Below are 56,401 nucleotides of genomic sequence, written 5' to 3'. Positions count from 1 at the left end.
TTATTTGAAGAATGACTGTATATATCCATCTCCAGAAAAAGAACTGATAAATAGAAATAAGCAAAACACAGTTTTATATATACAAATATCTTTTTGTTAAATGATGTCTCCACTAATGCAGTAAGAGTGGGAGGTGGAGAAGCCTGGGAATTTTAGTGTAACAAATAATTTTTTAAAATAACATTTGTCAGCAGAGATTCAAAGAAAAAATAGATTTTCCACAAGGATTACATAAAAACCTAGAAGTAAAGCAAGAGATCAAAAAAAAAAAGATAGAAAGAAAGAAAATAAATCTCTGGATGAAAGAACTGAACAGAGAGTAAAAAGCTTAGAAGAGAAAGTGGAAAACTTTACTGAAAAAAATTGACTCCCTAAAAGCCAGAATAGCCCAAACCAAAATCAGTGATTCCAAGACATAAAGAAATATTACAACAAAATCAAAGTGAGAGGAAAATAAAAGAAAAGGTAAGATCTTATATTAAAAACAACTGACCTAGAATGCAGATCAAGGAGAGATTTTTTAAAATTTTTCTTTTTATTGTACTGCAAAACACACTTCCATATTGGTCATTGTTGTAAGAGCAAACTCATACATTGGCAAAATCCCAAAATAAAACCATAAATACACTGATGTTAAAGACAACTCCAACAGTCTTTCCCTGGAGGTAGATAGCATTCCCAGTCATAAGTCTTTCAGGATTGTCCCAGATCATTTCATTGATGAGAGTAGCCAAGTTTTTCCACAGATAATTATTGTCCGATGTTGTGTTATTGTGTACAATATTCTCCCAGTTCTGTTTATTTTGCTCTGCATTAGTTCCTACAGATATTTCCAGCTTTTTTTGAAATCATCTTGCTTATCATTTCTTATAGCACAATAGCATTCCATTACCAACATGTACCACAATTTGTTCAGCCATTCCCCAATTGATGGGCATCCCCTCAATTTCTAATTCTTGCCACTACAAAAAGGGCTGCTGCAAATATTTTTGTACAAGGAAGACCTTTTCCCTTTTTTATTACCTCTTTTTGGGGAATACAGACCCAGTAGTGGTATTACAGGATCAAAGTGCATACACAGTTTTTTAGCCCTTTGGGCATATTTCCAAATTGCTCTCCAGAATGATTGGATCAGTTCACAATTCCACCAATAATGTATTAGTGTTTCAATTTTGCCACATCCCCTCCAACATTTACCACTTTCCTTACTGCCATATTAGCCAATCGGGTAGGTATGGAGAGGTACCTCAGCATTGCTTTAATTTGAATTTCAAGGAGAGATCATTTTAAGACATTAGTCTCCCTGAAAATCATGATTTAAAAAAAAAAAGTTTGAGCTTTATATTTTAGGAAATAAGTGAAGTTTTCAAGATCTATTAGCACCAGAGGACAAAGTAAATATTGAAAGAATTCATTCTTCACTTCCTGAAAGCATTTCCTTGAGGATTCCAGGAATGTCATAGTCGAAATCTAACACTCCCACACCAAGAAAAAATGTTACAAGCATCCATTAAAAAAGCAATTAAAGTTCTAAAGAAATGCAAAAGACTTGGCAGTTTCTACCTAAAACAAGAGGTAATCTTGGAACACTATTTCAAAAGGCAAAATGCATAGGTTACACTCTTCAGAGCTTCATATTATCCAACAAGAGAGTGAAATTGAAAACTGATTTTTCCATTTTGTCCAGCTATAATAAAGCTAGTTTTAATATTTCTCCCCTCCTCACTCCCTGCTTTATGTTCTTTATCCTTGTCAGTTTACTTGGGTAACCTCAGGTTGCTTGGGTCACAATTCTATTCTTATGATTCAGGTAATCTCGGGTTATTTGGGTCATAATTCTACTCTTGTGACTTGTAACTCCACTCTTACGTTGTGACTTATAACCTCAAACTTGTAACTTCACCCAGAGAAATTTGATTAATCTAATTCTTATATCCCATATAACCTGTGATCCCATGACTCCTTGCTGTAACTACACTTGACACTCATCTCCCAACATTTTCACTGACTGTTCTCCATAGCTGGAATGCTCTCCTCATTTCACCTTCCAAGTTTTCTTTGATTCCTTCATTTCCCAGCTGAAGTCATACTTTCTACAAGAAGCTCTTCCTATCCCTCTTTAAAAACAAACAAACAACAACAACAACATCCTTACCTTCTGTCCTAGTATCAATTCTAAGAGAGTGGCAAGGGCAAAGCAATTGGGATTAAATGACTTGACAAGGGTCACACAGCTAGGAAGTGTCTGAGGCCCGATTTGAACCCAGGACCTCCTGACTCCAGGCAACTCTCAGTCTACTGAGCCACCCAGCTGCCCCTTCTCATTCCTCTTTAATCTTAGTATCTTCCCTCTGAGAGTACCCCAAATATAGCCTGTCTATATCTTGTTTGTACATAGTTGTTTGCTTGCAATTCATCTGCCTCCATCAACTGAACTCCTTGAGGGCAGGGACAATTTTTTCCCATTTCTTGGCCTGGCACATGAGTTACTTAATAAATGTAATTTGCTGACTGACAGATGTGGCACATAAATTTAATGGAATATTATTACACTGTACGAAATGACAAAAGAAATTATTCTTTTGAATGAACTGATTCAGAACTAAGTGATCAGAGCCTGGAGAAGTGTATAGGGAGTCTTTGTTGTTGTTCAGTCATTTCAGTCATGTCTGACTCTTTTCGACCCCATTTGGGTTTTGTTGGCAAAGATACTGGAGTGGTTTGCCATTTCCTTCTCTAGCTCATTTTACCGATGAGGAAACAGAGGGAAACAGGGTTAAATGACTTGCCCAGGGTCACACATCTAGTAAGTTTGGGGGGCATATTTAAGCTCATGAAGATGAGTCTTTCTGACTTCAGGCTAGGCACGCTATTCGCTTCACCTCCTTGGTGCTCTATGGCGAGTCTACCTACGGAGAATTCTGAAGATGTGTAATGGAATTCCCTTGGGGAAACCAAGCACACATAAACATTCTATGAGTGGGTCTGGCCTGCTCCTGTTTGATGGACAGGGACCTTTCTGATCAGCCAGGTAGCTGGAACTGGGAGTGCATTCAGAAGTCACCCAGCAAGCAGAGCCCCTTCTTTTTGGCTTACTTCTTCATGCCAGGGGTCAGTCCTATGAGAAAAGAGAAACAATGCTACAAGAGGAAAGGCCTCAGGCCCTGCCCATCCAACAATGCCAGGTAGCAGTGAACACAGACTTTGGTTCCTTGCTTCAGGATTTGTTCTTTCATTTTAAGTTTAAGTTTTAAGATTGGTGGCTGTGAACAGGAGAGAGAGCCACCAGGAAGTCCAGAAGTCTGTAGCCCACCAGTCCAACTTTGAGGCCCTGATGACCCCTGGCCCCTGGTTAGAAATCTCCTTCTCAGGGTTCTAGGAGTATCCCTCAGGGTTTGAGAGGTCTCTTCCCTTGTGCTGTTCACTTAAGTCTCACTGAAGCATCTCCCCTATTGTTAGTTTCCACTGACTTGTACCTCAGTTCCATTTAATCAATCAACAACAATTAAAACTTTTAAGAAACTCTTACTTTTCATCTTAGAATCAATACTGTGAAATTTAAAAAAGCCCCCTTTTTTGGAGGGGAGGGGGAGAATCAATACTGTGTATTGGCCCCAAGGCAGAAGAGCAGTAAGGGCTAAGCAATGGGGGTTAAGTGGCTTGCCCAGGATCACACAGATAGGAAGTGTCTGAGGCCAGATTTGAATCTAGGACCTCTAATCTCTAGGCTCAGCTCTCGATCTGCTGAGCCACCTGCCTACTCCAACAATTAAATTTTGAAAAGCAATATTTATTTTGAAAATTTGGAAAGGCTGTTCCTATATATCATGGCCTCCACATCCAAATATAGCATCACTGTTGGATGAGTCCTTGTCTGAACTATTGCTGGGCTGGTTTCCAAAGGCTACTTACTCCTCAGGGTCTCCAAGTTGGACTGACCAGCTGTAAAGTCCAGTAGAGACTCTTCTCTAGCAACTCCTGGTAGTTTGGAATTACAGGTTTATTTTTTTAAATTACATTTTTTGGATTTTATTCAAACTATTCAAGAGAGGTTAAAGAATTAGGATTGGATGAGACAAGAGGGATGGCATTCCCATCCTGATGTGCCCACTCTGACTTATAAGTGTGTAGCTTTGTCTGAAACAAACGAAGAGAAGTAAAGCAATAATTGAAATGAATTAAGCAAAAACAATTTTTTCTCAAAATATCAAGATAGGCAAGTTAGAAATTATTTTACAATCTCCATTATGTAGGTAATGAGTTTGGTAGTTAATATGGTATATGAGGACATAGCATTAGAATTCTAAATCTGAATCAGGACAGGGTATCACTTAAATCTATAACTTAACACTTTTCTTCAACGAAACTACCATGGAATGAACCTAAATTTGTCCACTCAGCTGAGAAAAGAAGGGTCAGGTTGAGAGCTAGAGAACACTGGTTTCAATGACAGCTCTGACATTAACTGTTATTGCTCATCCTTGATTTTCTAACACGACCAATGAGAGTTTCTAGTGAGCTAGATTTAAGGGAGGCAGAGTTGCATGAAGTCATCCATCTTATTCCCCCTTCCAGAGTCATCAAAGTCCAGTGGTGAGACAAAAGTCAAGATGGCTGGTGGTAGGCTGGGATAACCCTGTCGTCTTGGATGTCTGACCAAGCTCCAAGGGCTCCCCAGCACCTGCTTCAGCCACCTTTGAGACCTTCGGAACAAATTATTCTCATCTCCCCTTTCACTCTTCATTTGCTTGGGGCAGACATCCCCTTAATTCATTGATGGGTGTGCAGACTGTCAGTTACCCCCAGATGGTTTGGCCAGGCTGCTGCGATGGCTTTACTACGGCCACTGGGTATTCTGCAGCTTCTTGGAGCCACGGAGGAGAGTTTGGTGGTCATCAAAGGTGGATGAGCAGCCCTGAACAGGGCTCAGCAAGCCCTCACACCAGAGGTGCTAGTTATCCTGGAATTTCCCAAATACTCAAGTAGCCTTGGGCTTAATTTGTGTCCATGCTTAATGTGAAATCCTGCCCCTGGCATCTGGGTTCAAATCCCACCTCTGGCACTTTCTGTGTATCACTATGTTCATTCATGGATGTCCCATTTTAAAAAGGCTATTGACACACTACAGACAACTCCTCTGTAGCTGAATAGACCATTCTTTGTGGGTTGCTGTGAACCCCTCCAATCAATCAGTAAACCTTATTAAGCATCCATTATGGGCCAGGGACTGTGCTAAGGGCTGAGGAAAAAGGAAAAGAAAAAGGCAGTCCCTGTTTTCATCAGACTAAGATATGCTCCAATAAGTTAGAGATAGGATAAGTAGGAATGGTCAGCAGAATTAGGAGGGTTTGAGAAAGGCTTCCTGTAGAAGATGGGATTTTCGCTGGAACTTGAAGGCAGCATGGGAAGCCAGGAGGCAGAGAGGAGGAAGAAGAGCATTCCAGACCTGGGAAAAGCCAGTGAAAATGGGGAGGCCTGTGGGTGACTAAGTCTCCTTTTCTGATCTGGCAGGACCTGCAAGGCTGTGTTTTCTGCTGGCATAACTTACAGACCAGAGAAGCCCACAGACCATGAGCAGGTCTGCATGATAAGACTTCAGGGGGAGGGTATATCATGATTCATAGGCTATCTCCATCACTTCTTTCCCTAATGGTAACTAAAACCAGCAGTGAACTCAACTAGAGCCTGCAGCTTTAAGCAGTCATATGGGGGTGAAGGTAGAGTAACCCTGGCCAGCTCTCATTACTGAAGCATCCTTCCCTCCTTCCTTCTCATCTGAGACTGGTTTTGTTTGTGTCTGTTTTTGTTTTTGACACAACTCTACAACTGTGCGTGTTCTTACTATTAAGAGTATTCCTCCAAGTGAGAGGAAAGCTAGTATGTTGGCAGAGAGTCAAGATGTAAAAAGAACTGTTACAAATTAGGGGAAGGGCTATGGCTAAGAATAAATGTAAAACAGAATCAGCTTAGTACGAGTCATATGAGGTATAAAGTATATTGTGATTGTATACCACATTGAGAAGTACTGGGCATCTAGGTGGCTAAGTGGATAGATTGCCAGGCCTGGAGTCACCAAAACTCATCTAGGTCTCAGACTCCTGCTAGCTGGGTGCCCCTGGACAAGTCATTTACCCCTATAGGCCACAGTTTCCTCATTTGTAAAATGAGCTGGAGAAGTGGAATGGAAAACCCCAAATAAGGCCACGAGGAGTCTGATACGACTGAAAAGCAGTTGGGAGGTATGACATGAGGTGTGAGGAGAGATCCTGGTCAAGCTACTTCTGAAGTATTATTTCTCTAGAAAATACACTCAAAAATGGAATTTTGTGCAGATGGGGATATCTAAAAAAAGTGAAGAGAATAGACTATGCCACATAAGGAATGGTAGAGATCAAGGATGCTGAGCCTGAGAAAGAACAACATTCCAGAGGTGTCAAACATGACATTGCAGCCTGCAAAACTCCTAGTGGGGCCAAAAACAGATTAAAATGTAATTTTGTGGCTTTATTTTATATCCTATGTCTTTGGTGAAGCTATTATCTCAATTAGAATATTTTCTGATTCTCTAGATTCTTCTAAGTGTCCCAGCATATCACCAACAAAAAGGGATCATTTCTTTCCTTTTTTACTTATGCCTTTGATTTCTTTATCAACTTTCTCTTGCTAGAATTTCTAGCACTATACAAAATAATATGGGGAGTGGGCATCCTTGCCTCCTTCCTGTACTTACTGGGAAAAGTTCTAGTGTATGTTTGCTCTTGGTTTTAGAAAAATGGATTTTGTATTTTTTTTAAAGCCATCAGATAGATACGCCATTTATCCCATATAGAATAAAACATCTGGGCATATACCTGCCAAAATGAACCAAGGAACTACATAAACATAATTATAAAACACTATTTACACAAATAAAATCATATCTAAATAAATGGATATATTTATTGTTCATGAAAAGGCAGAGCCAATATAATTAACATGACAACCCTACCCAATCTACTTATTTGATGCCATCACAATTAAATTCCCAAAAAATTATTTTGAGTTAGAAAAAAAATTATTCATTTGGAAGAATAAGAGATCAAGAATATCAAAGGAATTAATGAAAAAATGTAAATGTAAAGGAAGGAGGTCTATCAGTGTCATATTTTAAATTGTATTATAAAGCAGTAATTATCAAAACTATCTGGTACTGGCTAAGAAATAGAAAGGAAGACCAGTGGAACAGAGTAGACATACAACAGCTGTAAGAGTATATATAGTACTCTGGCATGTGATAAAACCATAGATCCAGTACTTGGGGATAACAAATCATAGTTTGGAAAAAATAGATGGAACAACTAGAAACTTAGTTTGGCAGAAAATAGGTATAGACCAATATCTTTCACCATTCACTAAGATAAAAATGGATACATGATCTAGACATAAAAGGAGATACAATAAGTAAATTAGAAAATCAGGGAACATACTACTTATCAGATATATTGATAGGAGAGGAATTTATGAGTCAACAAGAGATAGAGAACAATGTGAAATGTAAAATGGATAATTTTGAACACATTAAATTGAAAAGTTTTGTACAAATAAAATAAATGCTAAAAAATAGTGAACTTTTTGTCAAATTTATAAGATGAACCATCACCCCAATTGATAGATGTACAAAAATTATGAATAATTTTCAGATTAAGAAATCAGTCATATATAGCCATGTGGGAAAATGTTCCAAGTCCCTGTTGATGGGAGAAAAGCAAACCAAAAGTTCTGAGATATGATATCACCTCATATCCACCAGACTGGCTAAAAGACAAAAGGGCAAAGTGACAAATGTTGGAAGGGATATGGAAAAATAGGAATGCTGAAACACTATTGGTGGAGTTGTAAATTGATTCAACTATTTTGGAAAGCAATTTAGAATTATACCCAGTTATAAAACTGTGCATACCCTTAGATCCAGGAAACTGGGTCTGTTTCCCAAGGAGATTAGGGAAAGAGGAAAAGAACCCATGTCCCAAAATATTTACAGTAGCCCTCTTTGAGGTGGCAATTAGATCTCACCATTCCCTGTCGATTCTGTGCTTTGCTCCTTCTCACCATAGAAATTTTTGAGTTAGGAGTTTCTTGTACTGTTTGCTCATTTTTCCAGCCTTTTTTTTTTTAGTTGTGGACTGAGAATTTTGCAATCTGCTGATTCTGTCTCCTCTGCTGCTCGCTTACAGAGCTCAGCACTGAGCTAGGACAGGCTTGAAAGGGTTCAGTGCTATGGACTTCCAGGCCTTGTTGTGGGCTAGCACCAGGGCTTGGGACTTCAAGGGGGTGGGGTCTGAGGTACTCTTTTGTTGGTGTAGCCTACATCCTGGGATCCTGAAATTAGCCTGTGCCCAGTCACAGAACCTGGTGCAGTAATTGGGGGGGTTGAGGGTATGTGTGAGGGGGGTTTTGGCCAGCATTCCTGTGTTTGCAGTTTTGCTTCCAGCTTCACCTTATCCTATGAAAACCAACTCTCTATCTTTCAAGTTGTGTTCAGCAAGAGAGCCCCTTCACTCCATCTTGCTGTTGGTTTTTGACACCTGCCATTTTGAAGCACTTTTTTAAAGATTGTTTTGGAAGGATTGTCAGAGTGGTTTCAGCTTCCACTGCTACTAAGCCACCATCTTAGCTCCACCCCACTTGTGACAAAGAATTAGAAACTGAGGGAATGCCCATCAGTTGGTAAATAACTAAAGAAATTGTGGTGTGTGATTGTGAAGAAAAACTACAGTGCCATAAAAAATGAATTGATTTCTTAAAAACCTGCGGAGTATGAGATAATGAACAGTAAAATGAGTAGAACCACATTATACACAGCCATGGAACTAATCTTAGAAAAATAAACTGAGAATGTTACCTCCAGAAAGTGAACAGAAAGATAAAACATGACTTGTGAATGTGATGTGGGAAGGGTGGGGATGGGTTGGGACACTAGTGGATGGTATTCATTTGGTAGATATGAAAGTTAAAACATATAGATCTGTGATTTCATTTATGTAATATCTTTTTCTTTATATAATGAAATGCTTGATTTGGATTTGTAAACATTTGGAATAATTTTTAAAATCTGTAAGTAAAAGAATGCACCTGTATGACTATTCTTTGTAAACTTTTTAGAGTAAGAATGTTGTACTTTCTCAAAGGGTTTTTTTTTTCTTGTTATCTATTAAGATGATTATGTGGTTTTAGAATAAAAAAATGATTTTACTATTTTCCTAATATTGAACTAGTCTTGTATCCCTGGTATAAATCTCTCTTGGTCAGTTTCCTGAGGAAATTGCTGTAATCTGACATAATTTTGTTAAAAAATTTTGAGTCAACATTCATTAATAATAGTTTTCCTTCTATGATTTATTTTTCCCTGGTTTAGGTTTTAATACTACATTTGTCTCCTAAAAGGATTCTGGTTAAGGTGATTTCTCAATTTTTGAGAATAATTTGTGAAGCATCAACATTAATTCTTTTAAAATTTGACAGAATTCTCCTGTGAATCCATCTGAGCAGTTTTTTGATAGTTCCTTTACAGTTGGATCTTTTTCTTTTGTTGAGATTTATTTAAAAATCACCAGTCTTCTGATCATTTTTGAGTAGTTTGTACCCCTCTATTACTTTATTGACTTTTCTTTTTTCCTCTTAATCAGATACAGGTTTATGAATTTGGTTTTCAAAATTTAGTTTTTGGTTTTACTGTTTCTATGTTTTTCAATTTGATTCCTCTCTTTTTATTATCTCATGATTATTTTAGGTTTATATGTTGGTTTTCTAATTTTAAAAAATGCACATTCAGTTCATTAATCCTGTTTTTCAACATTTATAGGGAACTTTAGTTGTATCCCCAAAATTGTGGTATACTGCTTCATTATTATCATTTAAAAATTATTCTTTGATCTCCACTCATTATTTAATATTTTATTGCTAAGACTCCATTTGGGTCTGTATCTTTTGTTTGTAGTCCCAGAATCAATGACAATTTTTGCTGAATTATGGCATATGACAGCCTTCTGCTTTTTTACATTTGTTTATAACTACCACAACATGTTCAATTTTTGTATAAGTTTTATGTGAGATCGAAAAATATAAATATTCTATTGTCACCCCATTTAGAAAATGTCATAAGTCTTTTAAGGGAAGTTAGGGGGATAGAGTGGCCAGAGTGCTGAGTCTAATTTCTACCCACAGCAACTTCCTAAATTCAGATCTATAAGCATTCAGGCCGGCCATGAAATGACATTCCTTTTTAAGATATCATGGAAATATGCTGATGGGTTTGGTCCATCAGATTTGCTGGTCTACTACTGCAAGATAGGCATGACACTGTCATATGATTCTAGGAAAATTTTTGGACTCAGAAATCTTTGTAATGAATTAGGACCAGACTTGGCAGTCCAATACTATGATTCAATACTCATCTTAGCCAGTACACTTTTACATGGTATCATTTTGGGGCAATGGTATTCAACTCATGACCAAAGCAAATGTGGTTTCATCACAAATTCTAAAATTAAACATTATAGAATAAATTTATAAGGTTTCTGTTAAGCATGTAATTGCAGTAATGTCATAATTTAGCCTGTGCACATTAAAAGAATATAATGTCTTATGCTCAATTAATTTTTTCCAGTTAAATTTAGGCTGTCAATTCCCATCCCCAGTACAAAAACAATACTGTGAAAAATTAAAAATATTTACATGTATATTGTTTTAATGCACAATTTTACAGATTTCCTTATGCCAAGAATTCGGGTTCATTTTCTTATAAGCTCCAAAAGAAATTAAGAATACAGCTGATGGGGTATCATCATTTTACTTCAAATAGCATTTTTCATCAAACCTATGATTTCTAAAAAATACACAAAAATCTGTACATAAAAGAAAAAGCCAGAAACAACCATAATGCATAATATTCAAAATGTGCAAATATTTTAAGGTGTTCTAAAGCATTTCTAAGGTAGAACTTTAAAATAATAATTATGGAATGTACTGCATTCTATATAATTCAATGGTTAAAAAAAATTATAGCCAAAGAAACTTACAAGGCACACTCAATGCTGATGCTAGTGTTGTTTCTTATAGTCTTTAAAATCCAGACTTAGATGGTTATTAGAAATGAACAATGATTACCTTATTTAATAATTTTATAACATCAGCCCACTTCCAAAATTTTGATAAAATATCACACTGATATGTATAAAATAAGAGTATGGCTAGGGTAAATTATTCACAAGCCTAAGAGAGCAGAGCTCTACTGCTCTAATATCACTGGGGAAAAAATTCTATACACACACAATACACATGTATATATGTTGTGTATGTTTATTTAAGGATGTTATCACTCACAAATGAAAGGCTGATCACTCAACTTTAAAGCTTTCCATTAGTGTTTTATGACATGATATTCCAAAAATTACAAATATATTTTAATTCTGTTTTGGTCAAATCGTGCTATTAAAAGGATCCTGGGATAAAGAAGTTTCTTCTTCAGGATAAAGATGATGTCAAGTCTAATTCGTTTTCCAAGATTGCACAGTGAAAGGTTCTTTTGAACTAGTAAAGTTAAAAACAAAAGCTTACTGCTTTTTTTAAGGCAATATTTAAATACATACAGAGAAAAAACACCAGTACAAAATCCATCAGTGTTCAATGAGTACTGGTCACCACATAGTTAAAAATCTTCTAAGTCTGATCACAGTGTTCCTTGCTTTTTACAGTAATCTCTTTCCACCAAAATTTTAATTAAAAAAGAAAATAAAAATAACATTTGTAGGATAATCAATTAATTTAGAAGGAAAATGATATTTAAGAAGATCTCTTCTCCAAAGCACATAACACGGGTTTTATGTGACAATATTTTATGCCAGGTACATTAAGAAAACAAATAAACCAACAACAGTCTGTTGACATCATTGCTTTTCATGTGAGAGTTCTAATATTTACCACTTGGTTTGTCACTCATTTCTTCATGTACCAATGTCTTACCATTTTTTTCTTATTAAATAGGAGATTTTAGAAATTGTAAGAAAAATAACATAAAGATAAAGGAACGTTCAAAAGAGATCTTCATTCTCCTGTGGAGAAGAAAAAGAAACATTTTTGATAAATCTGCAAACATTTGAGTGCCATCCTAAAGAGGCAAGAGTGCCTAAGAAGGAAAAATTATGGCCAATTGTTTACTAGTTGTCTTTGGTTTAGCCTTCCTGACCAAAATCTTCTGTAAACTTCTTTAATTTTAGCAGGTCATGTTCATTAACAGTTGGTTTTGTGCTGGCTAATGACCGTAACATATCAGGCTGTTGAGAGAAAAAAGGGAAAAAAGCATCACTGAGCTGTATGAACCCACGATACTTTTGTTAACTGAGTAATTTACTAAAAATTTAGAAGTCAAAATTATAGCTTACCCACCAAAGTTAGATACTTGAATGAAAAAAGCAACAATATACTCAAATGATCAAGATTTGTTTTTTAGGGATTTCTCTTTTAGAAGAAAATACTAAATAGGAAGAGGACACATAACACAGATTACAATTTTTAAAAATCCCAGGATAGTATCTGCAGTAATTATTACTATTTGCATACATTCTGGCCAAATTTCCTGTTATTTCCTAAATCTATAACACTAAGAACTGAAGTTCAAAGGATATAGTCTAATCTGTGGATCAAGGGCTGCATCTTATTGACCTTTTTATCCCTCACAGTACCTACATAGCAGGCATTTAAAAAATATTTGCTGAAGGAATGAAATGATGTTTAGGACATTCTACTTAAGCTGTAAAAGACAGTATATATGTAAAGATTTTCTTTTTTTTCCTTTTAATTTTTTAAAAAACCCTTACCTTCCGCCTTGGAATCAATATTGTGTATTGGTTACAAGGCAGAAGAGTGGTAAGGGCTAGGCAATGGGGGTCAAGTGACTTGCCCAAAGTCATACAGCAGGGAAGTATCTGAGGCCACATTTGAACCTAGGACCCTCCCATCTCTGGGCCTGGCTTTAAATCCACTGAGCTATCCAGCTGCCCCCATGTGTAAAGATTTTCAATCAACATAGGTAGAAACATAAAGGAATTAATTTTTAACCCTAAATTACCCAGAATATTCCATTACTAGGCATTCTATTTTAATTTTTTTTGGCATAGAAAATTTTTATATATTCCTAAGTGAATTAAACAAAAGAACTCTTTCCCCTTAACAAAAGTGTCACAAATACAGTTAGAACCAAATGCATGGATTGCTCCATAAACATTATTTTCTTTGGAGAGGACCTATAATTTTATTAGAATATGGCACTTTCAGTGATAAAAGTCCCTTAACGCAGATCAACACCTGCTCTGCAATTTAGCCCAAGAGAGGCTGAAAGGTATGACTTTCCCAAAGTCACTCAGTATATTTCAAGAGTTGGGTCTTGAACAGTCCTTGAACTCTAAGCCACTCCTCCACTATGATATACTGTCTCTTTTCCATAAACATAGCATGTAACTAATGACAAATGAGGTAATATTTATGACCAGATTAATGTCTTTGAGAAAACAGACTGTATCACATACTGGAGTTGTTCGCCATTTCCTTCACCAGCTCATTTTACAGATGAGGAACTGAGGCAAATAGAATTAAGTGACTTGCCCAGGGTGGTCACATAAGTAGTGTCTGAGGCCACATTTGAACTCAAATGAGGCTTCTAGACTTCAAGTTGGCATTCTATCCATCTAGCTGCTTGTATTTTCAAATACACAGTAGCTACTCAACATATAATTTGTTCACTGTTAAATAAGGAACAGCTATGATCAAGTTCACTAAGAAAAGTCCTGATCATAGCTCAACTATGAAGCCTGTCCTGAGAGACAGCAAGACATAGGGGACTGAAGAAAGTTGTTGTTGGAGCCAGGAAGGCTTGGGTTCAAGTCCAACTTCTGTTGCATTTGGTTATGCCTCTGAACAAGTCAATGAACTTCTCAGTGTCCCAAACAAAACCCAAAGCCTAAAACTTACAGAGATGCCATTTGTATTGAGAAAGGAAGTTCTTCACCATAAGCTGCTTATATCAATGAAATAATAGGTCTTTTTAAGAAATGCTTCCCCCAAAAGATTAATAAGAAGCAAAGTGGCTAAAGATATATTTTTTGAGTCCAGACCTGTGATTTTACCTATGTAGGAAATTCACCTTGTCTTCAGCTACCTTAAATTTCTGCTGATCTGCAACACAACTCATCTGTAACTTATGGTGACTTGCCCATGATATAACTGTGTTGAAAAACTTGGACTCAGGACTTCAACTATATCTACTATGTCAGGCTGGTTGCCCATGGCAGCTCTTCTCTACCTACTTCTCATTGTAAAGCAGTTTGACAGAAACTAGGTGTAGATCAACATCTTTCACTGTGTAACTGAGATAAGATCAAAATAGGTACATGATTTAGATGTAAGGGTGATATAATAAGCAAATTAAGGGAGCATGGAATAATTTGCCTGTCAGATTTATACATAAAAGAAGAAACTTATGATCAAACAACAAATAGGGATAAGGAGCAATAAGAGATGTAAAATGATCATTTTGATTACATCAAATTAAAAGGCTTTTGCACAAATTAAACCAATGTAGCCAAAGTTAGAAGGAAAGCAGGAAACTGGGAAAAAATGTTTACAGCAAGTTTCTCTGATAAAGGCTTCATTTCTCAAATATTCGACTCAGAGAACTGAGTTGAACTTATAAGAATATAACTTCTTACTTAATTGATAAATGGTCAAAAGACTAAGAACAGAATAGGCAGAACAGAACATTTCTTCAAAAGAAATCAAAGCTATTTACAGTCATGAAAAAAATTTCTTAATCATTAATGAGTATACAAATGCAAAGTAAAACAACCCTGATTACCACCTCACACCTATCAGATTGTCTAATATGGCCCCCCAAAAAAGGGAAAATGATAAATGTGGAAAAATTAGGGACAATGAGGCACTACTGGTGAAATTGTAAACTGATCCAACTATTCTTGAGAATAATTTGGAACTATGCCCAAAGGGCTATAAAACTACTACTCTTTGACCACAGCAATACCACTACTATGTCTGTCCCTTAAACAGATGAAAGAAAAAGGAAAATGACCCATATATACAGAAGTATTTATGGCAGCTCTTTTTGTGGTAGCAAAGAATTGGAAATTGTATACCAATACAATGTCCATCAATTGTGGAATGACTGAACAAATTTTGGCATATGACTGTAATGGAATACTACTGTGCTCTAACACAAGATGAGCAAGAGGATCAAAGAACTTACATGAACTGAAGCTTTCAGATTTATATGAATTGATGCAGAATGAAGTAAGCAGACACAGAAGAGTACTGTACACAGAAACAGCAATACTGTATGCTGATCAACGGTGAATGACTTAGCTATACTCAGTAATGATCCAAGGCAATTCTGAAGGATTTATGATGAAAAATACTAGCCACCTCTAAAAAATGAATTGATGGAATCTGAATGCAGATTGAAGCATTCCTTTTTACTCTATTTTTTTTTGGGGGGGTGGCTGTTTTCTTTCACAACATGACTGATGTAGAAATGTTTTGCATGACTACAATTTATATCAAAGTGCTTGCCTTTTCAAGGAGAGAAGAGAGGAAGAAGGGAAGGAGATAATTTGGAACTCAAAAAATTTTTAAATGAATGTTAAAAAATTTTTACATGTAATTTGAGGGAAAAAACCAAAAAGCTCCAGTTACTTTTGTTTATAAACATTAAATCCATGAGCTATTTAACACATATTTACATATGTACATAATTAGTTAACAAAATTCCAAGCAGAGTAAAAATACTCAACCTTGTACAAAATCACCCTTCTTAGAACAAACTCCTGAGAATTTACAATCCTCATAGAATATTAATAATTTTAGAGTGTATGAAAAAAAGACCTCTACGTGCATAAGCCTTCTAAACTTTGGGATTTAGTTTTTTTTAAAAAGGGAAGCTGAGTAAGTTAGGAGAAAAATAACACAAAAAGATGCTCCTGCCTCTAAGAAGTAATTACAAATCTAACAATAATTAAATAGCTTTACCTACTGTTAAGGAAGGTCCAAAATGAGAAGAAAAAAGAAAAATGGGTAAAAGAATGTTCTATCCCGTTCTTACCTCTCTTTTGGTGTCATTTTACCAAGTTTAGTATCCTATACTTTGGAATCACAGTAACTCAATATGAACTTTTGGAATATAGAATTTTTGTATAGCTTTCTATTATTTAGCACAAAAAGAAATTCTTATCCCAATACAAGTTTCTTTTGATTGTAAACATGTAGATGCACATCTCCATAAACATATAAATGAGTTATTATGTACAGATTATATTCAGAATATGAATACTCAAAAAATGTTAATAAAGCATTACCATGGAACAAAAAGTGATTTATTCAACATAGGCAGTTAAGTAGCAGAGCCTGGTTTTAGGTTCCATGATTCCAAATAGAGGACTCTTTCAATTAGTACAACTAGTAGTATCAGAAGTGGGATGTGAACTCAGCTTTTATCTGACTCCCAGCCTAGCACTCCATTATTCCATATTGACTCTAATTTTGTACTATTACTTGCAAAATACATAAAACAGTTCCCAAACATTTCATAATAAAACATTTTTTAAAAAAAGACAAAATAAAAAGTCCAAACCATGGAAACAGCTGGCTCCAAAAGTTTATCCCCAGAGACATCCATCCATGTCATTTCAATGGCACCAGGATCACCCGGAGAGCATGGAGTAAGCAAATCTTCTACTATTACACTGGGATTAGTGGGTGAAGGACCTCTAACCTTGAAAAAATAATAGTATGGATTCTTATAGTTGAATGAGAAATAAAAGAAACTAGATTATAGCCAACAAAGTTTAGAATATGAAGAAAATCTTTTTGTCTATGAAAAATGAGTAAAATTTATCATTATGAATCATTAAATTATCAAGAGGCTTAGTTTAAGATTTGTCTCCTAAATGGTTCACTGAATGCTATAACTTTTGCTTTTGGTCTCATTGATAAAACTGTCTTTCAATGGTGCAGATGACAAAACATCTACATCACCTCATCCTGAGTAATTCTTAACCATGTTAAGCCTTATAAATCCTCCACATAAGCTCTATCCAACATGATGAAGTTCTTCCTCTATGCCCATTAGCAGTGAGGGTAGCACACAGAATGTTCACCTGTTATTCTTGCTCATGACCAGATCATCTCCTTTTATGATTTTGCATTCCTGAATGACCACTTTTTGCAAGTAAATAATCAATGGTAATATACTATAATCTACTCATACCACCATGAGTTTTTCCAGTGTTCTTTAAGCTGCCCAGAAATCACAATTGAGGGTAGCCTAAAAAAGTGAAGAAACTCAAAGTGGGTATGAATAGATGACACTGCTAAAATAATATTGGTATTAAAAAATAGGTTTTTTTTCTATCAAGGAGAAACTGGGAACTGCTGAAAGCATCTCACAATCTCCTAAGTGCAACCTGAATATGCTGTCTTCTTGCTATTCAGGCTATGCTCAGTTCACTATCCATCTGCAGGGCTGTTCTAAGATCCATCCATTTAATAACTAACTCAATGGACTTCCCAGTATGTTATATGTGGTACAATTTAGACATGGGTAGTCTTGATCCACTTGAATTTTCCTGTGTGAATTGTCAGAAAAATTTCTTTTGAGTGGTTGTGGATCTCACTGAGGAGATGCTATGGTACTCTGAAACTAGACAAAATCAACACAGTCAACATCAAATAAGGGCATCTGTGGGACCTCACAATCTTTAGAAAATCCTTTATTCTGATAGACACCATATAAAATGTCTTCTGTAGTTGTTGAACATCTTTGGAAAACCCAAAAGCTGAATGTCATCATATCCTGAATACTCTGATGTTTGGTGGCTCTACTATACATAAAGGATTAATGTATTGGCTTGCTGTCACTTTCAAAAAAAACTAATTGCTAAAATTAAAATATGAAACTAAATTATGTGACAAAAGATATTATTTCAATGAATCATGTAACTATGGGGAAAAATCCTAAATTAACTAATTAAATAAATCTAAAAATATATTATTTCAAAGCAATTCAGCAATGATTCATAACTGCTTTAAAATACAGAGCTGTTAAAAGATACCCTAAAATATTTTTACATGAACAGTATTTTTTTACAACTCACAATTTAAGGGAAAAAAAATTAAAGATTTAGAGCTGTCAGTTATTTTAACTTTAATTCTATTTATATTTTGTAATTATGTCCCTGATTTTGTTTATTTTAATGTAAGGAAAAAATTCAAAGGAAAAGAGCAACTGTAAGTCTCTTACACATAATTTAAAAATACCCTCTTGTTCTGAAAAATAAATGTAGTTTCACACACTGAGTCAAGGAATGATCAAATCAAATCAGAACCTAACAAAGAGCTCTACACACAGTAGGTATTCGATAAACACTGCTATTAACTGAGAGTTGTTCGTTTCTGTCCCACTGGCAAGGGTGTGTGTATTGCTATGGTACATGGATTGTCTCAAGTACTACAGAAAAGAGCATAAATAAGTTTTCTAGATTTGTGCCAATACAAATTTTGAGCAGGGTCAATGGTATTATGTCCCACCAATTTCAATACTAATGTTTAGGTTAGGTTTAGGTGAGTAGTGGTATTGAACTCAAAATTATGTTGAATCATAGGATTTAGGGCTAGATGAAACCTAGAAGATCATCTCATTCAACCTCCTATTTTACTGGTGAGGATAACGAGGCACAGAGAGTATAGGTGACTTGCCTGAGGAAGCCAGCATTCAATATAAGTGCCAGCACTGAGGATGACCTGAATAACTTAGTCAGTTTTCTAAGACCCAGAATTTGTCTATAGAACCAGGGAAGGAAATTCCATCATGACCCACATGCCTATAGTTTTGGTCTCATTCTTGAGGCTAAAAAGAGATGAAACAAAAAACTAGCAACAGTTTCAATCCTATGCTATCAGTTTAAAAGAAATTATCTTATTCTAAAAATAGCAGATAATTCAAATCGGAAACATTTTAGTAGTTTTTGTATTTCACTTACACAAATGAGATTTTGCTATAGTTTTTACTTCTGAGGCCTTTACACTAGAACAAATGCATTAATGTTAGTCATAAACAACACTGTAATTATTTAAAATAAAATTTCATAGAAAATAAAAATAATTTTTAGAATTATGGTAGCCATTTAAATAAACCCTTGAACTGATGTCAAAATAATCTTAAATACAGTGTAGGTCTGACCATGCAATGCTCCCTACTCAGTAAACTCTAGTAGATCACTGTCACCTCCAGGATCAAATAAAAAATTCTGTGTTTGGCATTCAAGGTCCCTTTATAACCAGGACCTTCCCCAAATCCTTTCCAGTCTTCTTACACCTTACATCCTTCTATACACACAATCTACTATCCAATGACACTGGCCTCCTGGTTGTTTCTGAAAAAAGAACCTCCAACTCCTGACTGGGCATTTTCACTTGCTGTTCACCATGCCTGGAATGCTCTTCTTCCTCATTTCCATTTCCTGACAGCTTCCCTCAAGTCCCAGCTAAAATTTCACCTTCTACAGGAAGCTCGTCCTAATCCCCACTTATTTTAGTGTCTGTTATTTCCAATTTATCCTGTATATAGTTTGTACATATTTGTCTGTATGTTATCTCCCCCATTAGATTGTGAGCTACTTGAGACTTATCTTTAACCTTTCTTTGTATTCCCAAGCATGTAGCACAATGCCTGGCACATGTAGTAGGTATGCTGGTAACAAAAAGTTTACTGACTATTTAGAAATTTTATTTTCTATAAGAGTGAAAGTTACTTGTATTAAGGAAATTGCATTTAAAGACAGTTTAATCCCAAATGAAAATAAACAGACTAGAAAAAAGTTCATGATACTTATGTAAAATCATGAGGCATAAATACCTGCTTGTGAAGTATATTGAAACCATGTTCTAACATCTACAGTGCTCTAATCAACTTACTCTTTTGAAATGAGTAGCTGACTGCACTTTCCTCACAGGCTGCATCAGTGCATCTCGTACAATAATACTGATGTCAGCCCCTGAATAGCCATCTGTCTTCTTTCCCAATTCTCGGAAGTCTGCTTCTGATAGGTTGTTGTGTGTGGTCCCCAAATGTAACTTAAACATTGCTGTCCTGGCATGATCTTCAGGCAAAGGAATATAAATACGTTTTTCAAATCTGAAAAATACGAGAAGGAACATAGAACATATTTGTGTTTTAAAAACTGAAAGAACAAGCAGGTGATAATCTTAATTACATATGCAAAGTTTGGCTAGATAAAAATTTTAATATGTTGTGACAGAATTAGGTCTTCCATTCAAATATTTTATTTTCTTTGTAGAAAATGTCCATGAAGGGGCAGCTGGGAGAGCCAGGCCTAGAGACGGGAGGATCAAATCTGACCTTGGACACTTTCTAGCTGTGTGATCCTAGATAAGTCACTTGACCCCCACTGCCTAGCCCTTACCACTCTTCTGCCTTGGAACCAATACACAGTATTGATTCCAAGATGGAAGATAATGGTTTAAAAAAAGACAGAAAGAAAGAAAGAAAATGTCCATGAAATAACTTTTTAAAAGGATAATCAAGTTAATTATTCTAAACTCAGTTCTGGTGTCCAAAAAAAAAAATCTACATTTTCTTCTCCATGATATGTTCCTTCAGATGATGATATAATTACGGGTTGCCATCATTGTTAGGAATGAATACAACCATTGCCACATATATCAGACAATTACAAATGAAATTGTGAGAACTCCATGACTGGAGCTGCTGTTCAGATTTCTCATTTCCCATAGATTTCTCACTTCACGATTTAAACCCAGGTGATAGCATGTACATAAAGAATTTCAAAGGTACTGGTTTGACTGAACCTGCTTATGATGGACTGTTCCAATTCCTATTGACTACACCAACAGCCATTAAAATTGGAGAAAGGGGCACATGGATCTGTTGTAGCCATGTAAAATGAGTACCCTCTGTTGAATTGCCTATACTGATTATATTTGACTGTTGATTGTGATAAGACTTCCCCCTATTGCTGAATCTATACTATTTTATTGCATTGTATTTGGTTAATTTTTCTACTTGAACAAATTTCCCTTATAGGACAATACATATATTACCTCGAAAGAGAAAACCTGAATTAGTGATCTATATTGACTCGATGTACCTTTTGTAATTTTTTTTCCTTGAATGTATTATTGCTTTTCTACCTCATTTGCACTCACACTACAGATCATGGCAAGTTAAAGAGGAAATGAATCTTTATTTTTTTTGGCAAGTAAACTATATTTTACACCTCTGTGATTGTGAAATATATACATTTTTAATTATTGTTTTTCTTCCTGCATATGTGAAACAGTATTTGATTTTTTCTCTCATTTTTTACATTTGAAGCACTTGTCACCAGAATTGAGAAGAATTTTTTTAACTGTTTTGATTTTTGCAATAGAATAAGGTAAGATTGTCCATTTGCCTAGCATATAAACGCATATGCAAAAGCTTTTGACTATGGTAACCTGCCATTTATTGATAAATGTTATGGGACTGTGATTAATGTTTGTGTCTGATTCTAGGAAATGGGATAAAAAAAAAAGGAACATATACTTCATCTACATAGTGCCACAGAAGCACAGACTTAAACTGAATAGAGCCAAAAAAGAGCACACAGGTCAAAAAAAGAAACCAATCCAGGTGGTATTGGTGAACTTCTATACCAATACATAAGGACTTGAACCTAGTGTGAGACTCAAGGTTGCAGCATTTGACAAGACACAGGACTCCTTGTACCATACTCCTTGTGAAATACTTTCTATCAAAGGCACCTAACAATTGGCTGTTCTAACTCTCTTATCCCTGAGAAATGACGAAAAATCAAACCAAGGAACGACACTTCCCTTTTACACAAAAATCTAGTCCTTTTTTCTCTCTTATAGTATGACAACTTCCTGTAGTCCTGGCTTATAATGAGTAAGTGCAATATTACTGCATTTTTGTCCTACAGATTTGTGGGACAAAAATTTACTTTAACTGGACCTCAATATAAGGGCCTATTATGAATTTATTCTTGTTTCATGCAGAATTTTATATACATAGACTTTTGATATTTTAATTTTTCTTCTATTTATTTTTCTTTCTATGTTTTTGATTTTTCTTTTGATAATGGATTCATATACCCCCATAACTCAACCATGTATCCTGAACTGATCTGGGTGTTGGTGAACACCCTCTTCAGGGGGATTGTATTATATTTTCATAAAATCTGTAATTTAAAATTTTGTTTGAGAAAATTTTCAGGAAAAGAAGCTTGCTAACTCCTTGAATTCAGAAAATGAACTGTTTGGAGAAAGATGCCTTCAGAAACCTACACTGCATCAAGAAGATCCAGAATGAACTTTGGGTGCAATTAATTGAACTGAAGGGGGTTGAACATTAATTTTGAATGTACACTCTTATGCCAAAGGGGACTTCCCCCTAATTGGCTTTTTGTCAATGTGCCTAACAAACACCGGTTTTGCTTTCTCTCTCTTCTATTTCCCTCTTATCTCTTAACTATTGTACTTTCCTCATAGAAGGTGCAATATTGTATACACCTATAGTTAGAAAATTTTTAGGGGTACAAGATGATTATGTCAAATTATCAATTGGGAAGACTAGTTTCCCAAATGATCATAGAGGGGATAGTGAAGATGAGATTAACTCTTCCCTGCCCATTTTTAGATTTCATACACCCCACTTACACTTGAGTGGGTAAGGTCTCTGACCCACGTGTGCTATTGGGTGATGAATCAGAATTGACTGACTGCCCCCTAGGCAGTCCTAAGCAAAGTTTTAGCTGTAATTGGTATACGTAAAATGGAAGGAGGTCACAGGAAGTGATGAAAAGGAATGGTCTTTAAAAATGCCAAGAACTTCCTGTGGTCTTTCACCTCGAACTTGATCTTGAAGGAGCCCCAGATTGAGATCTCAGGCTGCTCTTGGATTTTTTCCCCTTAGAACTACCATGTGGGGAAAATATAAAAGAGTAACTCCTTTCCTGGATTTTCTGAAGGGACTAGCCTCAATAGAGGCCTCCCCTCTTAAGAGATTTTGTAATTGAAGCTCTTGCTTTATTCATCCCCAGGTCCTCAGCTCAAAGCTGAGGTCCATCCAGCTGAGGACTAATTAGCCCTGCCTGGGTTGAGCCAGGGGTTGGAGCAAAATATTTAGTGTGTTTAGGTTAGATATCTTACCCTATCTTCTCTCTGATTTTCTTGCTTTCACTCCATCTATATTTTATAAATCAATTGCTAAAAAAACCATTTTGGAATCGATTAAATTCCTGGTGACCCTATTTTTAAATAATCCAGTCCAACCTTTTATATTAATCCCTTACATTCTGGCCTTACCCTGGTTATGTATAAATCAACAAGTCAAGTCAAATTACCATTCAAAATAGTAAAAACAAACTCCAAATATTAAATAATAGCTATTAAGATACTGTACCAAGAGATTATGCAAGGAGCTTCAAAAAAAATCAGCTATGTCTCTTCCAGACCTGTGTTTTGTTAGCGTAGGGACCTATTAGTAGTAACTAACATTACTGATGAAAACTGACCTCTCTGCAACTCAAAAGGTTAGTGAGTTGCCTGGAGTAGGAAGAGGCTAGGTAATTTGCTCAGGATCCCACAGCAGAAGGTGGGAGAGTTGGAACTTGCAAGGATACAATACAAATAAAAGTTATTACACATTCATGAATTTAATCTAAAACTTACATCAGTCTCAATAAAATCTGTAAACCTTAAAGTATCCTGTAAAGATGAGCTTTATTTAGCTGTTTATGATGAGAAGAGTTTTCAGATGACTTGGTGATATAGGAATATTTTCTGAAAGTTGCCCAATGAAGTTTAACATTCATTCACAATTAGATTGTACTTTTCAAACACTGCTTATATTTAATCACTTTTACTAAGTTTCCTGATGAAAGAATTAGATGAATGCAAAGAAAATTATATATGATATAACATAGTATGGAATAATATCAAGTGAAGCAACTATATATATCTGCACCCTCTTTCCAATAACATTCAACGCATATTTAAAAGTTAGAGGAATAGCTTTTTTGGCTAGGAGGTGAAATAACCCAGGTCATTTATGTTCTTGTAAAAAAATATAAGAAATTGCAATTTTAGAAAAGCACATGACAGAAAACAAAATGTCAATTAAAGTACATTTATAAAATTTCACATCATGTTTGTCTGATCAGTCAGTCAACAAACATTTATTAAACCCTTACCAGGCACTGTGTACCAGGGATTCAAAAATGATGTTTACTAACCCTAATCCATAATACCACTTGGTGAACAGTAAGAAATCTAATGAAAACTCCTAGCATAGTAAAAGTCAAATGAGCATGCAAATATCGCATAATGATTTAATATGCTATTTTTCATGACAAAAAAAGAGAATATTATTACTTAGTGGCAGCATTTTTAGGGAAAATAATTGTGATTACAGTACCTTCGTCTGATAGCAGAATCTAAAACCCAGGGTATATTTGTAGCTCCCAGTACCAAAATTCCATCATTATCCACACCAACTCCTGCACAAAAATAAAGACTATATTTAATAATTTTTTATCTTGCTGTCCACTAAATCATAATTATATGTATGCATAAAATTTTATGCCTAGAAATATAGTATTCTGTAAATGAATTATCTATGTGGTTCTTATGCCAACTTTCTTTTCTTTAAAAATACTCCCTGAAGATGGCAGCGTAGAGGCAGCAAAAGTTCAGATCTCTGAATACCCTTCCTTACCAATTACAAACGAAATGCTTCTGCTTGGTACTGGCTAAGAGACAGAAAAGAGGATCAGTGGAATAGACTTGGGGTAAATGACCTCAGCAAGACAGTCTATGATAAGCCCAAAGACTCCAAAGTTTTGGGGACCAAAACCCACTATTTGATAAAAACTGCTGGGAAAATTGGAAGACAGTATGGGAGAGATTAGGGTTAGATCAACATCTCACACTCTACACCAAGATAAACTCAGAATGGGTGAATGACCTGAATATAAAGAAGGAAACTATAAGCAAATTAGGCGAACACAGAATAGTATACTTGTCAGATCTTTGGGAAAGGAAAGACTTTAAAACCAAGCAAGAGCTAGAAAAAAAAAATCACAAAATGTAAAATCAATAATTTTTATTACATCAAATTAAAAAGGGTTTGTACAAACAAAACTAATGCATCCAAAATTAGAAAGGAAGCAACAAATTGGGAAACAATCTTCATTACAAAAATATCTGACAAAGGTCTAATTACTCAAATTTATAAAGAGCTAAACCAATTATACAAAAAATCAAGCCATTCTCCAATTGATAAATGGGCAAGGGACATGAATAGGCAATTTTCAGTTAAAGAAATCAAAACTATTAATAAGCACCTGAAAAAGTGTTCTAAATCTCTTATAATCAGAGAAATGCAAATCAAAACAATTCTGAGGTATCACCTCACACCTAGCAGATTGGCTAATATGACAGCAAAGGAAAGTAATGAATGTTGGAGGGGATATGACAAAGTTGGGACATTAATGCATTGCTGGTGGAGTTGTGAATTGATTCAACCATTCCAGAAGGCAATTTGGAACTATGCCCAAAGGGCACTAAAAGACTGTCTGCCCTTTGATCCAGCCATAGCACTGCTAGGTTTGTACCCCCAAAGAGATAATAAGGGAAAATTACATGTATTTTCTGGGCTCTTTGTGGTGGCAAAAAATTGGAAAATGAGGGGATGCCCTTCAATTGGGGAATGGCTGAACAAATTGTGGTATATGTTGATGATGGAATACTATTGTGCTCAAAGGAATAATAAAGTGGAGGAATTCCATGGAGACTGGAACAATCTCCAGGAAGTGATGCAGAGTGAGAGGAGCAGAACCAGGAAAACATTATACAGAGAGACTTATATACTGTGGTACAATCGAAAGTAATGGATTTCTCCACTAGTGGCAATGCAGTGATCCTGAACAACATGGAGGAATCTACGAGAAAAACCTCTATCCACAAGCAGAGGAAAAACTGTGGGAGTAGAAACACCGAAGAAAAACAACTGCTTGAATACATGGGTTGAGGGGATATGACTGGGGGGATGTAGACTCTAAATGAACATCCTAATGCAAACACTAACAATATGGAAATAGGTTCTGATCAAGGACACAAGTAATACCCAATGAAATTGCATGTCGGCTGCGGGAAGGGTGGGTGGAGGGGCAGGAGGGAAATAATGTGATTATTGTAACCAAGGAATAATGTTCTAACTTGACTACATAAATTCAAATGGAAAAATTAAAAAAAAAACCTACTCCCTGACAAGTTTAATAATTGCTGAAGAAGAAAATATTTTAATAGAGCATTTCTGTGTTATTAAATGATACAGCAAACAGCCCCTTAACTTAAGTGGCGGACAATTAAACATTGAAAATATAGACTTTACAACAAAATATACAGATTGTGAAAATTAATTTCACTCACTATGTTCACAGTATTTAGTAAACTGATTAAACATCTAAATGAGGCTATTAAAATAAAAAACCCTACCTTGCATTTGAACCAGGAACTCTGTCTTAATTCTCCGAGCAGCTTCACTTTCATTTTCACTTCTAGAGCCACATAGAGAATCGATTTCATCAATAAAGATAATAGAAGGTTTGTTCTCCCTGGCAAGCTGAAATAAATTCTTGACTAGTCTGAAAGGAAACAAATATTTTCAATTCTAGTCTATCATGCTAATTAAAATATGGAAATAATACAAAAAATATGTAACAATGGGAAATAACTTATTTTAAAGCAAAATTAATTTTAGTTTATAACCCTTTTCCAAAAAGAGCCACAGGAAATGTAAGCATCTCCAGAAAAGGAGTCTTGCTAAAGATATGAATTCAAATCCAATCACAGACACTTAATTAGCAGTGTGACCCTGGGAAAGTCACTCAACTTGTTTGCTTCAGTTTCCTCAACTGTAAAATGGCAATGATAGTACTCATTTCCCAGGGTTGTTGAATGATCAAACAAGATAATATCTGTAAAAAGTGCTTAGCACCTAGCACATTGTAGACACATGCTTTATTCCCTTCCCTTAAAACATTCCAAAAAGTGGTTTTATTTAACAATGAGAATATTCCCATTATTTCACTGCTTTGAATATCTATCACTGATCAAAGATAAAGAACTTTTCTCCTCATATTTGACTTTTTTTTTTCCAAGGTGAGGGTGGATGGGTCTTGAATTAAGAGTTCACAGGGCACAGGGAATTTGAAGGTGAAGACTCCCTTCAACACTGCAAATTGGCAACTCAATGGTAAATCAGTCTCAAAAAGTTGCCGTGGGCAGTAAGATGTTAAGTGACTTGCTCAGTCACACAGTCAAGATGTGTCAAAAACAAGACTGGAATCCATGTCTTCCTGACTTCAAGGCAAGTCCCCAGCCCACTATACCATGCTACCTCTTTGGTTGATTCATTTGACAAGAATTTGTATGTGCCCATATGCTGGGCAATGGGGATTCAAAAGACAAAAATGAAAAAGAACCTGATCTCCAAATAATTATAGAAGCTACATAAATACTAATAGAACTTTCATTTTTTGTTTTTGTTTTTCTTATGGTGATAGAAGAACCATAGATAACAGTATAAGCAATCAAATTTAATTTTCACAAAATTGATGAGGGAATATATTTTTGTCCCCACTGGTATTTTGTACAAATGAGCTCTGCTGGTTAATTGAGCCTGGTGCTACAGTAATACGTATCGTGCAAACAAAGCTGATATAATAGAAAAATGCTGTGGTTTTTGTTTGGTTGTTTTTATATAAAGTTTCAGTCCTAATACTTGTGGTTAATGACAAAGTATAAGGATATGCTAAAAAAGTGGGTTTTGTTTTGTTTTGTTTTTTTAAGTTTGCCTTTTCGGGAGCAGCTAGGTGCCTCGGTGGATTGAGAGCCAGACCAAGAAACAGGATGTCCTGGGTTCAAATATGACCTCAGATACTTCCTAGCTGTATGCTCCATTGCTTAGCCCTTACAACTCCTCTACCTTGGAACTAATACACAGTATTGATTCTAAGATGTAAGGTAAGGGTTTAAAAAAATTGCCTTTTAAAAACAACAACAAAAAATTATTCCAATTTTCAATGTTCATAGCATTATGGAAGGTACATAATTTAGTCCAATTTCTCCTTTTTACAAAGGAAGAAACCAAGACCCAAAGAGGTTAAATGATTGCCCTGGATCACAGAGGTACCATGTGGTAGAGCTAGCACTTGAAATCAGTCCATCTGATTCCAAATCAAATGCTCTTTTTGCTATATACTATGACATGTCATTTAATAAAATAAGAAGACAAAAACAATCTTAGGTGTTACTATGGATACACTGTGTGGAAAAATCCTAATCTCTACAATTTATCTTCAAACCCTGGGATGTCGGAAAATACAAGCTAACAATCTTCGTAATTCTGAAGAATATTTCTCTTTGCTGACCCTCAGGTGATTTGGATGGGCAACTCCACTAAAAAAGAAAAACCTTTTTTATCCCATTTGTGTTTAGATCTATTTTCTTTATGATTACTTTGGGCATACAAATAGTTTATAGTTTGTCTTATTCTGTCATTTTCTAGTAAAATGTGCCATAACAAATAAGGTGTGACTCTAATATAATAGTACTATTTTTAGAAAAACATTTCACATGAAAAAAGTTCCATGTGAGGGTTTACCTAGGACAAAGTAGTTGGAAGAGCAGTATACTGGCCCTGCTGCCATTTTTCCCAGCTATTTTAGGAGTTGTCTTCAGAACCAGTCATAAGTTATAAGAAGAAATCAGTTTAATCATTTCTTCACAGTGATACCTTGATGCTGTCTTCCCAAACTGTATTACCAACCTAATGATCCATCTTTATTCTCCACACTTGGATATGAATGGCTTCTGTTTGTTTCCAGATATCAAACTTGTCAAAGACAAAGCTTTTGTTACTACTGAGGATATTCAAAAGATTATACCACAGACTGAAGGAAATTCCACAAGGATTCCCAAAAATACTTTGATTCATGATAGCACTTGTAGTTTATGTGTATATTCTCCTATGATGAATACTGTGAAGACAACACTTGTTGGTACATCTTTTAAATAGGACCCAGTTACATTTTGCATTTAAAACCTAAACTAAGCCAGAGTATTGTACTCCACCTTTGGATTCTACGTAACTCTTTTTTTCCCTGAATATGCTCCTTCCCTAGCCAACCAACAATCTTTAAATACAGAAGAAAAAAAGCAGTTCCCTAAAACTAACACATCAACCAAATCTGACAATGTTCCATGAGAGTAGCTCTCCAACCTCAGTAAAGAAGGGAGTACTTCATCTATATTTGAAATAACTGGTTACTATGGAGATAATTTAGTTACACTTTACCTAGTTACAGAAAGATCTCTAAAGAGAAAAAATGAAGTTAATTGTCTAGAAATACAAGTTATTCAGTTTTTGTGGTAGGCTAAAGTGTTTTTAAAATCATAAGAATATAAGAATGGGGGGGGGGGAGGGGCACCTAGGTGGCTCATTGGTTTGAGAGCCAGGCCTAGAGATGGGAGGTCCTGGATGCAAATCTGTCCTAAGACACTTTCTAGCTCTGTGACCCTGGGCAAGTTACTTGACTTTCACTTCTGCTTTAGAACCAATACATGGTATTGATTTTAAGACAGAAGGTAAAGTTTTTTAAAAACCCAAAAGAATATTGTTTGCAAATATTATGAAAAATATCTTGGGCAAGATCTATGTGCTAAAGGCTTGTTTTTTAAATGAAGGGAGTTAAGATCTAGGGGAAAAGTTAAGAAGAACAGCCTTTTTATACCAACTAAGTGAACTTCTTGGGACAAAAGAAAAAGCTTTTAGTTTATGGTATTTGTGTGTGTGTAGATATGTATATACCCACATAAATATAATGCACTTTGCTTTATAAAATAAAAATTTTCTGGGAAAGTTTTATGTAAATCACATCATATTTCTCCACTGGTTTAGATAGTTATAACCAAAGAAACTTTACTTTTCACTTTGATTGAACTTCAAGATGTTATTAGCTTGTTTGACTTAGTATTAAGTTCTTGTACCCCACAGCTTCTAATTAGCCTCTAATTTATTTGTTTTACAATTTTTTTTTCTTATAGAAAGATATCTATATTGCATAGTCTAAGTTCTTCTACCACTGTGACCACTTAAAGTCTATAGGAATCAAAACAAGCTTCGCTCACATTCAAGCATCAAATCAATCACAAAAGATAGATAAGCGTGCATATTGGATCAGAAAATTTGCTTAAGTATTTTTAATAGGTTGCAGCATTGCAAATATTTGTATTTATTCCCCTCCAGACTATAATGCTGACTCATCTCTACAGGACTTTCTTTACCATGTCCACATCATCACTTTCCAGCTTCCTTTTATATGGTGGCTTCCCCCACATAAGCAACTTGAGGGCAGAGACTGTAATAATTAAAATAAATATTATAATTATTACAAGACTATTTTTCTATGTATATTCATGTTATCCAGTGCTTAGCACAGTGTCTGGCACACAGCAGACATTTAATACTTGCCTTCGTATAACTAAACAAATATAATGTTGCTTTCACATTGGAGTTCCTTAATTTAATACCAAATGGAAAAAATGAGTTGTACAGATACTGTTTTTTAAAAAAGCCTATCCCAAACTAAGGCCATGCACAAGTATAAACACATTGTGAGCTTTATTTGTTTTTGTTTTGGGGAGATTAGAACTCTATCTTGCCAAAGCTTAAAATGCAGCTGGCATTCATGGATCAGATCCTATTGCCAATGAGCCTCAGAGGGCGATTATCTTCTGTGTCTTCCCTATTGCAGCTTGAAACTCCTGCACTCAAGCAATCCACCAGCCACAACGTCTCTAGGAACACAGACTACAAGTATATGCCATCAGGTCTGCAAAATGTTCTATTAAACAATGTCACAAGGGGCAGCTAGGTAGCACAGTGGATAATGTATCAGGCCTAGAAAAAAGGAGGTTCTGTGTGACCCTGAGCAAGTCATTTAACTCTGATTGCCTAGGTCAATGATGGCAAACCTTTTTGAGATGGAATACCAGGTCCTGCCCCCATACCACCCACCAGACTGTGTGCCATGCCTGCTCTCTCCCCAAACCTAGTGCTATGCCCCCTTCTCCCCCACTGAGTGCTGCCCCCCTCCCCCACACACATGGGAGGGAGAAAGCTCTCCCATTGGGCTACTAGGCAAAGGGGTGGGGAATGTGAAAAAGTGTCATCAGGTACAATGGCGGGGAAAGCAGCTCTGCCTGAGTTCCTCAGCCTTTCTACTAATGAACTGGGGGGGAGGAGTGGGAGGCACTGTGGCAGGGGGTAAGGCAGCCACATGCCCACAGAGAGTGCTCTGTGTGTCACCTTTAGCACCCTTGCCATAGGTTTACCATCACTGGCCTAGGCCTTACCTCTCTTCTGTCTTAGAACTGATACTTAGAATCAATTCTAAAATAAAAGGTAAAGTTGAATAAAGTTTGGGTGTGACTTCTGTTCAAGAGAGGTAGTGTTATAGTGGAAAGAAAGCTGGCCTTGAAGTTAGAAAGATTTGAGTTCAAGTTTCACCGTGGACACATATTGGCTATGTAACCCTGGGCCATTCAGTGTGCTATGATACTCGCTAAAACTAAAAATTGCAGAGAAGTTGCCAACCTTAATTGGATGAAGGATGTTCCTCACCCAAGAGGTAAGGAAAGGAATGAGATCACAGGTCCAGGCCCTATTCCAATCTCTACGTGCAAGGACTCAGTCTATAGGTTTGGAGAAACAAAAGGCAAAATATTTATATAACAAAGAGCACTGTTTCTAAATAAAGGGCTTTCTTGTTAGATGTGGCCTAAGCTTTTAACTCACTAAACTCAGGCAACAAGCCTCACATTTTCCACACGACTTCTTTCTGTTCTATCTTATGCAACATTAAAGATTTAAGGAAAGAAAGAAATAACTAATAGCAGTAAGAGAAAGGACATATTTGAAGTGTGCATTGGCCATAATCACATAAATGCTATGGCTTCTAATAAATCCCATAACCTATAAATATGATTTCATTTGAACTCTATAGATTTTATAAAATAAAATTGGTCCTAAACTACCCTGGAAAAAATTCCTAGGTATTAGATCAGAATCAATTAAAATATTTCATAATTCTCTGGTTAAATGGAATTAAATAATTATGACAAAAAGCACAATAACAAGGATATGATATGTGTCTAAATCTGTTATTTCAGACTGCAACTAAAAGAAGTCACTCTCCATTTACAAAGAATGTTTGTGGAACAAGGTATTCTGATTAGCTCACTGGCACCAAATTGCATTTATATCAGGGGAAAAAAACCTCCTAGCAACTGAAGATAACTAAAATTGGAATGGGCTACCTCAGGAGATAGCAATTTACCTATCACTAAAGTTCTTTAAGGATTTATTAGGCATGGTATGAGAGAATTTCTATCAGGTACAGATTCAACTTCTCAAATCTCCTCTAACTCTGGATTCTAGACAACTTCTAAAGTCTTCTCTAACTGTGGGATTCTATGAGACATATAGCACATAGGAACTGCTAATTTTAAAAAGTAGAACAAATTAATTTAATATTAAAAATATAATTTAACCATAGATGATTCTAAGGCGGCACTTGAGGATATAACAGGGCTTTAAGAATATTATAAATACTTATAAGAGAGCACTGTATTTTGAACACAAACAAGTCATTATACTAATACATCTGTCTTGAGTAGATTTGGATTGATGGACTCAGAATTGGTTGACTGGCTCCATCCCTAGTTATCAATAAATTAATTTCAGCCTAGAGAGAACTCTATAGTAGAGTGATGACCCAACAAATCTGTCGTTGGTCCTATGCTGTTCAGCATTCTTATTAATAACTTGGACAAAAGTATAGATGACAAGCTTATCAAGTCTGTAGATGACACCTAGCTGGACAGGACTGAACATTGCAGATTACAGGATCCAAAAATATGTTTGAAACTAAAATTTTGGGTTAGATTTAACAGGATAAAATTCCAAAGGATTAAAGTTCCAAACCCTTTCTGTGCAATATTTTCTCCACAGAAAAAAAGGTCAATTCCAATGCTAGAAAACATTTAACAATTATTTGGGGCTTTTAGTGGACTGTGAGTTCAATTAGTAAACATAATAGCCAAATGCACTACTGCCATTTTAGCTTACATTAAGAGGCGTAAATGATCCAGAGTAACACGACTGTCATATTGAATTTTGCTCTGATCAGATCACAACTAAAATGTGTGCTTAGTTCTAGGCACTCTGTTTTATTTAGACAAATAAGTTAGAAAAGGTGCCTAGGGAGCAACAAAAATAGAGGAGAATCTTATGATAGTGAAATAAGAGGCCTGCTGAAAGAAATGGGGATGTTTAGCCTGAAGCAAAGACTTAGTAACATCTAATAACAATCATCAAGTGTTTGAAAGATTATCATGTGGAAAAGGTCTCACTGGCACACATAGGTGAAATAAGTTTCACAGAAGCATATTTAGGCCTTATAATATGTTTCAGGTTGGTGTGAAATGCTCCCCTGTACCTGGCCTGGAAGCACATGTAGAGCATAACTCACTTCCTATGGAATGCTCAGGTAAAAAACTATAGGTTTTACTCAGGCCAAAGGTGAACAGTGTGAAGGAGCAAAGACAAGTATCATATTGGTATCAGCGAATTAACTTTCTCTCTTTGCTTCTTCCAGTTCCTTTTTTTTTTTTTTGCTGCTGCTTTGAGTTTTCATTGCTTTTCAGTTTCCTTTATTTTTCTTCTGCTTCAATTTCTGTTAAGCTTTTTTTTCTACTGTTGCTCCTGTTGCCCATTTAAACATGGGGTGGTTCAACATGTGGTGAAGCAGCTATTTCAATTCAATGGTCTTGCTCTGAAGGGCTGTCAAGTAGAAGAGGCAGCATGATGGAGAGCAGGCATACAGTATGATATAGTGTTGGCTTTAGACACAAGAGAGAATCAATTCTTTCCAAGAAGAATCTGTGAATCATTTAGGGGCTACTTCCTTTTGCCTTCTGATTTCATTTCCAGTTTCACTCCTGACTCCTATCTCCTTGCTGACCACTTTGCCACCCTGAAAAAAACTTATGTCCTGGGGCTCTACTTTCTTGACTAGTGACCATCTCACCGGACTATTATCTCAGGCAGCCCTCAGCAATGCTTCCCTGCTACCCAGATTCCACTCTCCAGACTTACTTTACTTACTCCTCGTTGACAACTGCATTACTGGCCATCCTTCCCCGACTTCCCTTCCTAACATTACAAAGAAAGGTCCTTCAGGTCAGAGACTATCTTATCTGCTTGTATTTGTTGTCCTAGCACTTGTCACCAAGCTTGGCATACTGTAAGTATATGAAATATGCTCAATCTATCTAGCCATTTCAAGAATGTCAAGGTTTGACTCAGTTCTAACAATGTATCCACTTAACATCACACAACTTGAGAAACTGAAAGGACCTCCTAGTTCAACCCACAGAGAAAAGAAATCCCTTCTATAACATACTTAGCTTTGAGAACAAATCTATGTTGTAATCATAGGTATTTTCACCTGTTCTTACTTCTTTCTGCAGAAATCAGAGAACACATCTCGCCTTCCTCTACATAAAATACTTGAAGACAGCTAGCATATTACATAAATAAGCATTTATGAGCACCTAGTATGTATCAGGAATTATACCAGGCACTGGTCTTGAGTCTTTTCTTCAGGCTAAATATGTCTATTTCCTTCAACTAATCTTCATATGACTTTAACTGCAGGCTCTTCACCATTCCTGGTTCCTCCCTCTGGATACTTGCCAGTTTATCAAAATTCCAGAACTGAACAAGACAGAGAAGAATGAGACTATCACCTCCCTATTCCTAGAAGCTGTGCCTTTCTTAACCATAGTCCAGGATCACATTAGCTTTGGGTTCCACAGCACACTACTGATTCACATTGAGCTTGCATTACTTTGAATGTTCACTGGCTTACTAACAGTTAAGTTAATGTTTACAGAATTAAAAGTTGCTGAATCAGGGCATCCTTTGTCTCTTTTTCTACCCATTCTGCCACCATTACCAGAGAACCAAAAGGGAACTGTATGGAAAAGAGAAGTATTTTGAATTTTTCTTTCATAGTTTGTCATGAACAAAAATTCCTTACCAAATGGGAAACCTATTGCTCATACTTAATTAGTTTGATCCTCTGACCTTAGTGAGGTCTATTATGGATAATACACTTGGGCAATCTTTGAAATAGAGGTAAAAAAAGATGAAAGGAAAAGATTGCAGAAAACCTGGGAAGACTTGTAACAACTGACATACTGAAAAGAAAAACAATCAGAACAATTTTTATAAAAACTATAACATAAAGAAAAAACTCTGCTATGAAAAACTTAAGAACTCTGAAAAATTACAATAACCAATTCTAGAAGGGGTAGCTAGGTGGGTCAGTAGATAAGAGAGCCAGGCCTAGAGTCAAAAGGTCCTAGGATCAAATCTGGCCTCAAAAACTTCCTAGCTGTGTGACTCTGGGCAAGTCACTTAATCCCAACTGCCTAGACCTTAACACTTCTGCCTAGGAAATAATACATAGTATTCATTCTAAGACAGAAGGTAAGAGTTAAAAAAAAAAAAAGACCCTCAACAACTGAAGAAACATTGTTCCCACCTCTAGTTGGAGGTGATGGTCTAGTAGTGCAAAATGAGACTTTTTTTTCAGATATGGACAAAATGCAGATTTATTTTACTTTATTATATCTATCTGCTACAAGAAAATACTTTTATAATTTTTGTACAAACAAAACCAATGCAACCAAAATTAGAATGAAAGCAAAAAACTGGAAGAACATTTTTATAACAAAACTTTGTGACAAAAGTTTAATTTCCCAAATATATAAGGAACTAAGTCAAATTTATAAAAAATCAAGCCAATCCCCAATTGACAAATGATCAAGGGATATTAATGGGCAGTTTTCACAAGATGAAAACAAAACTATCAATAAGCACGTGAAAAAGTGTTCTAAATTCCTCCTGATTAGAGAAATGCAAATTAAAACCAACTCACACCTAGCAGATTGGCCAAAATGACAGCAAAGGAACGTGATAAATGTTGGAGGGGATGTGGCAAAATTGAGACACTAATACACTGCTGGGGGAGTGATGAATTGGTACAACCATTCTGGAGGGCAATTTGGAATTAAGCACTAAGGGCTTTAAATGAATGCCTACCCTTTGACCCAGCCATACCAATGCTGGGTTTGTACCCCAAAGAGATAATAAGGAAAAAGACCTGTACAAAAATATTTATAGCTGCACTCTTTGTAGTGTCAAAAAACTGGGAAGTGAGGGGGTGTCCATCAATTGGGGAATGGCTGAATAAATTATGGTGTATGTTGGTGATGGAATATTATTGTGCCGAAAGGAAAAGAAATGGAGGAATTCCATGTGAACAGGAACAACCTCCAGGAGAAGAACCAGAAGAACGTTGTACATAGAGACAGATACATTATGGCACAATTAAATGCAATGGACTTTTCTACTAGCATCAATGCAATGACCCAGGACAATCCAGAGGAACTTAGGAGAAAGAATGCTATCCATATCCAGAGAAAGAACCATGGAACCAGAAATGCATTAGAAAATATATGCTCAATCACGTTGTGCGATAGGGATGTGATTAGGGTTCTGATGTTAAAAGATCACTCTACTGCATATATAAATAACACAGAAATGGGTTTTGAACAATGATACATGTATAACCCAATGGAACTGCTTGTCAATTTTGGGAGGGGGGGGGAAGAGTGGGGGTGGGGGAGGATTATGAATCATGTAACCATGGAAAAATAAAAAAAAATAAAAAATTTTAATAAATAAAAAAATTTTAATAAATAAAAAAAAATAAAAAATTTTAAAAAGAAACAAAGTTTTAGGGGGCAGCTGGATAGTTCAGTGGATTGAGAACCAGGCCTAGAGACAGGAGGTCCTAGATTCAAATCTGACCTCAGACACTTCCCAGCTGTGTGACCCTGAGCAAATCACTTGACTTCCATTGCCTCGCCCTTACCACTCTTCTGCCTTGGAACCAATACCCAGTATTGATTCCAAGATGTAAGGTAAGGGTTTAAAAAAACAAACAAAAAACAAAGACAAAAAAACTCTTATTTTGGGAGGAAGTAAGTGGGTAGTAAAAGTGATTTAAAAAAAGAAGGAAAAAAATCAATGAAATATTTCAAAATATTTAGAAGACAGCAGAAGGAAGTTCAAAAGGGGACACAGAAATAGCTCACTGTTATTAGTATTAATTTTAATATATATTTTAAAATCAAACTACATCCAATATATTCACTTTCATATATAATCCTCTTTCCTTGTTCTTCTTTGTATGTGGAAATGCTCATGTTTGCTAATATGTTTGGCCCATAATAAAAGAGAGAAGATCTGCGGTATATTGAAAATTACACTTTCCAAATTTAGAAAACTGATTTTTTAGGAAAGCTTCTCATTTTCTTATTCCCTCCCCCCACAACAAAAACTGTTTTGAAACTTATATACAATACAATGGGACTAAACAAGTATCAATGGCAAGGCATAAAAATATTAAAAATTATTAAACCACGCTATCCATTTTCAAAATTGTGATTAGACACTGCTCCTAGATGTGAGATGAGAGAAATAACAGATTGGAAAGTCTTCACAAAATGGTAATGGCAATTAACAGTCAAAAGCTGTTTAATCTAAAGTCTACCTGATGAGGGGAGGGAAAGAACATAAATCATGTAACTGTGGGAAAATATTCTAAATAAACAAATAAATATAAAATAAAGTCTAGCTGATATTCCTAACTGGCTTTATTAAAACATGACATCAGAGGATAAGTATTACAGAAGAGACATTTATAAGAACAATGTCATAGATAGATGATCAAATATATTATTTTACAGTGGTGTTTGTGGTACTTAACTTATAATGGATTAATGGTATTATTGTAAAATGACATTAATCAAAGTAATATTACATAGGATATGCTTACATGTAGCTTTCTCTAAACACTATTTTTAAGTATTTTCACTAATAAACATGAATAATATCAAAACACCAATAATATGTAGCTATCTTTTAAATTAAATAGTATTATGTTCCTTGCTTGTTTTCTTCCAAGAAACTAGAGTTTAGCAGAACCACCTGGGACTGAGTCCTATTATAATAGTTCTGTTTTCCTGCAAATAGATCCTCATTAAGTGAGAGCATAGACCTTAAACAAAAGAAATAATTCATTATCTAAATGTTCTTCCTTTCAAAAGTATTATACTTAACAGCAACTTAGTAGTAGTTATCTAACTTAATAAGCATAATACCAATGAATATTTCAAAAAAGCAATTTGCAAAAGCACAACAAATTTCTGAACTCTTGTAGGAACTACATTTTGACAATGATGGATATTAAGACAATCCTAAAGAATTATGAAGAAATGTTTCTTAATAAACTCTAGTTGATAACTTACTTTTCACTTTCACCTAGCCACTTGGAAACAAGATCAGAGGAAGATATTGAAAAAAAGGTCGAGTTGTTGGCTTCTGTAGCAACAGCTTTGGCCAAATAGGACTTCCCTGTTCCAGGTGGCCCAAACAGAAGAATGCCCCTCCATGGGGTTCTTTTACCTAAAATTTAGAGTAGAAATTAAGTTTAAGATAGGATCAATATTACTAATTCCAATGTAGGATCATAACCAGATAACCAGTCATCACCCAAAACTTAAAACGCTGGCAGTAAACAATGCTATGGGATACATTTTCATAACAACAGAAAAAATGTTTTGACCAATGAGACAAAGAGAAAGCTATATGCCGTGCCACAGGGTAAAAATGTGTTAAATCAGTCTGATATTGATACAACTTTGAAGTATTTTACTCCTTGTTTTTCTATATAGGAGACTTTTTGATGGACATTTTAAAATTCCTTTAATCACTATTTTATAGATAGCATTCTTATTTACATGAATCATTTTCTGACCAAATATCAGGTACAATGCATTTCTAAGTCCTTCTTTAGAGGGAAAATTTGGGTAATGAGTATATTTCTTTTCTCAAACCCTTAACCTGTTTTAGAATACTGTGTAATGGTTCTAAGGTATGTGTAATTAGAATCTGATCCCCAAGACTCCAATTTCCTTCTCACATTACATGATAACATAGGGGGGGGATATAAGCTTTGTGTAGCCCCACCTCTCCCTCTCTTTCTGTAATCGCACCTGCTGAAGCAGGATTTTTGGAGAGGCAGGAGAACTTACTCTAGGGGGTTTACTTTTTGTTAGATAATTAGATTTGAACTTCTATTCCTTTTATTTTCTTTCTACTTCAAGTTGATTATTAGTAAACTTTATTAACAATACTTGGAGTTATTGGATATTAATTTAAATCTTACAAGTAGAAGAGCAGTAAGGGCTAGGCAATGGAGGTTAAGTGACTTGCCCAGGGTCACATAGGAAGTGTCTGAGGCCAGACCTGAACTTAGGACCTCCCATCTCTGGGCCTGGCTCTCAATCTTCTGAGCCACCTTGCTATCCCATAATGCCCCATAATTCTATTATTTCAATCACATGTGGTTCTTCTGTTTAACTCTGGATTCTAGAAAGACTGTGTAAAGCTAGAATTAGGTTTTATTACTTAATACACTATTAGATTAGGTACCATTTTGAGGGAAAAGGGAAATTATGAATTTAGGTTTAAACCCAGTTTTATTGTTTAATGTAAAAATTAGGCAGAGGGCAGCTGGGTGGCTCAATGATTGGAGAGCCAAGCCTAGAGATGGGGAGTTCAAGGTTCAAATTTGGCCTCAGACATATCTTAGTTGTGTGACCCTGGGCAAGTCACTTAACCCCTATTGCCTAGCCCTTACCACTCTTCTGCCTTAGAACCAATACACAGTATTGATTATAAGATGGAAGGTAAGGGTTTAAAATAAAAATCAGGCAAATTTTTGTTCATGTTTGCTTCACTAAGAGAAAATTATGATGGCTTTTCTGGGTTAAAAGTATCTTCTTAAATACAACTAAACAAGCAAGATAAAATATCATTAAAGATTATTATTTATATAAAAGATCCACAAATGGAGGGAAGTTGTAAAGTTATATAGCAAAAAATGCGTCTAGAGCCACATATGACATAATATGCTGCAGTAACTTGATCAATTATCTAAATATACTAAATATCACTAAAATTATAGAAAAGGAAAAATTGGAAATCAAGAATTTATTAGAAATAATACATATTTATATGTTTTATACAAATGTATAAAGATTTAAAAAGATTGGATATAAAAAAAGAATAGTTTTAAAATATAAAGAAAAACCAGGGGAAGTATTTGTGGTAAATAAATCTGGCAAAAAGTATGACAAGGATTAATTTTTTAAAATAAATTTATTTAAATACAAATACGTAAATATATTTGTATGTATATGTATGCATGTACGTATACAAAATACATGAGAGGAAAACCACTTATTAACTGGAGAATTAGTCAAAAGATATGAACAGGCCTATATTTTCAAATCCTAAATAATAATTATTCTAACACAATGCTCTTGTAATTTTATTTTTTTTCCACACACCAAGTAGTTTTGTCTAGCATTTCAGTAAGAAGTTTTGTCATTCTTTATAAGATAGTAAATATTCTTACAAGACAATGCCATGCTGGCACATGGTCTTTCTTATAAATAACAGCATTAACTGAATTGTCACTTTATACACGATAGAGCCCCATCTAAGCCCTTCAGTTCAATCAGTTATAGTTGTTGTCAGTAATGGATTTGACCCCTATTCAAAACAATTAGCTCAGCACAAAGGAAAATTTGGTTTCACTGTTAAGATCTGAAAATCTATGTTTTTAATTAATTCATGGAATGAGGAAAGAATGAACATAAGATTTTTTTGCAAACCCATTATTACCGGTGCAAAAGACAGTCAATGTTATTCGATGATGTTCTCCTCCTCCTAAGAGATTGAAGCTAAAGTGAGTTTCTTAAGCTAACCAGGCAATCTCAAAGACGGTTCTACAGTATAAGAGCTCCTTAGGCTTTTTTTTCCTCATTGAATAAATAACTACCAACCTACTCACACAAATGAGTCAGTGATCTCACCTGTAAAGAGATGTGGAAACTTAATGGGCAATATCACAGCTTCTTTAAGAGCTTCTTTGGCTCCTTCAAGACCAGCAACATCACTCCATTTTACATTTGGTCGTTCTATAACAATGGCACCTAAAATAGGAATTATTTTAGAAATCAATTTAAGAAAGACTATGATCTTATTTAATCTAAAAATTGATGAATTCAAGACCCTCCACCAAAGTACTACTCTGACACCTCACTGTTGATGTGGAGATATTTAGGCTCTTGGAACATAAGCTGTCTAAGTGCAAAATCTAATCGATTCTGCTAAGGAGGTGAGACCTGGCATGTGAGCTCTCTGATGGAATGCCGATTGAGGACTAACCGAGCTAGGTAAGTATGGAGAGGCTCATCAACAGGATATCTGTATGGTGATGCATTGTTTAGCCACAGAAAATCTTAAAAGCTGTTTAATCAAATCACAGGGATTTCAATGTGCATCAGTGAAGGAAATATCCACAACTACAAAAATCACAGACTCCTGAGATAATGAAGTATGAAATGGAAGTACTGAAGGTATGCATTATAAAATCTTCCTAGAAAGGTTTGAAATACTGTCTGAAAAATAATATGAAAAAGTGGAAAGAAGATTGGACTTATGAGTCAGGAGACAGATTTTGATAACAATTAGCTGTTTAAGTGGGAAAGTTGCTTAATCTGTCTCAGTCTCTTCAGGGGTATGATAGCAAAAGATTAGCTTATAATTCTATAGTACTTCAAAGTAGTGTAACCTACAAGTCTGTTTTTGTTTATTTTATTAACTCCCTAGTGCTTACTAATGAAATATAAATGGACAATGTTTAACCAAATAAAGAAAAATATAATAAAAGAGATAACATTATCCTTTCTATTTGAGTTCAACACCACTAGGGTAAAAAATTCTCCAAAGAAATTCTCTGTACCAGAGCAAATCAGCTTTGATCAATTTATAATCTTTAGACAGTTGTCCAAGACACTAAGAGCTCAGGTTTAAGGGACATCTTTAAACACACAAAATTACCATACAATTTCCAGAGGGATTTAAAATACTGCTGTGTTGCAACAAGAGATAGAAATATATTCCATATAAAAGGAAGCATTATGTTATAAACGTCAGCAGAGTATGACTAAAAGAGGACAACATAGAACCATTATTAGTAATATTTTTACCTATTTTTCAAATTTTCACCCAAATGCCAACTTTACTTCCTCATTGTTTAAACCAATAATTTAAAAATATTTTCCTTCAGAAAAGCAATAATTAGATCTAGCAAATCTAGCAAACTAGTAAGGCATGAAAAAAAGAAAGTGTAGTTTCCATTTCTTCCAAAAGTGAGAACAAGTCAGTCTATCTAAATATTTACTTTATTGAGAAAGAATTACAAAACAAAACAAAAAATGGAAACTGTTTTAGCACTGAAATAAAATAAAAAGAACACTAGTTTTGGATTTGGGAGACCCAAGTTTTAGTCCCGCTTATGTCACTAACAAGCTATTTAACTCTCAGAGAACCACCTGTCCTTTCAAAGTTTCAATAAATGTAAAGATAAAGGGGTTTTGGAATAGATGAGGTTTTAGGTCCTTTTCTTCTCTAAGATTATAATATAGTCACATGGTGGTAATTGTCCACACTTAGTAAATGCATAATCATCACAACAACAGTGACTTGCTTCTAAGTACCATTTTGTCATTTTCTTGTTGTTCAATTGTTTTCAGTTGTATCCAACTCTTTGCAACCCCATTAGGGGTTTTCTTTGCAAAGATGCTGAAGTGGTTTGCATTTCCTTCTTCAGCTTATTTTCAAGATGAGACAACTGAGGCAAACTGGGTTAAGTGACTTACCCAAGGCCACACAGCTAGTGATTGGCTGGATTTTAACTCAGGAAGAGGAGTTCTAGCTGCCCACATACTAAGTATCCCAAACATCATTGGGATATAGATACTACACTTGATCTTAGCCAAAAGGTTGAGAAGCAATCATCACTGGGCTATAGAAAACGTACTATTTTGTTTAAAAATTAAGCTAAAAAGGTTATAATGTCTTACAAATCCTACCATCGGTGGCAGTAGAGATTGAATCACTGATTTAATTATTAATTTAAAAATTTTTTATAAAAGTAGAGGGTAAGATGAAGAAAGGTTGGAGAAAAATATTTGTGAGTACTTTATAAAATGATAAGCTACTTCAAAAATTATTTATGAAGGCAAACAAGTAGGGATTCAAAAGAATAAGGCTGCAACAAAAGAAGCTATGGAAATAATCAGAATAAAGTTATTTCCATTTTGTTCTACCACTGGCCCTTCACAGCTTACTTGCAGTTAAAACCTCCTATAAATGTTGCTTACTCTTATTAGAACATAAGGTCCTAGAGAGAAGGGACTGTGTTACTTTTTCATTTGTATCCCCAGAGCTTAGCAGAGTGCTTTGCATATAAAAAGCCCTTACATTTTTTTGTTCCTTCTGCCCAATTAATGGTTTCTCATCTATTCCTTTTAATAGTCTTCTAAAATAATAAGACATCATCTTTCATTTATAAAAACTTGGTATACTGTTTCACAGCAGTAAAATGTTTGACATATATCTCTGATCCACCTGATTGAGTCTTGTATCATTAATGTCTTCATAAGAATTGTAGATGCCTGACCAATTTTCAGTTAGCTAGTACAGTCAAGGCAGAAAATAAAGAAAATGCCTGAAAATTCATCATTTACCGGGGAAACAAAAAGGCAATTACTGTTATGTGAAAAGCCCTACCAAAAGTTATCAGAGGGAACACGCTCCTTTTTAAGTGCTCTAAATCAAAATCACAGATTATTTAACATCACATTACTAATATTTAATGAGATTTGGCTCTTGAATCTTATTCAAATATATCACTTAAATATGAGTTAATAATGAATTATTTTTAAAAGGTAACAAATTTAAGGGGGAATTCTAAAGCAACCTTGAAGTTGATTTTGTAGTTTCTTTTTTTCTGGATCATCTGATTCTCCATCCCCGTCACTGTCATTCCTAATAAAAAGAATTAAATATATTCAAATGATCATTCACTGATAGGATATAAAATAAAGCAGATATGAGTAATAAAGGGGAAAGTCAAACTGTAGATGTTTATGATTTTTAAGGGGAAATTTCAAAATATGTATATTATTAATTCAATGTTGGCAATAGTTTGTTACTTAGGGTTAATAGATTAAGATAATAAGTACTAAAATATCAAATTCATTACACATATCAAATGATTAGCAATGAATGGGGGGGAAAAGAGACTAAGAAGCCATGAACCAGAGCTCTAAATTCCAGTTGTTTTTCACATACAACTGGGTGGACAAATTTTGTGTTCCTAAATTTAGCTTTACAGATCACTAGTTCACGATTGACTTACATCATAATTTCTTTTTTTTTTAAGTTACCAAAACATATTAAGACAAATGTACAATTTTATATTTGTAAAATACTGAGGGTTTTTAATCTTTCTTTGAGAATGCTTCAAGATTTTTTTTTAATATTCTGTTGTTTGGTCTATATAGCTTAAATATAAAGAATAATTGTTAATTTTTAATTTCATAAAAAGATGCTTATTTCTCTAGTAAATTTTTTGCATTTAAGAGGAGAAAGTTTCTAAAATATATTTTTATTCTTTTTGTGTTTTTCTCAAGCTGTATACTAATTCCAGTTCACTTAAAAATAAACTTTTAAGATTAAAACAAGAAATGTATGTATGCCATAAAAAATACTTTATAAAAACGACCAGACTTTTTATATTTAAGTAATGCAAAATCTGAAACTAATGGGAAAAATCAGTCATTTAAAAAAATTCAATTAAAAATATTTATTAAGCTGACTATGCCAGGCATAATGAGATATTTAGGGAACAAAAAGTGAAAAATTATTAAGTCTCTATCTTCATGGAACTTATAATCTGGAGCTTAAAATCTAGTAAGCATGTACATAATTATAATACATTATTTTACTAATTTTTCTCTCCTGTAAACTGTGAGGATGGACCAAGCAATGATTTATATATTTGCAAATTAAGAGCACAAATGAGTCATTTAATATATGTTACTCAGCATATGCCAAGATCTATCTATTTTTAAATGATATGCAATAATCACACTGATGAAATGAAATATTAGCAATAGGTATTAATACTGATCTTTTAAACTAGAACTTGACAACTAATAATAAAGACCAAATATCATTTTCACACAATGAATTTAATGATTCTTTTTAAAGTCCATAGGTGATGACAGCAGATGATAGATGGTCTTAAGACAACTACTAGAAAACATAGTAAGGCTTGAAAACTAATGGACCCATTTGTAGGAGCTATCACTTCTTTCCTCTTCTGTTTTTAACTGAAAAACTGAACTTAATAAATATATCTTCTTAATTTTCTGGTATCATTAGGCTCAACAGTTTCAAGCTTCCTTCCACAATCAAGAAAAGCATGTCTACATATGAACAACCTAAAGATCTAAACAACAAGGAGACAAAAGAGCTTTTGTGATTGCATACTATTTTTCATGTTACATAGACAGCAGAGTTTGTGCTTACCAGTAATAAACACACCTAGAAAGCATACTCATGTATATTTACAATTGTTTCAAATCAACTTTTTATCTGTCTTTGTTATACCAAATAATTATATCTGAATAAGACATTCATGTACATTCAACAAATGATGCTATAATTTAACAAATTATTCATAGTCAAAGATCTAATTTTCATGTTTGTCTATATACCCCAATTCTTCTCAGAACAATGTCCTAGTATCATAAGTACATTCCAATTCACAGACTGCCATTCCACTATGATTTTTAATCTTATGCAGTAAAAGTCGAGAAGACAGAATTAGTAAGAACTATTGCTAGAAACTCTCTGAGTTCCTGTTACCAATATATTTAGGAAAGTTGTTTGTTTTGTCACCACCTAAAATTTTAATAGTTTTAAACAAATAATTTTTATATTGAGTACTGAATCTAGAAAATAAAAGTTTCAATAGCAGTGTAAAAGACATACCCCTTCTCATCAGCTGGGCTGGACTGTCCCTCTTTCACTGGTTTCTGAGGGGCTTTCTCTTTCTTTTTCAGGTATTCTTTTAGCTTCTCAGCTCTATCAAGATATTCTGCACACTTTGCCCTGATACTTTGCTTTGCTTTGTCACCTTGTGCTTCATCTAATTAAAAAAAGAATAGAGATTCATTAATTTCATAAGTAGCAGATTAAGTGAACTTTTTAATCTATGTTTTGTTTTGATATTTTGAAGAATCCAGGATTTCAATGGAGTAGATATACTCTCCATAGCTCAGATTTCAATCTTCATAAATCTTTTTTTTTTAAACTTTGTGACTTTTGTTCATCTATAATGACCTGCCCAATGAGATGCTGATCTTTTACTTAGTACTGTGGATAACAATGTTTTATCCAAATTGTCCATCCAAATGTGCTTTTTAAATGATGAAAATAAGATTTGGGGGATTTGAGACATTGTCTTCATCTCAATGATTAAATCAGACTAAATTAAAGTTTTTTTCCTTAAAAAAAAAAATGGACTCAAGAAACCAATGGAGTACTTAAATCTTTGTGATTGAGGCTGTGTATAAATATTTTTTAAAAAATTAAAAATCAAGTGTGTAAGTTTGATTATCTTGGTTTTATATAACATATTCCTTTTTCTCTTTCATCTAGAACAGATATTCAAGAGTTCACTGCTCCCAATAAAACCACTTATGAGAAAGAAAAATTAAAATCATAGCATATTAACCATTTCTCTTATATCCAAAATCTTTACTGATAACAATTACTTCATAAGCATAAAAGATTAGTTGTATCTATCACTTTTAAACAAAGTATCAGTATTGTTTTAAAATATGAATTACAGAAATACATACTACATATTAAACTAGCCACAACACAAAACTTACTGAAGAAAATAGTACACACTAAAATTAATCTTTCATATACCAGCTTACATATACAAAGGCTCATTTGGTGGGCTGGCTAATAACTGGTATTTACTAACAATTCTTATTTCATCTATTTTTGAAGGATATTCACTCTTAATACATAGGTGCCATATTTTCAAATATTCTTAGAAATTTTTTAAAAGTTCATACAATAAAACTAATCTGATTTAGCAGCCTAATTTTCAAAAGTTATGTATGCCAATTCCATTAAATTTTAAAGCATTACCATTCACAAATCAAATACTATATTGCAGATGTATCTGTACCTGTTAGCTAGGCTTGAGTACTTAAATGGCTTAAATGATACAAATTTTCAACTAAAAAATAGGCAGACAGGTTCTGTGGATGTACAAAGTTTAGACAAAAGCCAATTTCTGCTTTTGAGGAAAAAGGATATGACAATGCACTCATGTATTTAATGTACAAATAACTTCAATATGTAACACATATATTAGATGAATGCTACATGTAATATTTAAGGGAAAGAATAATATTATTGATAAAGTGTGACTTCATGGAAGGATAGTATTTGAACTAAGCTTTAAAGCATAAAATGGGGAATTGGGACAGGGTTGGGGAGAATCCAGACATAAGAAATAGTATAAACAAGGGCATGGAGACAAAGTTGAGGGTAGTGAGATAAGGCCAAGTGTTAAGAATTGGAGTCAGGGAAATACCTGGGATTCAAAAACCATCACTAATTCTTGTAATTAAGAGCCACATGATTATTATTTTACCTCTATGAGCCTTAGCTTCCTTATCTGTAAAATCAAGAAAATACTACCCACAGAATACCTATTTAGAGGACTACAGTTAGAGTAAAGTGAGATATATGCTAAAGAGGTTTTTTTTGCCCATTGTAAAGTGCTTCCTGCTAGTTAAAACTAATATTATCCATGGGAAGGCCAATGAGCAGTCATTTTGGCTACAGAGGAAAATAGCACAAGATAAATCTGGAAAGGTATAGGGTTGTGCTAGAATGGAAGTATGTTGATACTGGGCAGAAGAGTTTAAATTTTACCTAACAGGCCAAGAGGTATTGAAGGCTTCTGAACAAAAGGAATGACAAAACATTCATAAACTTGGTTACATGTCAATTCTAAAAGAAAAATAGCAACTCCTGAAGACCAGCTACAAAAACATAGGACTGTGATGTGCATTAATAGAGAGTATTCACAATGGTGAAATCATAGCTCCCTAAAGTATTATAGTATCTTTTTTTTTTTTAAGAAAAAGTTAAAGAAGAGAAATGATTAACTGATAAATTCTTACATTTAACTACATGGATAAAATATTGTACAGCATTTTGATATAGATGGAGAGCTTCTTCATAGTTCCCTGCTTTATCTTCTTGTGCTGCTTTGCTAGCAAGGTCTATTGCTTTCTGCAAGAAGACATACAACAATGTAATGAAAAACAAAGTAGGATGATTATAATGTAAATAATATAAAGTAAATTAATTCTGGAAAAGCTTCCATAAAATGGTCAAATTATCTTAATAAACAAAATTCAAACCGTATTTTCTAAAATTGAACTGCATTTTAATTCAATAAAACAAAAATTTTAACAAATTACAATTCCCACAAATATCCAAATATGCTTATCAAGAATATATAATTCAAACAACATCGTAAGTTCTATTAAAAACCACCCAAACATCTTAAAGTTCAAGAGAAAAAGAACAGTCCTAGAAAAATGGGAAAAGTAAATATTGTTCAATTTAAAGTACAGAAGCCAATAATTAAGATTTCAATCTGAAGTAGTAAATCCAAATTCCATAAAAACTATAAGAGTTCAATTATTGCAAGAGAATGGAAAAATATATAAATAGGGAAAAATCATACTTATACCTATTGTAAAAAATTATATGTGTCCATCCAAGAACCACTATTACTTATATTTTCTTGTTTCATTGTTAACAAAACAGCCCTGTATCACATTCCATCAATAATTATAAATGCTCAGAATAACTGACTAATTAGCAGTTATAGGTAATATCACCTCTCTGGGTCTGTATCTGGGTATCTGTGAGATGAAGGGGTCAGACTAGACTTTTACTGAGGCCTAAAATAGCAATAATTTCACAATTCCTTACAGTATCCAGCAAAACCCAAACATTTTCTGTAACACATTATTGTAGAATCATGGAATTTCAGAGGTGGATGGGACCTTACAGATCATCTGGTCCAATCTTGTCATTTCATACACATGAAAGGTGAACTCATTTGTCCAGAATTACATAGGAAATTAATTGCATCAGGACTCCAATTCAGATTCTCAGAAGTACCACTGCAGAGTACTTTCTACAGTGTCAGCAAAGTTAATAGAAAAATTTGGTTGCTTCATTTCAAATAGTGAAAATACAATAAAAATAGTGAAAGTGCATTGAACAAGGACCACTAAAATATGTCTGTCAATAAAGGAAGGATCTGTGATTGTCAGGTTGGGGGTTCCCTTTACCGATATGGGACTTTCCTCATCAAATAGTGTTAGAAGTGAGACGTGTACCCACATCTTTCTGACTCTAGCACTCTACACAATACAGTCTCTACTTTTTAACAGTTTAGGAAAAATGGATGCAGGTCAGAAAATTTATATGGACTCATATTTACATAGAAAAAACTGAAAGGATTTTGGGGGCTTGTAGTCAGACATAAAGATATAATGCTGCAGAACTGGTTTTAAAAGAGCAATTCAAAATCAAATAGTGATGAGACTTTTATAGTTCAAAGAAAAAATGATTGTTTCTTTAGTTAAACTTATGCAACTTCTTTGTGCTTATAATTATCATAAAATCCAAGATTTAAAAATCTTTTGGAGAAATTTTACCAAAAGAAAATTGCTAATACCCCAACTCAAGAAAGTGGATCTTTTGGAGAAGGGCTCCATAAAGATGCCTGTGGAAACTACACACTGAATCAAAAGATCCAGAGTGAACTTTGGGATATAATGAACTGAAGGGAGTTGAAAATATCATTATTCTGAATGTAAACTCTTATGCCAAAGGGGAATGCTCCTAAATTGGCGTTTTGTCAAGGCTTCTATCAATTATTTTTGCTTTCTTTCTCTTTTCTTTCCCCTTTGTAAAGTGCAATATTTTATACACCTCTAGTAAAAGAATCTTTTAGAGGTATAAGCTGGTTATGTGAAATGACCTAAATTGGGGAAATTTCAACATGCTTGTCTCCCAAAAGGATCAAAGGGAAGATTGTGTAAAAGGAACCCCCTCCTCAGGGGTTCATCTGACTTACGTCCCTGAGCTGTGTGTCTGGATGTCATGTGAATGCTCCAAACAGAGGTCATAGGTGGTGTAACAAGGGAATCACTTTAAAAGACTGATATATATTAATTTAAGGTCGCCAAGGAATCAGCTATGTAATTCCTAAATGAACATGACCCGAAACTAAAGCAAAATTTTATTTCCATTTTTCTCATTTGGGAATATCATAAATATAGGCAAGATAGAGTTTGTACTAGTAAGATTAATAAAACATATACATTATTTGTATTTCTGCAAGTAAGTATAAACTAGCTGGCACAGTGTAAGATTCATCTTTCTGAGTTCCAATTTAGTCAAACACTTACTAGCTGTGTGACCCTAGGCACTTAACCCTATTTGCCTCAGTTTTCACATCTATAAAATGAGCTAGAGAAGGAAATGGCAGACCATTCCAGTATCTCAGCCAAGAAAACCCTCAACTGGAATTACAGTTGAACACAACTGAAATGACTGAATGACAACATAAGCTACAGAATGGAAATGTAAGGAGTGAAGAAATAATGGCTAGAATATTTTACTCTAAAAGGCAAGTCTGGATCCTGTCCATTTAAGCTATGTAAATATAGGTTATGTTGCATGTATTCATAAGAAGTCAAAAGCCAGTCCTGATTTAAAGCCCTAGGGCAATAGTGGCCATCCTATGGCACACATGCCAGAGGGGCACTCAGAGTCCTCTCTGTGTGCACATGTACTGTCCTCCTGACAGAGTTTGCCAGAATTCTTTACTAGAAAGCCAGAGGGATGCAGGCTGGACTTATACCCTTCCCATCTCCAAGGGCACCTAAGGACATCATCCACCCCTCTAAAAGGTTCACCATCACTGCCATAGGAAGAATGGCTACTCTGAGGGCTCTGGTCTACTTTAGGGGAGAAACCAAAAGCTAGTGAATTCTACCTCCCCAAATCAACTCCCAAATTGACATTTAATATTATGAGTGCTAAGGTGACAGTAGATATAAGAGCACTGAGCCTGGAGTCAGAAGACTTGAGTTCAAATCTAGTCAATCACTAGCTGTGTGACTCTGAGCAAGTCACTTAACCTTGTTTGCCTCAGTTTCTTCATCTGTAAAATGAACTGGAAAAAGAAATGGCAGATCTTTCTAGTATCTCTGCCAAGAAAACCTCAAATGGGGTTAGAGAGGAATAGAACAGAAAAACAATTTAATTATGAGAGCTAATACCTTCTAATATCTACATGCTCTACTGCAAGAATCAAAACTGAAAAGTTTCTTCCACTTTTTTCTTACTCCCCTCCTCCTCCCAACATTTGGATCTATATAGGTTGACAGCTGACCTAGCTGATCGAGGCTTTTCATGTTATGATGGAAGGAAAGCACTATCAGGTCTGGGGAGTGGGGAGTCCAGAGTTTTGGGCTTGGCTTTGCCACCCCAGCTGTGAGGCTTTGGGCAAATACCTCCTTTGGGCCTCAATCTCCTCATTTTAGCTGCTAGCCTGACACGCCCCAAGTACTGGGCACACAATTAGATGTTTTTAATTTTTTGTCTTCCTGTGTGCCCCTGGGGCTTAGCTCCATACCAGGCTTATTGACCTGATACCACTGGTAGGGCTTCTGGTTAATCAGGATAGGAGCGGCGGAGAGACAGGAAGACCTCATACAAAGATGCGGGATAAGAACTTCCCTCTAGAGCAGAGACCACAGCCAGAACCTCTTCCTCTTCCCCCTCCCCGTCCTAGTCCTCGTCCTCCTCCTCTTCTTTCACCCTCTCCTTCCCACCTCCCCTTAGCTCAAGCGCGGTTCCGCCCTTTCCCTCCCCCTATCCCGGCTTTTGACCTCGTGACCTCGGGTCCCCAGGAGGGCTGAGGCGGCGGGAGAGGTGGGTACCTGGAGGTTGGTAGACGCCATGGCGGCGGGAGGAGCCCACGGCCAGGAGAGAAGGGTAGAAGGCGAGAAGCCACAACGGCGTCGGGTCGCGAACTACCGTGTGGATGCAGAAGCCGGCTGGTGATTTTAGGAACCCGAGCTGACGGCCCCTCTTCCGGTCCTTTTCCCGCAGCTTCCTCGAGTCTCACAGGACTTCTCCCCCCACCATTACTTCCGCAAACTAAACCCCCACCCAATGGAATTACTGTCCCGCCCCCCCGTTCAGTAGGCACTTCCTTCTACGTCACCCGCAGCGCTCCGTGACATTAGCAGCTCATTCCTGTTTGGGAATGTCTGCCCGGGTTCAGGAGGCGGGGCTGAGTCTGGCCCTTTCTAGGTTAGGGTGGAGAAAAGTCGGGAGGAGCAAGAGCGCAGGCGCATTCAACTGATTGGAGGGAGAGGCGTGGCAACTGAGCGGAATCCGCTTTTACCTTCTCGGCTTTTACCTGAGTCTTCTTTCCTACATTGAGCAGTACTTTGTAGGCAATTAATATCTGCACCCTTACAGGTGCTTAGGAGGTTTTGTAGAAGTTAGAATTATGGGACATTACATAGGATTTCGATTTATCAGTGTCTCCTGGGCTTGTTCCTCCTCTGGGCGCAGAAGCAATCTTTGTTATTTTTATCAGAGAGCTTATTGTACTTGAGTCATCTAAGCTGCTTAAAACAGTCATGGATGGAAGGGCGTGACACATGGGGAAAAGGAAGAATGGGAATGTGTGCATCTGCAGGGGAATATAGTCTGCGATTTTGTTACTGCCTGGATTTGGAATTTCGTTTATATGCAGACTGACAACTTGGCTGCAATTTATGTTAGAGTGACCAGGGGAAAAATTTATGAGTCCAGCGGCTGCAGTTCTTTTCAATTGCTCACATATTCAATGTTGCCTCTCAAATTTCACATACTTAGGCCCAGATGATAGTATTATGGGCAGAGTTAAATTTTCATTTTTTCTATAATTTACAATGATTCCAGAAATCTAGATGACTATAGACCATAGTAAGTTGACAGAACTTATGTGTTTTTGAATCTGAAAGTCATTTTTAACCATTGCCCATGTGATAAAGCTGACAGGAATTAACATGAGTTATTCCTAGGGTGAGGATATTTTGCATGCATATAATAGCAACCTAGTGAAATGGAAAGAATGCTGAACTTGGAGTCATAAGGGATCTTGATTCAATGCCTGCTTTTTATTACTAGCAAGAATATAGGCAAGTTACTTAATGTCCCCACGTTTCATCTTTAAAATAGTAATAATAGTTACAGTACTTTACAGAGTTGCTATGTGGTTCAAATGATATAGTTTATGTAAAATCTTTTTTGAACTTTAAAGAATTCTAAAAATGTAAGTTATTCAGATCAATTATTTGATTTTACAAGTCATTTGAGCTCTTCTGAGTGGAATGTAAATTCTCTTAGTTAATGAATGAAAAACATTGAACTTACTCAAGCAATGAACTGCTATGTGCTGGGGATTCAAAAAGAAAAGTAGAGCAATCTCATCTCAAGGAGTTAGCATTCTAAGAGGAGAAAGCATATAGAAAAGTTTAACTGTAAGGCAGATGGAAAGACCCAGTGGTTCTTCAATTGCACAGGCAAAGCAGATTAAATACATCCCTTTTTTCTATTAAAACCATATCTCTTTGTTATCGAACCATTTGACAGGCTAGGGACTTAAACAGTGAGAAATTTCTTTTCTGGGTCTCAACACAGTTGCCAAGACTCATCTCCCCAAGACTTGCTTAGGTAGATTATGGCTCTGGGAGCCAAACTATCTTAGGTTTACTTGTCCATTAAAGGTAATTAACTGGTAACAGGAAGGATATTGTCACAGGAGTTCCTCCTTAAAGATTGGCACAATTTCTTTTCTTTCTCTCTTTGTATTCCCTAACACCTAGGAGAGTTCTAGTACCTGAAACTTGATGTCTGCTTATTGCATCACATTGATTTTAAATCTCTGTTTTAGAGATGAGAAAACTCACATTCAAGGAAATTAATTGCTTTTTCAAGGCAATGAAAGAAAGTCAGTTGTAAGTCTGTTTACTCTGTTCTTCTATTAAATGTCTTCCATAGCGCAGATATTCAAAAAACTATACTACATTTGTACTTTTTAATACCTTGGAATCTTTCAAAGTTCACCAATGACCTCTAAGTCACCCTAGACTTTTCTCCAATCTTACCCTCCTTGGCCTTTTTCTAGTATTGACACTAAATCAAGTCCCCCTGGAACTTCACTTCTATGACATTACACTGCTACCTTCTACCAGGGATCTAATTATTATCTCCTGATATATTATCTGTCTTTATTTTCTGCATCAATGTAGCTAGCCCCTAGACTTAAATATCCAGCACCAGAGTCATATATCCCCTGAGCTTCAGACCCCTCACTAGCTGCCTATTAGATAGCTCAAACTTGATGTCCTGGAAATATCACAAACTCAACATGTCCAGTACCATGTCTCCTCTCTACCCATCCTTTCCCCCAAATTTCCTATGCCTGTCAAATTTGTACCTGATTTGTAATCCGAATATCATTTTGACTTGCTACTCTCCCTGACTCCATATAGCCTACCTACTAGGCGCCAAATTTTGCTATATAGTTCTATAACATTTTTGTATTCAACCCTTTCTCTATATTCACACATCCACCACCTTAGTGCAGACCCTCTTGAAATTTCAGTTATGACTCCACATAAATGACACCCAAACCTAAATTTGTAATCTTGACCTGCTTCATGTTTCTAATTGGTTTGGGGGCACTTCTAGCTTTGTATTATAATTATTTGGCTGATGTATTATGTCCCCTACTGAACCGAAAGTCCTTGAAGATTTGGTTTTATTTATCCCTTACAGTTTGGTGGAGTATCTTGCATATTACTAGTAAATAATAAATATTTGTTGAATGAATAAATCTGTGCTTGGTTTTATCTGAAGCAGATTATATACTTGGTCAAGATGTATATTATTTTTCTTGAGGAATTCTTGGAGAATAGCAATGGCTTGTTAACCCATGAAAATTCCTCATGACAGAAACATGGGAATTTGCACTGTGGATCTTGTTGAACATAGTTCAAGTTTGTCCTTAATTGGGTTTATTCCATTGAATACACTTTGTAGAAAATAGTACAAATTGAACTTACCATCTTCCTCTTTAAAACCTTACCTCCCAGTAGAAACACAGAAGAAAAACAACTGCTTGGTCACATGGTTTGATGGGGATATGATTGTGGATGTAGACTCTAAATCAGTGGTTCTCAACCTGTGGATTGTGACCCCAGCAGGAGTCAAACGACCAAAACACAGGGGTCACCTAAAGCCATCAGAAAATACATATTTCCAATGGCTTTAGCCGCTGAGAAATCGTGCTACTTTACCGCAAGATCTCTGAAAGAATGGGGACCGTGCTGCCCGCATATTGTACTAATATTAGTTACCTATCAGCAGCCCTTCCCCTGTGAGGGGTGATGGATTTACCCTGTTGCCTGGAGACCGGACTCAAACAGAGACCCAGAGAGAGCACCCGGGCGCTGGCTCCAGAGGGGTTAAGAACGAATCCTAGAGCGGATAACTCCTGGAGCTGATAATGGAGCAGAGTAACCCCAGCAAAGTGAAGCCTCAGCTCAAGCTGGAGGGAGACGACAGGAAGAAGAAGTCAGCATCTGTGGACCCCCTCCCCAGGAAGGACTTACCTCCCACCCCATTGCTCAGGCTGCCTCCTGCTGGATTAATATTTCTCAACATATAATTAAATATTGTTTTTGTGATTAATCACTATGTTTAAATTATGTTTGATTTGTAGCAATGAGAATACACAATGCATATCAGGTATTTACATTCTGAATCATAACTGTAGAAAAATTACAGTTTTGAAGTAGCCACCAAAATAATTTTTTGGTTTGGAGTCACCGCAACATGAGGAACTGTATTGCGGGGTCACGGCATTAGAAAGGTTGAGAACCACTGCTCTAG

At 35.4% G+C, this 56,401-nt stretch overlaps 1 protein-coding gene across 2 annotated transcripts; it reads right to left on the bottom strand.

Annotated features, from left to right (window-relative positions):
- Positions 1-10,708: 10,708 nt before the first annotated feature.
- VPS4B (vacuolar protein sorting 4 homolog B) lies at positions 10,709-52,729 on the bottom strand. 2 transcript variants are annotated; one of them, XM_001375934.5, is made up of 11 exons: positions 52,390-52,729; positions 48,538-48,649; positions 46,319-46,475; positions 44,238-44,305; positions 41,284-41,403; positions 38,650-38,806; positions 26,638-26,786; positions 24,557-24,638; positions 20,014-20,233; positions 16,673-16,813; positions 10,709-12,311 (listed from the first exon to the last, which is right to left on the bottom strand). In XM_001375934.5, the coding sequence occupies exons 1-11, from the start codon at positions 52,408-52,410 to the stop codon at positions 12,210-12,212; spliced, it is 1,329 nt and encodes a 442-aa protein (XP_001375971.2). In that variant the 5' UTR covers positions 52,411-52,729; the 3' UTR covers positions 10,709-12,209. The 2 variants fall into 2 exon arrangements, with proteins under 2 accessions (XP_001375971.2, XP_056680212.1); XM_056824234.1 differs by lacking the exon at positions 52,390-52,729 and adding an exon at positions 52,096-52,282.
- Between the last annotated feature and the right edge of the window lie 3,672 nt (positions 52,730-56,401).

This window comes from Monodelphis domestica, chromosome 3 (assembly GCF_027887165.1).
Source record: "Monodelphis domestica isolate mMonDom1 chromosome 3, mMonDom1.pri, whole genome shotgun sequence".
Taxonomy (NCBI): domain Eukaryota; kingdom Metazoa; phylum Chordata; class Mammalia; order Didelphimorphia; family Didelphidae; genus Monodelphis; species Monodelphis domestica.
The sequence above is the reverse complement of the archived record's forward strand: the minus strand, read 5'-3'. Positions and strand labels throughout refer to the sequence as shown.

Excerpts from the sequence above, each read along its gene's own strand:
- VPS4B (XM_056824234.1), bottom strand. The coding sequence starts at position 52,161 with ATGAGGTCTTCCTGTCTCTCCGCCGCTCCTATCCTGATTAACCAGAAG. Across the intron at positions 48,650-52,095 it reads AGCCCTACCAGTGGTATCAG|AAAGCAATAGACCTTGCTAG; the intron begins GTCAATAAGCCT and ends GTCTTCTTGCAG. Across the intron at positions 16,814-20,013 it reads CAGCTACTCATTTCAAAAGA|GTTAGAGGTCCTTCACCCAC; the intron begins GTAAGTTGATTA and ends TATTTTTTCAAG.